Below are 55,990 nucleotides of genomic sequence, written 5' to 3' on the forward strand. Positions count from 1 at the left end.
GGAAAAAACCAAAACCAGCTCCTATGTTCCTTTATAAACTTGTACGCTGCTCAAGAAAGCTGTATCGTGAATGCATTTGAAAAGGAAGCTGCTTGTGCTGCTGCAGCAGCTGGAAGTGCAAAACCGCTCTAGGTCACAACTCCGCACCTTAACGCGAGGCGATTTCTGAAGTAACGCACCACCCTGAAGCAGACCCGAGCAGCTGGGGTGGTTCCAGCTCACCCTGCCTGCACTGCCGCGGGGATGACGGTGGCAATCGTGACAAACCCCTGCGGCAAAACCTTCCAAGGCTTTGCCTGTTGGAGATCACGGTGTTCTACTGGATATTTCGTTTTCTTCTTGAAAAGTGCTTTCTAATGGCTTGGCATAATTTGTTGTCCTACATATGTTTGAATAGAAGCATAATTATGCCACAAAAGGGAGTATTTTTTTAATGCAACAAAATAGAGGGAACAATGCAACAAGGCTGCTTTGGTAGAAAAGACCAGTTTGAAACATACTCAGAATGCAGAGATTATTATAGATCAGATTAGAATAACAAAATGGGCCTGAATTATCATTCAGTCCACTGAGATTTAAAAATTAAAAATATATACCTCTAAGTGGGTTGTCTTACTCATTTGTTTAGCAGATCAAGCAAACAAAATTAAAGTGTTTATACTTTTAGAAGTATAGGGAAGATTAAGGTATTCTCTAGGTTTTATTCCTTCTAAATGACATGTCTCTTAAAATAAACACATTTTTTATCCCAGTGTAGTGTCTTTCAAGTCATCTAGGTAGGACCTGCTGGACGATTAGTGGGTGGCAAAACCCTCCCGATTTGAGAGTTTCGTTTTGTCAACTGAAATCTGAAGGAACCAAAGAGATTCAACTGCTTTCAGAAACGGGGGTTGGGTTATTTTAAGATCTTTATATCCCCATGGAAGAGCATTTGCAAAGATTAAAATAAAGCACTGGAAGCTCATCTTCATCATCAACCTACCCACAGGGAGAAGGGGAGAGAGAGAGAGAGACTTCTCCAGGTGACCTGCCTGACTGACACGGAACGAAGATGGCAAAGCTGTAGCTGCAGAGCCGCAGGCACCCTTCCAGCAGTTCAGGAGGTTTTCCTCTACTGGTGTCGTCACATAATTAAAGCAGGACTAATTAGGGAGCTGCTAGAAAATGCAAGTCATCTAATGGCTCCAATCTATCCCCGAGCAGCACCTCAATGGGGTCACTTGTGCCCGAGGTGAGGGACGCCGGCCATCCCTCCAGCTACGAGAGCCATGGAAGGCCAGACTCCGGCAGAAGGAGTAGGGTCGGCTTGTACAGCACCCCGAGCTTAAAATTAGTGCTGAATCAGCAATCAGCCCAGCAGCGGGAGCCTGGAAAGGATGTTTCTGGAGGTAGAAAAAGACTGTGAAAGTTCCTTCACACTGCAGCGCAGCTTTAAACTGGAGTCGCGATTTAATGTAGTTCTGTGGATCAGCTGCAGCCCATTACCAGGGCCTCCTGTACTCGTTTGGGAAACATCTCCTTAAAAAGTATAAAACTCCATCCGGGAACAGTATCCAAAGTTTCAGAGCTGACTGCCATTAGCTTGCTTTATTCAATCCTGTAACATACTTCAAACTTTGATGCGGAGTTCTGCTAACTAAGAGTCAAAGACAAAACCCCCCTAAATCAATCCATGAAGACTAAGCAGTTTCATCATCTTCAAAATAAGGTCTTGCATTTTTTTTATAGTATTTGATAGCAGCTTTTTATTGGTTACAAAACCTAAGCCCATATACAAAATTAGGAACACATTTAGATGCCTCTTTGAAAGAACGTTTTAGTCTATTTTAACTGATAGTTTAAAAAAATAATAAAAACAATGCAATTTTAAACACTGTTCTGAAAACGTAAAAGTGCAGCAATATACTTTGTTTCCTTTATTAACTATGAAATGGTGCAATCCCAATCAAAAGCTGATAAGGTCACAACAGAAAACTGAGCAAAGGCTTTGTCCTGCCTTACCCAGTTCTCCCATGTTCACTTTAATGTAATGCATTGAGTGCAAGAAAAGGATCAAATCTTCACAGTAGTGGAAAACTGTTGTTTCGGTATCAATTTGTACGTAATCTCTAGGATAAGAGGGAGTGCAGGCTGAACAGGGTATCCGTCAGTCTATATGGCATAGAGGGAGACTAAATTGAATTAGAAGGGGGGAAATATTTGTTCACAATAACATCTGCTGGAACTCTAATTTCACAAAAACTTTGTGACCTTACCTAACTTTGACTTTTTATTGTTTAGTTTTTCTTAGCGAACACCACACAGTTTCAAGATTTTAGACTATAGTGTGTGAATAGGATGCAGTTACCATATGAAGCTTCAACTCAACTTTTGGGAAAAGAAAAAAGGCACAATGAACTTCCAACTCAATTTTATGTGCACAAGAGTTGAAAAATCTGAGCCACCTTAAAGAGAAATTGATTCTAAAATTTATAAAACCTATAAATAATCAGAGGCCAAACCACTATATTAAAACAGATTATCTAGCAAGTAAAAATCTTGCAGTTTAAACATACGCTTGTATCCAGTTGAGATACAAGACAACTCACTCTTTAAAGTGGCTCCACCTTGGCAGATATATATTTAATGAATGCACACCTGCTATGCGTTGTTCATCAGTGGAAAAACAGCTGATCCACAAAGCTCTGATGGCATCTGGCCTTATCTTCATCACAGTAAATACAACCCACATCCAATAACTAAATTCGTTTAGATTTTTCTATCCCTTCACATCAATGCATTGGGAAATTACACCCAGTAAACAACAGCAACAAAACCAGTTTGTGTGATAGCTTACAGAATTTCAAAATTATCCATCTTCGCGCCCCAGCAATACCAAAATCCCTTTGAAAACAACTGGGTCAGACGATTTTCCAAAAGCAATGACCTCACATACCTTAAGTAAAGTTATTTAATGTGCGCTGCACATCAGGTTTATGCTGAATAACGGCAGCTTCCATACAGCCTCACACATCAACCAGTTTGTATCTTTTTTAATCACGTGAATAAGATTTGAGACTAATTTCTGAATTATTCTTCCAATACTCCAAGAATGAAGCTTTTATGACGCTTCTAAGTAGTTGCTGGTTTGTTGCCAACCACATCATCATAAGCACTGGTTACTAAGTAAAAAATAGTTTAAGACTAAATTACAGTAAACATGAAAGCTCCACAGTTTAAACCCAATATAAATCAACCATATCCAATTATCAATTTAAAACAAAATATATTGACTACTGAAAGTTGAAAGCAAGATTCTTTTTAACTAATATATTTTTGGACAGAAATTTTTTTTTCTCTACAGTCTGGGACTCTTGCTTTCAGCTTAAACAGAAGTTCAAGTCCATAACAGGTTGTAGCTCAGGTAAAATACCATGCACAGCATTTGATTACTTCAAAACAGCAGGAACACACAGGCTGAAGTGAGTGGTCAAATAGGGCTCGCTGTTCTCAAAAATTAGGTATAATGGCAAAAGCTTTACCAGTCCAAATCTACAGTTCATTCTCCAACCCTGGTTTCTGAGGCAGTTAATGAACACACATCAATTACTGATAGATGAAGTAGTTTTTTTGTTTGTTTTAAACTTAAGTGTTTAATCAATTGCCAAGTGTTTGTTTTTTGTTTTTTTTTTTAAGTTACTTTTATTTCAGTTTCACCAATGAAATTCATTTGGCTTGTATTTTTGAATCTATTCTTCCACATAAAGTATATGAAAATATGTTTGTGGAGGACGATGATGGAGGCTCAGAGCAAACTGGGCCCCTGTAAAGTCTTCCAAAATGTACGCATCATACCAAAGTGTCTTGATCCACAGCGCACCATTTTCCAAAGAAGCTACTTTTCCGTGGAAAGCCAATGTGCCACCACTATGGAATATTCTTAACAAAACTGCAGATTGCGGTTGTCAGCATGTGGCACCAGGAAAAAGGCAAATAAAGGTAGTTGGGACTGTTAAAAAGAATTCTGAAACAGTTTAAGAGATCATGCATATGCATTTACAGTCCATGTGATAGTGACGTTTGGCAACTGCAAAGTGACCGATACATGGCTTGCTTTAGAAGCATCAAAACGAAGAGGCATGTGTGTCTTGGAGCCTTTTGTTTCTTCACTTGGTAGCCATCTGGTGGTGCTTCATACTGGTGTGGGACAGAGAAGCTGCACTTTTTTGAACTTAAAAATTAAATTCTTTCGTTTGAAGGTTGGCCGTTGGGTCAAAGTTGTAAGTACCTCCTTGAGTGGCTTCAGGAATGAGACTGGGATCTTCATCAATCTATAAAATACAACAACAAAAGCGCATGAGACACCAATTCCCCACGCAACTGGGTACACCTAGAAGAGGTTCACAATTGTTCAACTGTTCTTCTTTTTTAAATATTATTGCAATAAAATTGATCAATTTTTTCAATTCCTCAAATATATTTAAAAAGAACAACACATGAACTCTGCTCTAATACCATTAGAGAAACAGAAAATTGAAATGGTTAGAGACTGGGTTGCTGCTTGGACAAAGCAGTTGCTATTTTAGCTGTGCGATTTAATTTTCAACGCCAATTTTCAGTACTTCTGGAGCTGGCTAATCACTAGTTGGAACTTCCAAAATTAGTATTGTACTTTCTCCCATTTTCTTTCAGCAGCTGATAGAAACACTTATATAAAGCTTAAAAGAGTAGTCAGTATCTCCTATCAAAATCTGAAGGATTTAGAATTACTCAATTCAGAGCAGTTTTATATGGTTCTCATAAGTGCAGTCTGATTTTTTTTTTTTTCTAGGAACAGCAAATAACATGGTCAGTAGCATCAATATGCACAACTTCAAACCCCACCCATCCTCCTCCAAACCATCAGCTGCATCTATTCACTGGACGCATCGCCTCTACAAACCCGTCTGCAGGAACCACATGCCTCGTTTCAAATTGTGTGTCATTCGGAAGCAGGTAAGAGCCCTTGTGCGTGGGGACTAAATAGCTTTCTGAGATCTGGCCTTGGGAGCAGTGTGGATGTCAGAACTGACTCACCTAAAATGTCTGTTTCTCTTTACTTTGGGTGAGGTAATCCTCCTAAATTGGAGGGAGCGATTAAGGCCTTTGGTAACAGCAACAATCCTCAGAGGAAAGAGTGGGGCACATCATGCCCACATGAAGATTGAATCTGTTTTCAGAATGCTTTGCAAAATGTTTGTGAGTTGATAAATTAGCACATCTGCCTTCAGCAGAGGTGAAGTTACTTTGTAGTACCCAAGTTCACATGCCTTTCACACAATAAACTAAAGTCAGGAAGCCATTAGTGCTGGTCCTAAAGTACATGTGCACTTTATAGGGCTCAAAGGAGCAGATGGGACTAGGCATATCTAGTAGCCAGCAACATCTTGTGAGAATACAGATCCTGAAGTAACAGAAGGCAGGAATACTCCTGGGCAGTCAATCTTAACACTGCCAAGCAGGCTAACATAACCAGTCTCTTGTCTCCCTAGGGCAATTTGGATTTTTTTTTTTTGGGGGGTGTGTGTGTTTTTCTTTTTTCCTTTTGCACCAGTCCTCAAATGACAAGGGTTATTTTCCTACTTAGTTACTGCCTGAAAATTTGTCTGGTTTTATGTTTTAACTCCTATCTCCCAATCATGGAATTTCTACAATTTCAAATTTCAGAAGCCCCAGAAAACCTTGTAACAGTATAAACAATAATCTGAAGTGTTGCTCCAGGGTAAAGGCAGTAAATTCATCAAATTAGGCATAGATTAAATTACATTAGTTTATGTAAAAAGTAAACGCACAGAAGAGAGTACTAACCTCAAAAAGGGTATTTTTCCACCCGCACCAACTAGGCTGTGCCCTTCAGTTAGCTACAGAAGTCTCAGAGTCACTATGGAGACTATTAGACACTGCTCACAGAATCATTACAAGCAGAGAGAACTTTTCACAGATCTTAACTTCTGGTGACTAACTTCACAATCACATGATGGACCCATGAATTGAAAATTAACAAGTCTTAAAGTTAGAGAATTCAATTTAAGAGAAGAATTGAAGATATAGTTCTACCAGGCTGCAGAACTACAGACACCCTGGATGGCCTAGAGAAGGTAATTACTATGTCTTCAAATTGCTCGTTGAAGTGCTTCTGATGCACTCACAAGCAACCAGTAGCAGAAAGAGCTAGAACCCAAAGGATCAAAATACCTAATCAGGCTGCAACAAAAATATCAGATGGTCTGGATGAATCAGTTGCAAAAAGTCTTAGTTTTGATGATTCTCTTCAATGCAGAATCCAGACTGAGCAACTACAGAACTGAAATACAGTGATCTATCTGAAAATAAGGAACCACCCCCCACTCCAAAGACTGATGTATGAGAAAGTAAAAAGGGGAGCCAGAGAACTGTTTAGATTCTAATCACAAGTAATTACATGTTAATTTACATGTCAGTGTGACAAAATTAGGTCAGCGTCATCGATTTATTAGTCAAAACCAGAGTAGTCATCTTGATGTTGCTAAAGAAAATTCTTGGTAGTGAGAAACTCTTCAAAGACTTTCAATTAGGGGAAGCTGTACTGAAAAAGGAGCAGGAAAACTGCATTCCCAGATAACCTATGTTCATGACAATTGGAACTGAGGAACAATGACAATGTACTTACTAATCTAACAGCACAGTGCATACACTCTTCAATCTTTAGCATACTTACATCATCACCAGAGAAATACTGATCTATGATTTCAAATGCTAGTTTATAAATGTCTTCATTCTCATGCTGTTGCAAGGCTTCAATTTTCTCTAACCCTGGATAAAAGAAAATGGAGAAGAGTTTTGTAAGTTTAAACTGAAGTGAATTACTATTTTGAAAAAAAATTAACTAAGAAAAATAATGAAACATTACTATTGAAACATACTAGAAAAGATGTAGCTCAGTTTGCAAATATTAACACAACTACTATCTTTGCCTCTAAGATGGAAAAAAAAAAGTAACTTATGAACCTTTGCATGCCATGGAATATCACATTTTGTGAAGAAGAAATGATAGAAACTTCTCTCTTTTTCGATAAAATTACATATATAGTATGTAGTACATACATAAGCTGCTCCATAGTTTTTGTTCCAGTCATTGTGCTTTCTGTGTATCACCCAAAGGATATGGCTTCATTTGTGCGTTGCATACGAGTTTCAAACAACATGGCGATAGTCTCACACCAAGAGCTGCTTAAAACCCTAATTCCATTTTCAAACTGGATATGGTACAATACAAGGGGAAAACTTCCAGTATAGTAAGTTCTCAAACATCCCTTTACTGCTATCTTACTATAATACATTAATTAGCATGTGTTAAAACTTGGATTGCAATGTCCCAAAGCCTGACTCCTCATCCAGCTTTGATCTGTAATGAAATTATGATCCTAACAACTGCTTCCAAGGCAATAAACTAAATCAAGAATTGTGTGTTTTACCACAGAATAAAGTATATGCAATAATCAAATGAAAAGAAGCACAATTCTCATTTAAACCTAAAAGATACCTAAGCTACAGAAAGCTCCTTCAACACGACAATCCCTAAACCAAACTAAAAACCAAAAAAAAGTAGTTTATCTCATTACGAAAGTCTCACTTGCTAATTCAAATAGCCTAGGGTAAAAAAACGCTATAGTACATATCAACAGCAACAAGGGGAAGGCAGAATAATATCCAACAAATTAATTTTTTTAAAAGCCTAATAAACACTTACCTCCACACTCTTCTATAATTTCAGCTATTGTGCTAGCCTCATCACCAGCCATTATCAGGATGTTCTTCAGACCATCCAGCACCACCTGTACCACTTGAGAATCCTTTACTGAGAGTAAATTGCAGAATGGTGGGATTACATTTTGCTGTACAAGGTATTCAACCTGAATAATGAAGGAAAAAAAAAAGTGCTTTCAACATTGTGCTTCTTACAAATGGCTGCATCTGCAAGGTTTTAGTGACAATCTGAAATCCCCCTACACATACCTGATCTTTTCTCCCACTTATTGTCAAATTGCTAATTGCCCAAGCAGCCTCCTTTTGTGTTCCAAAGTCCCCCTGAAAAATAAAATTAATAGCTCATTAAAATCTGCATGGAAACATCTGTCAAGATTATTATTAAAAATCACAGACTCCTCATGTCAGATTTATAAAAAGAGGATGACAACTTGCATAGCTGATAGTTTGACTGACCTTAGCCAGCTGGTGTATGATCATAGGGATTAGCCCAGCATCTATTACAGCCTGAACTTGTTGCTGGTTTCCTGCTGTGATATTGGAAAGGAACCAAACTGCTTCCTACAATTGGTCAAAACAAGAAAGCAAAATACCTTTAAAAACTAGTCAACAGATAAAAAAAACAACCACCAAACTAAACAAAACAAAACAACCTCAAAACCTAAAATTGTACCATGACCTATCACTAAACAGAACCTCTGGGTTTCCTCCCCAATAGCAGTTCTAGCACACAAACTCTTATTGCACTGTGAAAGCCAAACATGCAGGGGATCAATGTAAAATTGATGCGATTAATTCACAGGACCAGAGTATTACTTACACAAGGAGTGTGTCCATACATAGGGAGTAATATAGACTTAAACCTTATAGCCACTTTGCATTGCTGGAGTCGCAGCCGTGTTTTAAACTTTTAATCAGTTTTGTAAAGAAAATAGGAAAACTGGTAAAACCTCATATAACCTTATATCAGACAGGACACTCAGTCCTGAGACTTTACCTAAACAGTTATCTCCTTCAGGTGGTTCATGGGCATAGCTAACAGCTACCTGCTGGCAGTTACAAATTCCTGGTTCAAAGGGGGACACTTGTAAAGGCAATCCAGAACATCTTGGGCTCCAATGTTAAGTAAAAGACAAACATATGTGGCAAGCAGCCAATTGTGAAGTACTGCAGGAAAAAAACATAACAGGTTCCAGTCTCCAGGGATGTGTGTCTTGCTTTTATTTGTATTTGCCCCTCACAATATACACTTAAAACTCAAAGCGTTTCTAGACTCCCCTTACACAAAAATAATTCCTTTCTGGGAATTCAAAGAGAGCTCTTCATCATTCTTTTGTAAGAGCTAGAAGGGCAAGCAGAAACAAATCACAGCAGTTTGAACTGTCAAAGATAACTTCTTCAGAGCTCTTGAAGTTGACAGGGCCTGAAGAAACAGAGATTTCTCACAAATAGATTTCCCCTCAATGGTACACTAAGTGGGAGAATCACGTAAGCTAAACAAAAAAGCCTCCTCCTCAGCCAGCCCTATCTTTGCAGTGGAAGATGGCACAAGGATTAAAAAAATATAAAAAACGAAATACAGCTCTGGAAGAGGGCATTGGTCACTTTCTTTCAATTCCCCCTATTCCATCCAGTCCTTGCAGCAGTGAAGTTACCTCTGCCAAGAGGAAGGAGAGGAAATGCAGGGACAGTTTTCAGAAAAAGACAGTGGTAGTCTCTAGGTAAGATGGACAAGAGAACAAACTCCACTATGAAAAGGCGCAGTAGAAAAACTCAATCGACCTTACTCAACTCAGTGGACTCAACCAAAAGTAACACTTTTTAATTATGAAAAACTATAATGCAAGTTAGCCAGTTACTTTGCAAACATAAAAAAAGTATCACACTCCAAAGCAAAACCCATCAGTTCTCCCAAAAAGCACTAGGCATCAACACCAATGCATGGATCCTCATTAAGCCTGTTTGGCTTTAGCCCTAATTAAGCACCAGCCTCAAAGGCTATGTCTTCATACAAAATTGCTCACATGCCAGAAATAATAGCTGTAATAAATTCTTCTGTAATATGCTACAGAGGACTGTTTTATTTCTTAAACAAAAACATTAAGTTTGGAAAAAACAAATCATACCTTATTTATCTTCTCTTTTGGATGCGTCAGGAGATTTGGGAAATAAGACAAAACATCGCAATTGAGAACAACTTGTGTCTGTTCATCAGTACCAGTTACTATGTTGCCTACTGCTCTCAGTGCTGCTGTCTGAATATCCAAAGTGGGAAGGAAAAAAAAATTGCATGTTAAAGACATTGCTGTTACTTATGCTAAAACAAAGATCATTTTAAGACATCTCTTTACGAAATACAATTTAGCACTTCATCCTCTGTGCTACATCCTAAAAATGGGTACTGTTTCATCAAGACAGAAACACACAGTACAGCATTTTACTGAATAGATGCACTGCAGCTCAACTCAAAAAGTGCAAAGATTAGAAATTAAATATTAAAACAATAGAAGAGCTAATTCATTATGTATCTGATCCGAGTCACAGTTAACATTAACTGTTTCTAGGCTTTGACTACATCTGCCAAGGTTGCTTACTTTTCCATTCAGCTCTCCACTACAGAATTAAAAAACACACGACTACTTTTCTTCTTATTGACTCTCAGCTGACTTTCAGAAATGGACTTTCTATCTTTATGTATTGGTTACTAAATGCTTTACAAGTGACAGAATACCGGAGAGACTCCTTTTCATCAAGTGAACTGGTATGACAAATTTCAAGACAGCCAAGTCTCATCCAAAGTACATACTAAACAAACACGACAAATGCACAGATACATAAAAAAGCTCCAAATTACAATGGCTGGTTTATAAAAAACAAGCACAAATTAACTAACTTTTAGTTTCCCCTTGTCTTTGAAATTAATCAAACAAGCTCAGTTAACCTACCTTTTGCAGCTAATTAGAAATTTACTTTACTAAAAGGACTCAGCATCTACAAATATTTTAACATTCAAAAAGTTCCAAAATATGAATTGATTTCCATGAGCTATTCAGACAGAATATGCACAACCATGCATGCAGCAACAGAAAAGAGTGCGTATAACTTGAATTCTGGAAAACGTGAAATCTGTTGTCATTAAATATTTTAGGACAACAAAAGGAAGGCACTCCTGGTAATCACACTTAATGTTTAACCTGTCACTTTACTTTAAAACTATATTAGAATGGGTTTGTTTGAGTTTTCTTTTGTTTTAATCATCTTTTTTCCCCAGTGTAGGCAACATTTTTTATTCAGTTTTACCTGCAACAACTATAGCAATAAATGCTATATCTCAGTACTCCACTGTAATAAATACTCTAAGGCACATTTTTTTAGAAAATAGCTTACAAAGGACTATTCAATAGCAACTGAACCAGACTTACTTGAACTTTAACCTCCTGATGACTCAGAAGGGGAACTAGAAAAGGTACAACTCCTGAATCAATCACCATTTGTATCTGTTCGTTTCCACCATCTGTTAAGTAGGACAAAGCCCAAACAGTGTCCACAAGAATCTACAAATTGGAAAGAACATGGTTTACACATTGAACAGTAAAATCCATATAACAGTCTTAATGTAGTGATCAACATTCCACATGTTGCGGGGGGGGGGGGGAAGCATGCAATTTAGGTACAGGAAAAACTCAAATGTTACAATGAGACCTAATTAGTAAAATGTTAGATTATAACGTACAACTATGAAAATTGGGGCCATTTGTTCCATAGTAATAACTTCTGTATGTCTTCTCACAAAAAAAAAATAATTAAATATATCATTTTGGTGCATAAAGTGACAGCATACACCATCTCACAAAGATAAACTGTTGGGCTTGATTTGCATTTCAAAGATAGACAACCAGCTCAGTCAGATAAGTAGTTGTGCTAGTAATTTTCTGACGAAAATACCAACCCAGCCTCCTAGAACTGCTATAATTTGTTAGCTGTGCTATCTTTTCATTACGGAATACCTAAGTTACCTTAGTCTCTAACCCATCTATCTTAGCATTTCTGCTCCATACCACAGTTCTGAAGTGAAACTGCAAACTGTTCTGGATGTATGCCTTTTTTTGCCTTCATATTAAGATTAAAATCCACACTAAAGGAAAGGAATTTTTATACCAACTAAAGGACTAGCAACTATTGTAACGTGGCAACTGTTCAAGCAAAGCGAAAACCCACAGAGAAATTACTATCATGCGGGGCAATCTTAAATATCTTAAAGAAAACAAAGACTAAGTCACTGATGACTTGATAAGGATGATTTGAGAGCCCTCACAAAAAGAAAGGTACAAAAGTTACACTGATTGAAAAGTAGTATCTGAAGCAGAACCAAAGCTAGCAGAAAGAAGGATATCCCATCACTCAGAGATGAACTGCAGGGAAGAGAAATCTGGACCCCACTGAGGACATCATCTGTTGAGGTACCTAGATCTACTCTACTTTTAAAACAGATACCTGTTTAAAATTTCCAGCTATTAAGACAGCTAAATAATACAGTACTGAAACACAGGAAGGACTTTAAAGTCCTGACCCACAGGCTGCTTCCACCCAGCTCCAGGGACCAGACAGCACAGATCTAATGCTTTCTTGACACAGCCTGCTGCTGCCCTCACCCGCTAACGCCACAGGGACAGCCCAAAGTGCTGCAGTGGAGCCAGTATCGCAGCAGAAGCAGTGAGATGGTGCCTCACCAGTTTGCTGCCCCACAGCCCTGCTGGTGACGAGAGCAGCAGCCGCCAGAAGCGCTCACAGGACTGTTGGCTGACCTACCTGCATCACTGACTCATCTCCAAAGATAGGTTTGCTGCTCCAATACAGAGGCTGGGACCAGACTGGTACCTCCAAACTACCACCTGACTCTCAGGATCAAAAAGACGGGCACCCTAATTGAGATCAGTCAAAATCTGGCATCACAGAGTCTTATATCTACTTCAAGAAGCTTTCACACAATCATTGCTTGGAAAAGCTTTCAAATTTGGCAGGGGGAAAAAGTCTATAGGTTAGAAGTATGTTTGGTTTTGCTATGAATTTCCAGTCAGGTTTATCCAAATTATGAATTGGAAAGTCACCATGTGCTGTCTCCCACTCACATTACACTGGGAAAACCCTGGCAAAATCCCAGATTAAACTGTTAGCAAATATTCTGTGGAGCCAAGCCTACTTCACCATTAAAAGAGCAGCAGAAATACCACTACCACAGCATGGAAGTTACAAAAGACAGTTCCACCAATCTTATGCTCTATCCCCAGACCCACCACATGGGTTCAATTCCTGCTTCCCTAAATTGAAGGATCACTATAGGGATCAAAGAGTCAAAGACATTACAAAGTCCTGACAGGAGGAGGAGGAAAAGAGCAGCTCAGTATCCCTTAGTTACACAGATCTTTGTTCCTGAAGTCCCAATGTAAGACTTTGGGAGGTAAGTCTACCCCTCCAGGATTTTACTCAGAAAATGTATGTAAACCCATGGATCAGGAATGTGGGAAGTACTGAAGTTTTAGGATTAAAAACCTGAAGAAAAGTTGTCAAAGGTGCCACAAAACAATAGTTTATTGCTGTTTATTTAAGTGTATTTTTGTATGTGATTTCCTTAGTTAAACAGGTTGCAAAGTCAGGCACCCAACAGGTTACAAAAGTCAGATTTACCCATATGATCACAATATTTGATTGGACTAATAGGTAGAATTAAATAATTTTTTTTTTCTACACACACATTATATATCATCTATGCAAAATTACAAATTGGGGCAGAATTCAAGTGAAGCTGATGGTAAAGCTGGCACTTAGGATTTTTTTAAAATGTAGTTTCTTTCTAATGTAAAGGGTACAAAAATCTGTTAGAAAAGATATTTCAGAAATGGTGTTTGCACTTTCTTTTTCATGCTCGGAATGACTACAATTATATTAGTCTTCATATTTAACTGTGCATTTACTACTTAATTATACATAAACTAACACACAAAAACAAGTTTGCCACAAACACAATCTTGCGGCATTTTCTCTTTAGAGAAAACAAAGAATCTAAATATCTAAAACTTTAGAAATTACTTACGTTTATATCTGTATGGTAAATGAGAACACACAATGCTGGCAAAATCTGAAAAGAAGTTCATCAGTCATTACAGTAGAATAAAATGGGCTGCACAATCATGAATCCACATACTGCAGTCACAAAGCTTAGCTCGAGACTGCATCAGCATATTGCATTCACACACTTCCCAGCAGCTGGTCATTCCCTCAAAGTATGTATACAAATATTATATTTAAAATTTGTAAAAATACAAGACAGTCTGTATTTCAAAGACACACAGAGAGCAGACTGTATTTTGAGGGAAAACAAGCAAACAACAGAGATAAGACATCCCCCTCCTATTTTGAAAGCTTTGTTACCACACAATATAACAAAAATCATAAGCCTAATATCAACTTATAAAACTCTCTTGGATTAAAGTAAAACTTTATTTTTTGTATTCACATATGGTGAAAATACACAACTGAGCCGTGATAAGACTGCTTAGAACAGGGGGGTTTATTTAGTAAAGTATCACTTGTAGAAGTTTCCCTGTTCTCTGCTTCATTTTAAAAATTTCATTAAAGTTTAGCTGCTAACAGTATTACACTTCACATGGCTTCGAAAACTGTATCTACGCTTTGGAATTTATCTTAAAATGAAGAACTTTATGTACGTTACAACTACCGTTCTAGTAAAATAGCATCACTTTACTAGCTGTGCCTACACTATAAACACCACATTTGCTCTGTTCACTAGTTTAAAAGGATTTTCAGATGCTTCTCTTCTCAAGTGGGGACTTGACATTGACTGCGTGTTCACAGATAGTTGAAACACAAACTATAGTACATTCACTAGTTTACTTACATTTCTTCTTACTGAAAATAATTACATTTGAATACTTCTATATACAGGATCATGTTTGTAGCCTTTTTTTGTGGATGAAAACATGAAATGCTGAGTATGTTAGCACTTTCTAATGTGTTAATTTTTTGTTGTGTCCATTTTACTATATGGCTCATCAGTCTTTAGTCTTACTCAGTTTCAGATGTTAAATACCTTTATTACAGCCTCAGTAAGAATCATCAAATTGGTCAAATTACTTCATTTAACAACCGCTAAGTGGCACAAGACAGTGGCAAAAAACCATTCATAACTTCATAGTGTGACACTGTAAAACATTTGGCCTCTAGCCCAGAGTATAAAAAATTATCTGTCTCGTAATTCTTTATTTACCTCCTGAACTGTCTCCATAGGCGGTGGGGGGTCCTTATTCCTGCAGAGATTTACAATGACCCATGTGACGTTCCGAAGGAAGGTGATGGGAATGGAGGGATTGATGAAGGACAGAAGAGGTTTGACAACTCCCAGTGATATGACATAATCTCTACACTGAGGACCATCACCTACAGAAATGAAAATTGTTGTAAAAGAAATTACATTAAAAATGGAAAATCCTGAAATGTATGCAATGACATGTTGGGATACTGAAATTCTATGTTTCCTCACCAATAGTCTACTACTAACAGTTCATGTTCAATTAAATATACATACGTACAGATATGTATGTATATTTTACAAGACACAAAATTTATCCTGTTAATATTTTGTGCAGCAAGTGATACTATTCTTTAGAAAAAAATACGCTGTGCATATGTAATTCTGGCCACATGAAAAATTATATTAAGCCACAGCATTTAGAGGAAACATAGTCTCATATGATAATGCCAATGTTCAAAAAGTCAAATTCTAAAATGAAACACTCCCTGAATTCAAACCATTATAATAACAACAAGAGTTACCTATAATATTTCCGAGAGCCCAGACAGCTTGCTCACAAACGTTCTGGTGTGGTGAATGAAGTAGTCTCAAGAACAGAGGTACTGCATCTACAGAATGCAAAAATTGGATTTGTTTTCACTGGAACATAGTATATGTACAACACTTTCATTGATTAATACAAAACACTTTTGCTACTGTGCCTTATACTAAGATACATGTTTCTATTATGAAGAGCATACAAAACCTCGGTTAAACATTTCTATACATATCTAGAGAGTGGAAAAAATAGACTTGAGAACAAGCAACTATTAAACAACAATTCTGCCCACATTTAAACATTTTCCCATATTTTTCAAAGTGATATACAAGACCTTCAAGTATGTAGGTGCTAGGTTTAATGTCCCGGTAATTCAGACTTTCCAGTTATCCAAGATCACAATACATACCTAGCAGAATGACATACCTGCTTGGGCAAACGTGTTTCAAATCCTGACTTTAAGAAAACAGCTTCCTCCCAAGAGGTAGCTATAGTTAGTTTCCATATGCAGTGAAGATTTACATCCATCTGCCAGTCCTAAGGCACGTTTTAATTTGCTCTTATATAATGCATGCAACATACCAGATTAAGGAAGCAGTACTGATTTTAGATATCAGTCTCTGCTGAATTAAATAAATTTAATAGAGCTAGGAAACCATCCTTTTACTATTCCCATGCACTACTTCCCTTCACACAACCCATACTGTTTGAAAGACAGTAGTTCTTGCAGCAATTTTTAAAATCTACAAATGATCATACTCATCCTATAGTCTGAGCAAAGTAAAATAGATCAATTTATATACTGTTGAAGGAGACAATTTTTTTCTTGTAGAAACATCTTCAGAAATTTTAAAAAACTGCAACGCAATTTGTGAGCAACTGTGAATCAATATTTTGTTGATAATTTAACATGTGATAATGAGCCAAAAACTCCTGATGCATTTCCCTGAAAAATACAGAGTGATGAAGAATAAAGACAACCTAAAACTCCTTCCCCACCCTAGATGAGTAATTCAGCAATTACCTACAACTGACAAGTTAGGAGGGACAGCAACACACTGTTGTTTAAGAACGCTCTCACTGTTCTTGTAACAATCATCCCACTTCTATTAGCTCAAGTGGAATATTCTAGCTTCCTTTTCAGTGATTACTGAGATTACACTTCAGCCACACATGTATTCAACCTATTTCAGAGAGGAGGGTCAAGAATGTAGTTTATATTAGATTGCAATCCTGGTATGCTTTCAAAAGCACGAATGAAATTATTTCATAACAGCACTCAGGCAGGAGGACAGTCTGAGAAGCACAAGTTGCAGGTTATCTGATCCACTGCTCTCAAAAAATTAATTATTTCTGCTCCAAACTGGCTCCTGCCAAGATCTATTCTGTATGTATAGTACTTCTCCTCTTTTTCTGGGCCTTCCAACTGCCATCTGTCCCTCTTGATTGCAGGAGGCCTTCTTCTTTTGTATTTAGGCTGCACCAGCCTCTTCTTCTATAGCTGCAAGGGCCTATCGCTTTGTTTCCTTGAACCATCCCTTATCTAAAGGGAGTAGAGTTGAGAGGCTGTTTTCCCTTAGTCATCTCCCAGCCAAAGCAGTGAGACTTTTAGACTAAACTTCTTCCATTTTGTCTTCAGGAGTAAAGCTTGGAAAACGCTTTTTGCTTTTTTGAAGTCATTTTATCACATTTTCTTCATTTCCAGCATTTGCTAAACAGATTTTGGGAGAGACATATCTAGCCTGAACTTCTAGTAATTGTTCAGGTAACAGCAATGCTTTTGGCTGGATATTTTAACTCTAAATTTAATTTTTACTTTAAGATTTTTTTCCAGATTTTTGTCTGCAAAGCTAATGCTATAAACAACCTTTTCATTAGATTCATTCAGTCAAATAAGATAACATTGTGGGACTTGAAAAAGCAAGAAAACAATGACTAACCAATGAACAAGTTGGGAAGGATGAAAAAACTTGGGAATACATTTTCAATGATATTTAGATACCAGAAAAGCAATCTAAAAAAAGAGGTACCCAAATCACGTCAGGATTTTGAGACATTCAAAACTTTCATTTTTTTTAAAAGGGTTTGGATTTTTATCCAAAGCTTGTTTTGATAAGCATTCTTATTATGTTGATCCAATATCTTATCTATGTAGAATCTAACAATTAGTGAGATATTTTATTAGCTATTAAAATGTACGAAACGGTATTTGATTTGAAAGACAGGTTCATACACTTTAAAAAAAGAAATCAAATAAGCCAAGATAGTTTATTACATAATTGCTTATCTATAGTCTCTTGTTTAACAACAAAATGTGGTATTTAGCATAAAGGTGATTGTTTTAAGATAAGCATGCTGATACATAAAAGCTATATATATAATCCTGAAAAAATAATTTTAATAATTTATCTTCAATTAACATCAGAATTTATTGCCTATCTCTCTTACTGGCTGGTTAAGGCAGCAACAAAGACAGCACAATAAACACGGTCTGTATAGGAGATACTAATCATATGGTGAAAGAAAGGATAGTAATTTTCTTAACTGTGTATTCAAATGGGAAACCTTACATAACTATATGTATTTAACAACTTTAATAAGATTTATGAACATACCTTTGAGGTAGAAAGAATTACTTCCTAACATAAGTTTTAGCCATAGCGGAATTAACAGTACATGATTTCAGAAATCAACTCAAGAATTAGAAAGGACTAACTTTTTTTTTGCCAGACTCATTATATCATCTGTCATTCTCTATCTTCTTTCTGGAAAAATCAGGTCTAGGATCCTTAATATTAATCACTAGTGACAAACAGATCAATGTTTAAAAGCAAATGTAGATTTTTTTTTTTTTTGAGAATCAGAACAGACATGCATCTATTATTTCAATGGTTTTCATAACAAATGGCATTTATTATCCAAATACCCCTTCTTCCCTTTCAGCCACAATATCCATCAACCCTCAAAACCCAAACTGTAATACTTACTAGACCGTACAACAGCTTGAGTCTGTGCAGAAGTGCCTGACGCTATGTTAGTCAATGCCCATGCAGCTTCAAATTGTAATGAAGGACTGTAATGAAATAATTTTGTAGTAATAAGTTGAAACATGATCTGCAGATTATTTTATGGTTCATTTCAGCATTACTAGCTGCATCCACTATGAGACACTCTACATTTAAGCAGGTCACTGAGCTAAAAGTTTTTTTAAAAAAAACCCTCTAAGCCTGGATATGTCAGAGGAAAAGCTACATTAAAAACAAACAACATTCTATGACCTTCTGTAAACCACACATCATTCTGACTTCATATTAGTAATAAAAAAAAAAAATAAAAGCAGTAGTACTTACTGAAGCACATACCAATCAGTGAAGCTGACCATTACTCTAGACAACTAATTATTTCCTGTATGAAAGATTTCTAGCACTCCGCATCATAAAATCTAATTATGCCTCTCTAACAGAGATCTCTTCACATCCAGCTGATCCAAACACCATTCATATTTAGTGAAGAAAAAGCAACTGTCTTGCTGCCATTAGTAGTTCTCAATAAATAAACCATGTCTGACCATAACTAATAAAAACTTGGCCCTTCTAACATTACATCCCAGATCAAGTGTAAACAGGTAGATACTGGGATAAAGACATTTTTCTGCTCCATCACAGACAAGGGAAAGATCATCAAGCGTCAGTATCAAAAGACAGAATCATACCTGTATTAAAACTGACAAATTAAACGCAGATAAAATTAGTTACAAATATCACAAAAGCTGGGGGAACATCTCTTCCAAGATGTTTGTCAACTGTTGTCTATGCCAACAGAAGTTTAGTAAAACACTTTGCATGAAAACTTGTTCAAGCAAATTCTAAAGGTTAGGAGTTCTAAAAGCTATAGAAGTTTACAGCTTATGGTGATTAGCATAACAGTAAGGTGTCTGGCTTTGGGAGGAGCAGAGAATATTTACTGTTAGGTGACTATTTTTCATTTCCATTGGGGTTTTTTGGATCTTTACCAATTATGTTTTATATACAGGCATACACACCTGCTTCCTTTAAGCTTTTTTTTGTGCATTAGTTTCCAAAGCATTTTAAGGTTTTATTTTGGATGGGATTGGAAAGAAAAAAAAATAGATAGGAGAGCCCAAGATGTGTAAATAAGGATTTATAAAAACAAATAATACCTGTCAGCAGCTATCTATAAACCTTTACCTTCTAGGATCAGACGCATTAAAATTCTAGTTCTAGGTCAGTCTTTCTCTTCTTCCTCTTGTGATAAGCTTTCATTTATAGCTTTAGCAATCTGTTATACAAAGCCTTTGCAGAATTTACCTCTACTAAGTATTACATAGCAATCACACTCAAAAGTGCTGCTTAAGAAAATGTTGAGTTCAATTTCAAAAGGCTTATGAAATATTTACAAAGGTAAATCATACAAAAACTAGACAGAAAACTAAAATTAAAAGAATTTTCACTGCACTGAACCAGCTACTTCTAGAGCAGACAAGCATTCATGACCCATTTTAAAATGCTATCCTGATTTGAACATTATTGGCAGCTGCCTTCTAAGCAACTGTTTTATTAAACAAGCTAGAAACAAAGCGACTCACACTTTGTATTTTTGTAACCACCAAATTATACCCAAAATACCAAATTGCATTCTTGAAGTTTCTAGCCTTTGTGGCTGCAGAAATAACCTTGAAAATGGAAATACTGTAAATACACTTACGGCTACCTGAGACCAAAGATACGCTAAAACATTTACCTCAAACGTGTTAACCCCCATCTATTTGAGTAAGTTGCTCATGGGATTGTGGAATATGGCATTTTTCTTACAGATCATTAAGTTCTTGCAACTACATGCTCATGTTCTCTATCTCCTTTACTGCAGCTCTTGTTTTCCCACAAAGAATCACAACAGAGAGCACGCTCACTGTGTTGTACTATCACATGAGGGAGGAGCACAGTCAGAAGGAAACCCACCTTACAGTGAGAATGAAAGAAGCTAGAAACTTAAGCTAATAACTTCCATGAAAAAGACGACAAGCGTATTCTGGCAAAGAGAAGAGCCCTGTTCACAACCAGGCAAGTTCTCTGCCTTCACACAAATATAGTATGTCTGAGACAGGTTTCTTAAAAACAGTTAACAAAAAAGTCTGGAATATTCAAAACCAATGAGAAATTTAGTAAGGTTTTCTGGATATGCTCATGCAAGCTCTCAGTGGCAGAATAAATACTCCTGAAGAATTTATAATTTATCATCATGGAACGTGAGCCACTGTCAGATTCTATGGTCCTACGAATCCTCAGTTTCATCTGAAATAATGAGACTTTTTTTGGATGTAGATTTCCAGTAAAGGGGAACGTTTTTAAAAGTATACTTACTTATCATCTCTTTCTAGGCATTTTACCAGAATCGGTAAAATTCCTGATTTTATTAAGTCATCAATAGGTGGATTTCTGTCACTGGATAGGAGTTTTCTGTGAAATTAAATGTAAAAGTAAAATAAGTAACTTTCATCATGAAAAATTTGTAGGAAATATATTTTTGTGCCTTTATTTATTTTTACCTTGCAGCTTGGACAGCACTCAGTTGGATCACTGGGTTGTCACTTGTGGCGTTCTGAAACAGAACAAAACAAAACCCAAAGTAAAAACTAAAAATGCACAGAACACACACTTCTGATTAAAAAAAAATAGCTAAATGTAACATACCTGCAGTATAGCTTCTAGTGTTACATTTTGCTTGAAAAGAAAAAAAATGTTTTAGTAATTTTGTTGCTAAATTATATTCTTTTAAAACATTTAATACAATCAAACTAATTATAACAGCATATCAGCTGATAATTTTGCTTTCAAATAACCGTAATACTTCCAGTGTTAAAATAAAAACAGAATACATTGTTTTGAGACACCACCAAAGTTTTAAAAGTAATTCCAGAATCAAGGAACTTACTGCTTTGAAGTCAGCATCAACATCCGAATCTTCTAAACTTTCTTCTTGGGGAACATTTCTTTTTTTCAAAAGATGTTCATCTCTCTTGTTCTGTAAAGGAATGACAAAAAATAAAGACACTTAATGCTTATTGGTACAGGGTGACGATCTAATGGCCCCTTTTAAAATAAAAGTTTAGATAAGATTGTGGGGTTTTTAAAGACATTTTGTAACTGTAAATACAATTTGCAGTATTTCAGCTGTAAGAATCTAGCAACTTGCTAATCACAGACAGAACTGTGTCAATCCATGACATTTGAATTAATTAAAACTTACACTTTGGGGATCAATTTTCTAACAGACATTTACAATGCACATAGATCTACATGACATTAACATTTAGCCACACATAACAGAAGTTATTTTCCAGTATAAATTAGTTTTCAGCCAAACCTACTTCTAAGTTCCCTGGTTACATGTACTTTAATCTTGGGCGTAAAGCAGCATGCCCCATGTACACTGACACTTGTAATACACTGTTAGCCTAATTTCTGACTTAAAACAAGCACTCTTCAGCCTTAGCTCCTTTAAGGAGTTACTGAAGAAAAAATTACCTTTTCAGTGATAAAGTACCCATTTAACATTTCTGTCTTGCTTAATTAGAATATCTGAACATCTAAAGCACTAATTTAAAAAGAAAGGAATGAAATCATCAATTGTAACTGTATCCCAATGCACTTTTTTACAAATTCAAAATATCTTAAAAGTATTATTCCAAAAGCATGAAATGGTCTTTTCTAAATTTTCAACTTTATCTTTTGTTTGGTATGTCTAGAGGTACAATCAAAGATAGAAAGGGCAATGGAACATTATGATGTGGCATGTATATTTGAACATCTTTTTGTGGGTTTTTTTTTGTTTTTTCATATAAACACATTAAGTTTTCAATTTCTAATGAAGCAAAACATTGAAAAGGTGTAATAAACAGCTATAGCACCTAAAACAAATCTATTATACTAGCAAGGAAAGGCAGGCTTTTCAATCTCCAAACAACTATCTGATAACTGAACAGTACTGACTATAGAGATTGTATTACAACATTCTTTGCTTGTAATATATAAAAAAAGCCTCCAAATAGAACCTTGTTTTGAAGGAGTCCTCAATATTTTATTTATCTTAGAAAAAATAAGCAACGTCATATTCAAAATTTCTGTGACTTGCTTACTTTTTAGACATTTTAAAAAGAATTTAAAGCAACTTTTCCAGCCTCAGTTCAAAAGGCTTGCAAGCAATATATTAAGATTTTTTTAATCAGATAAGAGAATCCCAAACCAACAAACAAGCACCAGAATTAAATAGCCCTTTAATGCAGAAGACAACATTCCACAAATTTAGCATAGTTTAATTTTTGTCAAGAAACTAAATCCCCAAAGAGTGCACAAGATCATCTAGATTGGCTACGGCAGCCTCTCCAGAGCTGTACAGTAACAGCAGCATACTCAGGGTACATTCACACAGAGAAGCACTAAAGGTATTTTGTTGTCAAGTGTTTTTGGAAAGAAGGAAGATGGAAATGAGCAGGCAGTTAAATGCTGAGAAAATCATGTCACGCAGACAAACTACATCAGGTAGGTACACACTGAAGGACGCATTCACCATAAAGACTTACAACATACTTCTCATTTTTCCACACTAAGTACTTGGCACTGCCATTTTAAGCAAAGAGCAATCATCATTCAATCCCAGTCAATCTGGCTTTGTCCAAGTACAGTTTATTTTCCTGCTGTTTGTCTACACCACAGCCTATACTTTGGCAACTGCAGGGACCAGACCCAATTTCCAGAGGCCTCCTCCACGTGGAGGTCAGCTTTCTTCAGTGCACAGCTACTACACACATCCCCATGGAGGAAGGGTCTCCTTCCTGCCTCAGATGAACTGTTCCTACAGGATCAGTTGTGCTGCTATGGTAAAACAAGCCAATCTTGAGAGAGAGGATTGAAGCTGGAGGAATGTCCTGATGTCTTCAGTCCTAATGTCCTTTTCCCACCCAGAGGTATCATCACAGTTCATGGTGGTGCACAAGCCAACACGTGCGTGAACACACAGGGAGACATATTTAGTTACGAGGGTGGCACACACTGGCCCAGCAGACATCCCCTGTCTACTGAAAAGGTGCAGCCTGAAGAAATCAGGGTCTTAGTGCCAACTGTTTGCTAGAGCAAGTTAAACAATTCATATAAAATGATTTACTGGGAAGGACCAAGTTTCTTTGTCACTAGCCATAAACTACTGTGGTACGAGGCAGGGTTTTCTGATTCTGTTCTGCCTAAAGTATTTGGTTGGATTTTCCACATCTCATGCTCATAAATTTCAGGCAAACAGTTTTGCAGTGTTTTTTGGAAAATACGCTTGTTGTAAGAATTGCTTTTCATGGATTCAGTTGGTGATATCTACTTGTTTTTCAAGCAAATGATTCGGCATCAGCAGTGCTCAACTGTGTTTTGCAAGATCTTGCAATAAAGACAGGTGATCTTTACTTTTAAATTTCTGTTTAAAAGCCCTTTAGATGCGGGTCTCTTGCAGATTCTTTGATTCAAAAGATGATGAAATATCTAGAATAGTCAAGATCTTAGCAAACAAACTATTTTTATTGAACTTACTGAAAATAAAATTCTAGTTAGGAAATGTCATGTTATCTCATTTGTTATTTTCATGTTTCTCCAGCAAGAATGAGTATGTAACTTGAGATCCTCTCTCAAACACCCTGACAAACCACGATGGCAGAAGCTGGAATTCAGCAGTGAATCATAGAATGGACCTTTAAAGGTCATCTAGTCCAGTACAATACAGAGAATATAGCTGGAACAAAGCAAGAGTCCCACTATAGGTGACTGAACAGCATCCTCCCAGAACAGGAGGAACGAGCTGCGTGGCCTTCAGCAGCTGAAAAGCTGGAAAATCACCTTCCACAAACACCAGGCAGTAAGTTTAGAGTATGCCAGTGGACAAAGCACTGAATAATTCCATGCCACTTCACCCGAAGCACTTCAGAAAGACTACCTGTCTGTAACCATTATTTGCTACACACTTCATGTTTATTCACAGTGAGCGTGCTTCTGTACAAGTACTGTTAGCTGAAATAATTTGCTTGAGTTGTATTTAGAGGGGCATGCACAAATTACCTCTGCTTGTGGCCACAGAATTGGTGATGAACACTTTTATTTAAGGTCTTCCAATTCCCTAGAAATCTTTCAGGGGCTTGGATGAAGAGGAAAGGAGGGCAGGTTGTAAATGAACACATAGTTACAGAAGAACAGTAACAGAACAGTAACTTGTCTCTCTCCTTCAAGCAATTGTCCATGTCAGCACTGATGCAGTGGGTTATCTCCAAACAGTACTCCTCGAAAACTCCAATTACCTGGAAAAAAGTCCCATGGATCCCTAGATGATCAGACACTGAAGGGCTGTTCTCCTAACAGCGCCAGCATGTTGAGAGGTGAAATAAAACAGAGCTCCAGCTAATTGTCCTGCAGCTATCAGGAATGGAGGAATATCCCACTGGGGGGCCACCAACGGTGAAGATGGTAACAAAGGAACGATGTTTCAAATTCTGACCCATCAAACACATATAATCTAGGTTTAAATTCCACTGTGGGACAGGGTCTCTTGACAAGAGCAAAACTGCATCAGACTGAGTAGAAATCTTAGCATAGTAAGACTGAATAACACTGAAAAGCCTTCCATTTATAGCTGCAGGTTAAAGATGGCCGTAATATACACCATAACTGAGCTAAAGAAGAGCATAGTTCTCCCCGTTCCAGCAAGTTAATAGCTCCTTAGAGAGCCTTTTATACCTACATACACAACTAACCAATTCCTTTGGCAACGTGAGTATGCCTAAGAGAATGCTTCCTAATGTTAATGTTAACCAAAGTAAGTATAAGCGTGTATATTCTAATACCAAGATATTCTACTCTCTTGAGAGACCTGAACTTCATAGGACATAACTGATCGCAGGTTGACACCAGAGTTTCTGCGAATGCAGGCAACATCTTCAGGCTGTCAGTCATATTGCGCAATGAGCTCCAGAAAAAAATTCCCTTAGCCAGGGCAAGTAAGCGCAAGCAACAATGTTCCTGTAGCTACTCACTGTTTGCAGATGGTAGGGCTGAAAAACAACTGTCAAGAACATATATAGAGGCACTTTCACAGCAGCCTGAAGCAGAAAGGCTAGCACTTACTGAGAAGCACTAAAAAATTCTTACTAAGGAAAAGCTATTCTTATTAGTATTTCTTACAAAGTCAAAGTGTTCATGGAACCTTTCAGTCCTAAAAAGTGGCTCTAAGGCTATCTGAAACAGCTCTGTCCATTTGCAAAAGCATCCCATTCCTGGACAGCTAAACCACTGTATACAGTAATTTGATAGACCAATCACTCCCCTACATAAGGGAAAATTACATGATTTGCACTTGACATGACCTTAAAATGCTTGCATTTTGTCATACTGTGACAAGCTCAAAAGTTTTTGCCTAAATCATAGCACCAGCCTCTTCTACATGCTCCTGAGCTGAAAATAAAGACAAATGCGCATACCTGGATACAGCAGTCCTGTTCAAAGCCTGGTGAGAGCACCCTTTCAAAGAGAGGCATCAGACTGGAATCCCTGATGAAGGATAAGACCTTGTCATCAACAGAACTAAGCAGGTCTTCTTCAAAAAGGAAGATCCTCAACTACTGCCTGAACCATGCATGCTATGTACAATAAAGTCTGAAAATTTATAAACAGCAACTGGCTGTTGGTTATAAGCATATCATCATCCTGTAGATCCACTGTACATCCACTACAACAGCCTACAGAGATTTCTGCAGGAACAAAAGGTATGTGGACATATATACCAGGTAAAAATGCCAAATGGTTAGAAACAACAGTAATGATGTCACAAGTGCACTTTTTTGTTCAGTGTGATGATCTGTTAAGAGTTTTTGATGATAGTTTGCTTCACTGACAGCAGGAAGGTCAGGCTGCATGAACAGTAAATACGCAAATCCTGCAGATCCCGGTACTTCTTGTTTACCTTCTTGGAAGATAGCCACAAGATTAAATAAAAATGGCCATCAAAGCAAACAAGTTTCAAAGACAACACGGTTAACAGAAGAAGAATCTCTGTGGGCAAAGAGGATGTCCATCAAGCTCTGTGCTGCATTCCACTTAGTACTATAGGACATGGCCAATAGGATACTCTAATGGAGCTGTGAAATGTGTTAAATATGAATTCGTACATGCTTTTCAGCTTTTGACACATGGGAAAACTCTATGAAGAGTCTCAACTCTGTTGGGAAGCTTCAAGATCAAAAGGGAAAAGAAATAAACATGGAAATCTTTGCCCTCAGGTAACAAGCTCCATTATGAAATGTTTCTTGAGCTCAGGGAAAGGTTTAGGAACTCAGCAGCTAGTAGGAAGAAGTTCTTTTGTCATGAAAGTTAAGATATTTGAGTCCTCTTGGGACAAAGAACAGAACTTCAAGAACATCTCAACATCAGGAACTAGAGTGCTAGCCAGCATTAGCTATACTCACAGATGACAACAAGCAGCTCTTTCCTCTGCTCCTATATCCTAGGAAAGACTACAAGATCAGGCCAGTGATGGAGGTCCAAGTTGTCTGGACATCCCTTTTAAGCAACCACTGCTGTGATAGACTGAGCTGAACTTCCAGGTTTCACTTACATGTAATCTCCAATTTTGGTTTTGGGGGGTGAGAGCACCTGCTGCAGTCCATCATAAAGAAAAGGAAAATGCCTATGACTCCAACCTCATCATGTTAAAAGGATGCTCTGAAAACCTCTACTAAATATCCTCTTAATGAAAGTTTTCCTAGGTGGGCTATGTAGCCTGAGTGAATTTTTAGTAACAGCTCTTGGATATGAACCTGGGGAAAGATTCAATTTCTTTAATGGTTGGGAAAGGACCATTAGTTGACTCTACTCACTGTCTTAGAACTCATTAACACCTAGAGAGATTAAAAAACCCACAGAACTATAAACCTGTAAAAAGGCTGAACAGGTCAATCTGATGATCCTAAAAATCCATGGATATCAAAATTATATCCTACATGCTTAGTGAACTAGGTTCCTTGCATCCAAAGGCAGTAAAACAAAGACTGTTCTTCAGATAAAGAGCATAACTACAGATATGCAGTTAGAAGACAAAGGCAACTTTTCTACATTTGAGTTCTGCTAACTCACCTTTGTGACAACAGACAGAAGACACAATGTTCCTGTTTGGCTGGTGCACATCTTTCTCAGATGATGAGCAGGTTGACTAAAAGCGAGTAGACGCATATGTGTACATCAGTGTGTGGCCCAATAGCCCCAAGCACAGATTGCAAAGACTGAGGCCTGTTAAATTAGGCAAAAGCATGCTCTTACTAAAAAGGGACTTAAGCAAGCCTCCAAGGAATTTCTTCGAGCCCTTTTCAACTAAGTCTCCAGAAGAACACACTGAGAATATAATTTTCCTCCTAGGGTCTTTTCTTTGAGGAATCAATCAAGGCAGGGTAAACGCAAGATCTCTCCCAAGAATCTACACGACTAACCCTGGGTAGAGAAGCCTCTAGAAGAACATACTAGTAATGCTTATCTCCCTGTGACTGTAGCCTTTTTTTTTTTTTTTTAAAGTCAGTAGACTTACACCTAAAAAAAAAAAAAAAAATGTACTTTACAGTGAATGAAAAGGTATACATTCACACTGAACTGGAAAAGATGTATAACTGAAGCAAGTTTTGCTGTCCTGAAACTGAAAATGTGGATTTTTCTTTTGCATTCTCAGACTTCCTGAGAATCAGGAAGATTTTTCCCACCCTAGCTCTTCCAGCAAGATGAAGATGGTCTCCTTTCTTCAAGGCTCACTACTTTACTTAGGAGCTACGGTGGACATAAGCAATCTTATTTAAGAAAGATCAGAGGAAGGACAAGAAGTACAGTATGCCAGAGAAAAAGGTAAAAAAAGACATATGCTTATGGCTCCTTAATCCATCACTTGTTTAGCAAATAATTGCTTTGCCTTGCATGAAACTTAATTGGCAATTAGAGCTTTCATGAGCTCATGTCTATGAGCTCTCAGAGGCAGCTGAGTTTGCTAAGAAAGTCAAAAATAAATCTTGTAAGAGATCCTGGAAGTTCTTAGGATTCCAGTGAGCAGGCCTTGAAGGAGGACAGGATCCTCTGTTTCTGCTGAGGTTAGGAACATTAAGGCTTCCTTTGAAGGGTGGCATCGAACTTAATGACCACAGCATTGACCTGGCTAAGGACTACCTTTCTTAAAGCACGCAAGCAGCCTAAGTCAAGCTTCCTCCTCATAGAAAGCCAAGCACCTAGAACCAAAGAATCCCTCACAGCAATGGAGTTACAGGCTTCATTTAGGTATGGAACCTTAAACTGACCCAGCCCACTCCCCTTTAGAGTGAGACTAATCAGCTAGGTTAGCCAATTAATTCCAGGGTCCCTGTTGCTATCTGAGCAGCCTTTGGGTTTCTGTGATGCTGAAATTAAGTGATAAACATTCTAAATCAGACTTTGCAAGACACTACACTGAGAAGTTTGAATTCTAAATCCTGAGACAGCGTCCATCACCAAAACTGACATCATTATCTTGTCTGTCTGGAAAGAGAGATGGCTAGTTTTTAAGCTCTTGGGCCCACTGCTGCACTAACAATACAGCCAGACACCAAGACCATCTTTCTAGAAGTATAGCAGGTCACTTCCCAAAAATGCACAAAACAAGTTCAGCAAGGCCAACGTGGAACCAGAAAAGGGCCCCTGACCATCAGGAGTGTCATCTGACTGGCTCACAGTGCCAACCCTTGCCTCAACCCAGATTCTGCCAGAAGACTGCTACCCTTTTATGTCATACATAGCTTTGTTAGTTCAATTCCTAATCAAATAATGTGACTGGGAAAAGAAAAAAGGGGGGAAAAAAGTAAAGTTTTTTCTGAATAAGAGCTGCAGTGTGAAGATAGTGAATAGAGACAATGTATTCTTGAAACACAGAATGTATTGCAAATGCACCTTGATGTTTGTAATCTCAAAAGAATAAAACACCTCACAATAATGCATGCAGAAATTGTTTACTACTGTTTAAAGCTGTGATTTTTTTTTATTTATTCCATTTTACAAAACAGAGATGTAAGCAACTTCATCAGATCCATTCATTTATATTTATACAAAAGTTGATTCAAAAGACAAACCCATAACTATGTAGCGCTTCAACTGTACAGGTCAAGAACATGCTCAATTTGCCTGTTTTCTTCAAAAGCCAGGTATACACTCTGCATCTGGATAGCTGGGATAAAAGGAAGATACTCCTTTGTTTTGAAGAGGCACTGGCGGATTACTAAGGTCATGCCAATACAAACATTTCCTGATTTTGGCATATTCATACTAGGGTAGCACTGTCAGCCATAAAGATGAAGACTGAAGCAATTTATCTTTTCCACTACTGTAGCCTAATAAAATAATATAGAATCATAGAATAGTTTGGGTTGGAAGGAATGTTTAAAGGTCACCTAGTCCAACTTCCCTGCAATTAGCAGGGACATCTTCAACCAGATCAGGTTGCTCAGAGCCCTGTCCAGCCTGACCTGGACTGTTTCTAGGGATGTGGCATCTACCATCTCTCTGGGCAACCTGTTCCAGTGGTTCACCACCTTCATCATAGAAAATGTCTTCCCCACATTTAGTCTAAATCTACCTTCTTTTAGTTTAAAACCACTACCCCATGTCCTATCACAACAGGCCCTGCTAAAAAGTCTGTCCCCATCTTTCTTATAAGCCCCCTTTAAGTATTGAAAGGCCACAATAAGGTCTCCCTGGAGCCTTCTCTTCTCCAGGCTGAACAAATAACATTCCTTCACATTTCAGTCCCAATTCTGTACCAGAAGCAGTGGTCTCACTCTGCCACAGAGTTCCCACAACAATCCAGCTGCCCACTAGCACAGTTCAGTTGCTGCAACCCAAAAACTCAGACACATGGTGAATCTCTTATTAAAGCAGGTTTCTTCTGGTCTCTGCAGGGGAAGATGTTCAGCAAACACTCCAGAAGAACAGAACTTCCTGCACTATAGAGTTCTGCAGCTGCTGTTCACTCTTGATTCACAGCCTGACCTACATCCAGTGCTTAGGCCTCTCTAAGTGCGTAACTGATCTGTGTGTGTGCAGTTCTCAGAGAAAAGTCAACAGCGGCTCACAGGCTTCCTCTTCCACATTTTTATCCACGTATTACTGGCACATACACGATTCCTTCCACATAGATGTATTGGGTTTGTGTGGCAAGGTTTTGGTAGTGGGGGGGCTACAGGGGTGGCTTCTGTGAGAAGCTGCTAGAAGCTTCCCCTGTGTCTGATAGAGCCAATGCCAGCCGGCTCCAAGACGGACCCGCTGCTGGCCAAGGCCAAGCCAATCAGCGCCTCTGTGATAACATATTTAAGAAAGAGAAAAACAGTTAGAGAGCGCTTTTGCAGCCAGAGAGAGGAGTGAGAAGATGTAAGAACATCTGCAGACACCAAGGTCAGTGCAGAAGGAGGGGGGAGGAGGTGCTCCAGGTGCTGGAGCAGAGATTCCCCTGCAGCCCGTGGTGAAGACCATGGTGAAGCAGGCTGTCCCCCTGCAGCCCATGGAGGAAGGATGAGGGGGTGCAGAGATTCCACCTGTAGCCCATGGAGGATCCCATGGCAGAGCAGGTGGAGACACCTGAAGGAGGTTGTGACCCCGTGGGAAGCCCATGCTGGAGCAAGTTCCTGGTGGGACCTGTGGCCCCGTGAAGAGAGAAGCCCATGCTGGAGCAGGTTTGCTGGCAGGACTTGTGACCCCATAGGGGACCCACGCTGGAGCAGTCTGGTCCTGAAGGACTGCACCCCGTAGGAGAGACCCACATTGGAGCAGTTCGTGGAGGACTGTAGCCCGTGGGAAAGATTCACGTTGGAGAAGTTGGTGGAGGACTGTCTCCTGTGGGAGGGACCCCAGGCTGGAGCAGGGGCAGAGCATGAGGAGTCCTCCCCCTGAGGAGGAAAGAGTGGCAGAGATGACGTGTGATGAACTGACCATAACCCCCATTCCCCGTCCCCCTGTGCTGCTGAGGGGGGAGTAGGTTGAAACCAGGAGTGAAGTTAAGCCCAGGAAGATGGGAGGGTTGGGGGGAGGTGTTTTAAGGTTTGATTTTATTTCTCATTCCTCTACGCTGTTTTGCTTGGTAACAAATTAGATCAATTTTTCTTTAAGTTGAGTCTGTTTTGCCCATGACAAGAATTGGTGAGTGATCTCTCCCTGTCCTTATCTTGACCCACAAGTGTTTCATTATACCTTTTCTCCCCTGTCTAGTGAAGGAGGGGGGAATGATATAGCAGCTCTGGTGGGCACCTGGCCTCCAGCCAGGGTCAACCCACCACAATAGACAATCTGTTGCCTTGTCTTAAGTGTATAACTTGCTCTCCACCAGACTTCTGTAATAAAAAGGCACTGAAATTGTGACCTGTTACAAAAAACAATTATGAGAATTAAATTTAAATTAAAAATTCTCACTTTGTGCTGCAAAGGTCTCTCCAAAGACTGCACTGGAATGCTCACATGCAATCTCACAATTTAACCAGATGCATGAGGATATGCTGCATTAGCTAAGCCATCTTTTACAGCATTGCTTTGCTAGCAGGCATAGGCCTATATTGTGCTATGAACAACTCTTCCCAGTGCAGATTTCACAGTTAGACAGCGAGTTTTACACTGAGTCGACACACTAGTTCTGAGCAGAGAGGGCCTCTAACATATCAGCATAAACTTCAACTGCTGATAATTCAGATATCAAAATTAATTACCTGAATCGCACTTTAAGCAAAAACTGGCTAATTTAATTTTTTACTTGCCACTGTGTGTAAAAGTAGTTTTCTCCACACCTCAGTCATCTGCCAGTACTGATGAGGCCATAGCCCAGCTTAAGCTACACCACATGTTCAGACACATTCAGCTAGTTTCTTTAATTAGGAAAATGCGAAAGCATTAAACAATTTTTAGATGACACATCATGTTCATGTAAGTAGTAAGATATATTTTTTTCCAGTCATTTGGGTCCAATTAGGTTTCTTCAACCAATTCTTACAGTCCCAGGATGCATCTTACAAATATTTATTTTTTATATTGTAATGAGATACAGAAGTTTTTCTATAAGACATGAAGAAAAAAAAAAAGTCTCTTTTTTTAAGAAGAGCAGAAGGATCCCAGGAAAATACTAACACAAGATTTTTTGGTAGCTCCTACACAATGAGGTGATAAGTGCAGACAAAATTTCTCAAAAACAAGTCAAGCTAATTTCTATTAACATAACTTCTATTTATAAACCCTTCACTGTGATTTTAGCAAGGCTTTTGTCTTCTCTCAGTTTGTAAATATCGAAAAACAAATTTAAATTAAATTGGGTGGGTGTGCACTCCTAAGCAAGCATCACTCAAGACTGCCAATGACTCAACTGGCAAACTGGAGATATGCATCAAATGGGAGACACAAAGGAGCTTGGCCTATATCTAGAATATTCAAAGCACAGACTTCCATTAAGTCATTAATAAAAATACTAGAAAACATGTCTGATGGGAGGCCTTGAAACATACTGGGGAACAGAATGGAAATTCAAGTTAAATCTGGAAAAAGCAGATGCAATTCAAAAGACAAGAAGCAATCATGTTTAAAACTTCTGCATGTATTTAACTATGCAAACAGAGAATGTAAACAATTACCCTTGCTTTGCAGTACTGTAGAAAGTGTCCAAAGGATATGATGGATCACAGACTGAGTTAGAGTCAACAACATATTCAATACAAATAGGAATACTATGTTAAGAATTGTTTTTCACTGTCCCATTTAAACCTGAGCTGTGGCCTTCACCCTTCCAGACTTTCACACTTCCAGAAAGATACAGGCAATTTGGATCTGAGGAGCAGCAACAAGTCACATCTAGGAAACAGAATGTTCAAGGAAAGGGTGAAGAACTGAATTTGTCTCAACAGGATAAAACTAGAGGGGCGAGTATCAGTTCTCAAATATACTGAGGGTACCCAAAGGCAGACAAAAGTTTACCCCTTATGTTTACGCAAATTGCCCAAAAGCAGTTTAGCTTGTGAAAACATCCTCCAGCAGCAAGCCTTCAAGGTGCTTAGAAAGACTCTTGGAAGTGTTACGACTGACAAGGGTGTAACAAATCCTGTATTTAGGCAGAGCACTGAACTAGATCACCTCTGACGGTCATGACCTTCCCAGATAAATTGTCATTTACCCAATATAACCAAAATCTGACCCTAAAGTTAGCTCCCTCTACAGCACAGAAGCAGTAATTTCCAGAAAACAAAATACAAGAACATCCGCACCTTCTAAATGCTAAAACTCTTCCTTTTTCCCATTTGGAGACTTCAAAACTTTGAGCAGCTGACAGCTTCACTGTAATAATATGAAAACTGGTACAGAAACTGAGTATGGATTATTTCCAAGCGATACATTGGAGTAAAGCAGTACTGTGCTGCTGTACTGAGCTTAAGGAGTTGGAGAATAAAACTAACATTAGAATCTGCAGTTAGTAATCCACAAATTTACAACTCTTTAATATAAGTTTGGGGCCATAAAGCATAGCTTACGGTAAAATATTTAGTTAAGACACCACAGCATTATTAGCAAAGTAGCACAGTTAATAATCAAAAGCAGACTCACCTTCCGCAATTCAATTGTAACTTCATTTCTGTGTCTTCTCATAGTCTGTAAATAAAAAAAAAAAAAAGTTTTGTATGTAAAGAAAGAAGTGTTTTGTTCTGGAGTCAGTTGTTTCTAGGTCAAAAGTGCAGCTATCCATCAAAAAGATAAGGAAAACCGTGTGTGTAATTTATAACTTGATCTTTCCTAGCAAGATACAGGAGTTATTTTCTGGGTTTGGTGGTTGTTGGTTTTGTTTTTGTTTTTTTTTAAAAAAAAGATTTTACACCTTACAGAAAGCTTTGTCATAAACCACAATAAGTATCCCAAAGGCAGAAAACATTGACTTCCCCATGCAGTTTCACTGGAATGACTCTCCAGGGGTTTATACGTGCACACCAAAGGAAGCAGTAAACAGAGGTTAGACAGTCCCACATTCAGATATGATCACATTCACAACCTAAACACGTAACCTATGCCAGTTATCCAACCAAAAAAGTCAGTCACAAGTGACAGAAGATGACTGAACTCAAAGCAAAAAAGGCAGCTTAGGCTTGTGGAAAAAGGAAACAAGTAGTACAGTGGCACTGAGTCTACTTAGGATCTATACCCTAAACACTGTAAAGGAAAACCAACCCATAAATATCTCAGCTCCTTTATGATACTGAGCACTCGGGATGCATCCCCTACAACGCTGCTCTACATCTTTGCTAAAAGAGATCAAAAGATTGAGAAAGAACAATTTTAACCTAGTGAAGGCAATCTCCCTAGGTTCATTTAGCTACCAGTGGAAAAGACATGTACCATCAGAACGCAATTCAGAGAAAAATCAGGACTGGATGACCCCTGGCAGCCTAGGAAGATCACCCACACTAACTAAAATTAGCCTTTTAAAATACTTTCTATGTCCTATCCTTGCTACTGACCTTCACTGGTAGTATCACGTTCCTTTTGAGTTAGGGCAAATAACTTCTCTAAGCTCAAAAGTATCAGTGAAAACCAGCAGTACAGAGAAAACACCAGCCCTACCCATCATCCATCAGAGGCAATACCAAACATGCTAAAGCTCAAACACAGGTAAATGAAATGAGCAGACTTCACACCATGAATTTGTGCAGGACGTAGTTTCAGTGCTTAGCACATTACCTTAGCTTCACTGTTCTCAACCAGTTTGCATAGCAGTGTTCATTTAATTATTTTAGATCTGAGAGTAAGAAAGGCTTGTCTTTCTGTTCACCACTCGATTAACCAACTTACTCAAGTCAACAGACACAACTCTCCTTTTACATCTACAAGCATGAACTATATTACTTTAAACAAAGCAAGTCCTCTTTATAGTACAGTAAGAGGACACTAGCACTAGAGCATCTACCAGAGTTACACTTTCTTCCCCCCCTATTATTTTGCTAAACCATTTGATTTTGTGACCATGTAGGCCTGCTGCAAAAGCTCCGTACGATAGGATTGAATTGCTGAGGAACAGGAGAATATTGGGTAGGCAGGGAATGGACAAATGAAGAACCTGGAAAGTCATTACACGTAACTAGCTAGATGAGTCATTCAAATTTCTCGTTATATTAGAATTTTATGTTTCAATTACCTTAAAAACTGTATCAAATGTAAGGGCACTAAATAGCCTAAAAATGTTTTTCAGTACTTCTTCCCCATGAAAATTGTGTTTCAATGGAAAAATGTAGTTAGACACGGCTGTCTTGGATTTCTGCTATAAAACCTCCTTTTCTCAATCGTCTGAATGGTGCCAGACACCAAAGTCCTTTACAGAACTCCTCACTAGTAACACCACCCCACCTCCACCTAAAATCTAATCTTTAATTCCTACTTATCTTACATTTTAAGAGGAACTCCTTCACATGGCAAATCAGTTAACCTGAGTATCCATTAGCATTTTCTCCCCAAAATCCAGCACTGTATGTGCAGTATTTAAAATCTCAGTGATTTAATTGATGCAAGGCACAATTTTCTTTTAAATTTGCTCCCTAATTACAATTTACTCCTACATTTTATCATTTATCTATGTGATAATACTGTAGAATATTTTCTATTGAGCAGAAAAAATAGACCAAATCTGAAGCTTTTTAGGGGACAGCAATAACATTTGCCACCCACCATTCTTCTGGAAGCAAAGCAGATTTAAGAAGGACTATATGCTGTGTTCAACAGTTCAGCAGCTTAATATTTTTGGTTTAGAAAAAAACAAATACAGTGCAGTCCCAGGCAAGGCATTACTATTCATTTTATCAATTTACTCTAAAACCTCCTCTAATAGTGCTTTGACTAAACACAGTTACTCAGAGTCATCCATCCATAAAGGCTCTACTGGGAAGACTCTAAGCTTCCTTCTAAAGGCAAATAATTCACTCAGCTTTTCAATTAGGGTTATATCTGTGTTTCATACTTCCATTATTTCAGCCCCACCTATCCTATCCTATTACAATTCTGTCCCAATATTATTTTTTTTTACTAGTTTTTTGCTTTTATCAATCTGATCTTCAAAATATTTTACTATTCCATTATGGTTTTACATTTAATGTAGAAGAATCTCCCATCTCTTCCTCATTTAGAGAGCTACCACTCTAGAAAGATTCTTCAAAAAAAGGTTTTCAACTACATGGACATTTTTGCTGACTGGTAGCACACATTTTCCGAGTTTTAATACTCTTCTTAAGGCAATCTCCATACTACCTGAGTTTTACCCTTTTAGCTCTTCTTTTTTATTTCCTTTTAAACTTATTAGATGCAGTTACTCTTTCAAAGCAGCTCTGGTACTTCCCTCTCCCCCCCCTTCCTCCTTTAAAAGGCAGAATAGGTAGTACTCACCACTAAGTCCAGAGCTGCTTGCCCATTCACAGAGCAAGCAGGTTGACAACTGGGGATATCACTTAGCCTTAACTTCACAGAACTGATGAGTGTTATCTGACCTCCACTGAACTAAGGGCTCCCAGTCTTTCAGAGTCTCCTGCTGGCACAGCATCTTTAAAAATTCAGCATGACGCGGTCACCAGGATCATCCAAGAATCAGTAGTATAGTGTTAGGGCTAGAGTCTTCCTACAAGTACATGGCACTGAAGTTCACAAAGCGTCTATGGTGCTTTCTGGCAGTTAAACTTTGTTTGCCACAATCAGATCATGACTGGTGCTCTCAGCTAGATGTACGCTGACATTATTTCTACCCTGATCATACTAGTGTTCCATTGGATGTCCCCGACATATGAGATGACCATTATATACCAATACATTTAAGGTCATGAATTTCACTTAATACATGTCAATCGTTGCAATTATAGACTGTACATGAAAAACACATGTATGCACAAATTTTATTCCCTAAAAACAGACTTAAGTGATCCAGTTAATTTTGTTGTCCTGACTTGGCATTTCGTAAAGAGTAGGTATTTAAAGCTTGTGCTTCAGATGAAGCATTTTAGAAATACAGCAGTTTATCAGCACCTTCCTACAGCCTCAGAAGAAATAAACATACTATAATCCAACAGCATACAAAAGAAGCAGTCTTAAGCACTAAAGCAAGCCTCCCTTTAAGGAAGCACTACCACTGTAAGCAGTAAAGCACACTTTTACACTACCTGCAAGCCCTAGGACATAGGGAACTGAGAGGCATTTACAAGGGATTTATACAATAGTAGAAAGGTTAAACATTTTCCCCAGCTAACAAAGGTGAGCTAAAACAGAGTAGAGACCAATTTACTCTGCAACTTAACCACATGGATTCATTATCAGCTCTCAGGCTGGGAGGACAACCATCTGCTAAAGTCTATACATCCAATACTAGTTGAAGCCTAGCAAGATGTTACCAATGGATGTAATATAGTCCTTGACATCCACAGCATCTGACTACAGTCACTTCTCAGCTTAACGTACTTGAAGTAACTTCATATCACGTTGAAACAGCACATCTCAAAACTACCTCCAAGACAAATCTGAACTGTTTCACTGAATAAAATCAGACTCCAAAAATTTCAGAAAGGGAAAACTTAGCATAGGCAAAATCCTACAAATCACAAAAATGATGACAGTTTATTCCCGCAGAATCTCAATCGTGAAGCAACTTCTAAACACAGGGGTATTAACACACCATACTTCAGGTGCAAAAAGTAAAAATTGAGGCTAGTAACTATCAGTCAGCAGGTACTATTAAGAAAAAAGAACATACCACACTTACCAAGTTGTGTTACAACATTACATCTCAATTGTTACATATGACTCAAGTCACACTTAAGTTCATAGGGCTTTTGTAACAAGAGATTTCTTCTCCCCATTTGGCCAAGAACAATTACTCACCAGTGTGTCCAACAGGGTGACATAACCACAGTAATGCACCAAGTACTGTTAAGTCTTCTAACAAGCCAAAAGCTGATGTTCAGCAATGCTTCTAATTTCAGTTTCCCTGGCATTCTGTTATTTTTTAAAATAAAAAAACCTGAAACCACCAAACCCACAAGATTTACTAGATGCTGTTAGATATATCAGTGTTCACACTTCTACCCTGAATTTCTGAATAACCTTCCAAACCCAGATACAAAGTGTTATGTGCCAAGAATTTCTCCCTAACACCTTCCACTTGAAAGAAAAATAATCCCTAGTTCCATCAAAGTATCAAAAACTGAAATTAATTTTATATGCCAATAAAGAAAATCACTACACACATTAAGGCTTTTGTGCTAAGGGCTGCAAGGGAACCTTGTTTCAGGCTGATACAAACCACAAAAATGCTAAGCTGACAAAAGACAAGAGATTTAAGAGACACTAGACCTTGAAAACAAAGCAAGCCTCAAGTCAATGCTCAAAATAAGGCTTCAAAGAATGCCTCAGTCCCTGCAGAACTGCCTTTGACACACTCAATGGGCAGAAGCAATGCAGAATACAGCCATCCTCATCAGATCAGCATTTCAGCTCTCTCTCTTCCAAAAAGAAGCTGACAAGAAACTCATACCTCAGTTTCAGAGCCACCTGTGGAGAAGGGAAATGTCTTCCTGATTTTCAGTTGCTATTTGGTTTATGACAAAAGATAAAAAACTGTACATAAAACTCTGGATATCAATAAGCAATGGCTAAAGATAAGACTGTGCAATTCTGAATCATCACTGTAACAGTAACCCTTACTGCCAGCACATTCAAAGAATTATTTTTAAGTGACTAAACATTTGGGACCCTCTGGCTCAACCACACACACTTCACAAGTGCCATTTGTGAAACCCTGTACAAAGGTGCGCAAGATGGTCACTACACGTTAAAGAGCAAGTATCACTGCTGTAACACTACCACTTGATGTCTTAAGACAGCCTATCTGCACCTTCCTGGCAAACAAACAAACAAATAAAAGATTACTTTGAAGTTTTGAATAGTATTGAGATTCTAGAGAGAATTAAGTCTAGCAAGCTCATCTGGCTTCTTGAGCCTTTAACACAGAAAACATTTAAATGCATAATACATTAAACTACCTGAAAAGGCAACTTACATAGCTTCTGTAAACTTAAAAAAAAAATAAATCAAGGAATCCCAAAACCAATCAGCTGCATACCTGTCTGATGTACATCAGAACAAGATAACATTTTCCAAAACCCTCTGTAGCAAATACCCAATGTAGTGAAAATTCAGGCTAATTCAAAAGGACAAAACCACATTTGAGACACAGCAGTCAGAATACTCCTTCTATTTATGAAGGAATGATTTAAAACGTTAGTACTATTTTACACAAATTAGATCTCATTCACAATGAAATATCGGGACTAGTCTTAGGATCTGTTAATTTGAAATTTCTACTTCATATCTAAAAATCAATCTTAATTGATTATAAGCACTTTAAAGTCCCTTAAGTATATTACTTTCAGAGAAAAGAGATTCTGGATACCTGATAAGATTACTTTATCCCCAGTTACAGTACAAATCAGAAAATCAAAACTATTTAAATGTGTGAATGATACAACTAGTGAGAAGCTCAAGTCATTACACTCCCTTTGTTATGCTGGGATAAAGATTTCTTAAATGAAATAAAAAATGAAGTTTCATCTACAAGACGTTTAATAACATACATTCTCTGTACAGAAAAAATAAATGCTGCAACAGGAAGTGGTATGAATTTTAAACATTTTAACCAATTTTAGCTATACCAACTGTGTCAGAGGGAAGCTTAAAGCATAACCATCATTTAATGATGACAAATCTACCTACCATTGTAACAAGAAGATCTAGAGCTCAGTGTGGTGCTCACCCAGACTAGCCACCTCATTAAGTGGGATACCTAAGGAGCATCACCTTTTAATCAACACATTTACACCACATCCATTGCAACAGGAGCAAGTCCAGAAAACATCAGAGATGGAGAGGCAGGAAACAGATGTTTTTCTGCCACCCAGCATATGAATATTGCCAGCATGGTTGGCCTGCCAGCTGCCCCACAAGCATGCATCAGCCTCCAGTTAGTACACAGAAGTGGGAAAGCCAGGCTCACCTTGACAAGATAAACACCACACCAATATCAGTTTTGGCTATTCTGTGGATATAAAAATACAGGTTTTCAGGAACTTGGGTAAGATGTGCATTTAGTTGCTTTTGAAATTTCAGCTATTAAGTGGAAAAGAGAGAAAAAATTCACTGACTGATTCTAATTTCTCTGCATCTACAAACTTCATCATTAAAAGATAACTGGTCATTTAAATTCTTTAGTTCTGCTCTTGTCTCTCAACATTACAGGACCTGGTCTCAGAAAAACAGAAGATACATGCTTACAGGAAAGAGCTACCCTGAATACATAGCTGGGATAGTAAAGTAGCTTGATTAAACATACAGGCTACCCGAAGAGCTTAGCATTTGCAAGTCAATTCCAGTCTACTTCCACCTGCCTAACTGAAAGAAAAAAACCCGGCCCAGTTCCAACAGCTGGATTGAATTTAACTAATACCTCCCCTCTTGCATATGAGCATACCCCAGAGTATAGTTTAAATGCTTTACAACATAGGTGTGGGTGCAATACAGTGAAAGGAGAAGGTGTTTGCATGGATGAAGTAAATGCTGTTCTTCCCTGGAAATTGCTTTACTAGCCTTTTTTCCTTATTCCTTCTCTGACACCTTTTAACAAGCATGAAATACTGCAATGCACATGAAAATGCAAAAGCCTCAGGAGCTGGGCTGGTTTTAGTCAGAAAAAAAATTTAAGTGCTTGTTTGTACACAATAGTTGAGATGATTAAGGTTGTCAGCTGCCTATCTTCGGTTAACATTAAAGTTAAATATTCCATATTTGCATAGGAATATAATTTGTTAGTATGTGTAAAGTTGAGGCTTAGACTGATGATATTGTTCTACTTGTTCTGGTACAGCTGGCTTCAGCCAAAAACAAAGAGACAAAGGGACACTGATAGAAGGTGATACTGCTGTTGAACCTGTTCACACTTTCAAAGTGCATATAGCTTACTCCAAGAATTGCAAGCAAATCACAAAACATGAAGGAAAAATACTAGCACTGCTGAATTGAAATGCTGGGACAGCATCACAATGGTCTGAATGCAACCACTTTATCACAACCGAAAGAACTAAAACCAGCGACGCTGTCCACACTCATCCCTTCTATTTCTTTTGGACAGGCAAAAAGATTTGACATCCATGCCAAACTAAACCCAATGTTTAGTCAAAATTAACCCTTCCTGCTAGGTTTATTCCTTTAGTTACAAGCATCATGGATTATTACTGAGCCTTCCCCCCACCCCCCTCCAGTGTATGTTCTAGGAAGACTCTTCTTCCCCACACCCAATTTTGAGATTTATCTAATTACCAAGTACTCCCATAAAGCCCCAAATTGTCCTTCTAAGAAAAACAGTGATTTTTTTTTTTTTTTTGCAGTCATATAGACTACAAAGTTAGAACAACTTCACCTCTGGCTTTGTTATCATAGCTCCATATTAAATTATGCTGACCCAGTTAGAAATGCAAGCGGGGGGGGGGGGGCATGGATTCCACAGTACAAGCAACAGATCTACCAAAGCAGCCAAATACACTTACAGTGTGCCTGTACCCTGACCTGAGACTCCAAGAGAATTTTATTTCATTTCATTACTGTTTGACCCAAAAGGTATTTGCTCCTCTTCTAGGGAAACACTCTGTTATTTTGCAGAAAGTATTAGAAATTGGTTCAGATTCTCTGTTTGCTGTAGAACCTTAATGCTATAAAGTTTCCTCTTGGCTTATAACCTTTAATACAGTACTAGGTACATCAGGAACAGAAAGCAGTATTTATGCTACTGTACTGTATGCCATAATCTGTCTGGGGCTTGTGTTCCTCAGGGTTAATAAAGGCCACTGAATGAAAACTAGTTCTTTTGCAGTTGAAGCTGCCATACACCAACTTTTTTTTTTTTTTTTTAATCCCAAGTTTGGAGCCCCTAAAATGAATACCAGCTGCTTTTTGTTAGCCAGTCTGTGGCAAGATAATTCAATTATCTGAACCTGGCTAGTCTCGGTAAAGTGGACTCTTTTACTTAGTGATGGGTAATGACTCACTGAAGTCAGATATGCATGCCAATATGGAAAGCCACAAGCCTCCAATTATTGTTGCTCATGATGCTGACTCACCTGAAAGCCCTATGGAAGCAAAGCTGCCCATCCACATTATCTACTTCTACTGCTCAAAAAGATCTTGGCAGAAAAGCAATTGCTAAGTTTATTTCTTACCAGCTCTTTTGTAAGCTTATTTTTCGAGGTCCCGACACCCTCTCCGCATTGTTTAACCTGCATACTGAGCTACTACCAGCAAAGGAGATGTGAGCACTCATGTTTTAATTTCCATATACCAATTATCTGGTTTACAAGTACAGTCACATCAAACAGTCCTCAGGAGATGAGACCTGAAGCAATCTAGTTGGCTGCATTGAACACAAACTGCACCAATATCAAAGGACACAAAACAGTCCAGAATACAATTAACATGTTATCTGCTGTTTTAATATAGAATAAAAGAAGAGCTGGAATTCTCTATTCAACATCAAAACTCAACTGGGAGAAGGAAGACTGAATCTAGTAGATTACCAGTTACTGCTGTTATGTGAATCAAGGACATTATACCTAGTCAAAAGTTTTAGAGCATTTCCATTCAGATGTCGATCTTAACACTGTTAATCACAGCTTTACTGACATCAGACCAAAGACTGCAATGCAGCCATATGGACTCCATCTAAAGTCAAACTGAAGTTTCCTGGTTATTCCACAGGACCTCAAGCTAACTCATCACTGTGCAACAGTTGGTCTGCACAGACCAAGAGGCAGGCAGCAAGGATCACCAACTAATTCAAAGTATTCGTTTTGTCCCGTGGTGCTAACAGAGCAAGGAACCTGGCCACGTAGCGTTCCAAACAGTAGTGGCAATGCAGCCACTGCTATCTCCACTTTGACAAGGGTCCACCTCAAAGAACCTGACTATGGAATTTGGTCATTTATGCTACAGCCCAAAAGAAACTACTGGTCTAAAAGATATCTGTACAAGTCTGTCTTCTTTTCCTGTACACTTTGGAAACAGAAGGGCATACTGAATTTTACAATGGTGCCAGCTCTGCCTTATCTGAATACTGTGATATGCCAAATAAGCACCAAGAACAGTGGATAACCAAGACAGCCTAATTACAAGTGATTACTATTCACAATTTTTTAAAAAATTAGAAAATTAAGCTTCTTGACACACTCTAAATATGTACAAGAATTTGAAATTTGATACAGTTTTATTTTACACGAATCTACTTTTGACAGTACACAAATTTCTATTCAGATGTGTGAACACTAAAAAGATATTTGCTATTTTCCTGTATTACACAAACAGCGTAACAGATGCTTTAGAATCTCCTAGAAATAAAAGTTTATCCTATCCTTGAGGGAGAACAAGCGAAGCACTTACATGACTCCTTGGTCTCTCACAAGACATGACACTACCTCCATTGTCTCCTAGAATTTCTAAGCAAGTGTCCCTTCCATTCCCTTACCAAGGAGGGAAAGTACACCAACTTGTCTATTCAAACAGAACAGATGAATGCTGTTGCAAAGAGCAGGAGCCCCTTTCCTCTTCTATAGTCTACAAGACCCCAATTCAGAGGTATAGGTTCAGGTTTTTTCCTAACAGATGTTACCAGAAACAAAATCCACCACTTTTAATGCCATACTTCACAGCCAAAATACCATCTTCGCTTCTGTACAAGACATGAAAACAGAGAACAGCAGAGCAAAATGAAAATGACTGTTCATGGTAACTAGTTGCAAACATCAGACTAGAATTTTGATATTTAGATCAGCATAAAGACTTAAATAAATTCTTTAAAATGTAAAAGCTTTTATAAAGCTGTAGATAACCACTTTCAAGAACCTAATTACAAAATGAAGTGTTTGGTCAGAAAGGCCTCACAGACTTCTGGGGCAAATGCCACGGAAGACCAGACATTCTTAAGCTTGCCAAATATTTATACTAGTTTCCCTTAGGAAGGGGGAAGAAAAAAAAAAGGGGGGGAAAAAAGAGAAAACCTACTAAGCTAAATACTAGCCAGATACCTTCTTGTGCAATCTGTGTTTGAACAGACACTCCTTTTCCAGATACTTAAACAGTCTTTAACTGTGATATCAAAGTACCTCAGACAATCATTCTATGATATATTTATAAGCACCTCCCTGTTAAGTGAGGGGAAAAAAAGTCCTATTATTCTATCTATAAAATGGGAAACAATAATTGCAATTTACATACATTCATAGGGTGCCATGAAAGAACAACAAATCAATTCCCTAGAGAGCTAGTCTATATTCAACCACAGCAAGCTTTTTTTGGTATAATATTACATGGCTCAAATGAAATCAGATTTTTTTTTTCCTCTATTTTTTGAAAGTTATAATCAAAAGAAGAAAAAAAGATTAAACATGTGCTAGCTGCCTAATTAAATCTATGAAGAGATCATTCTGCTCAAGATGCAAGAGAAAAAAACAAACCCAGCTGACAACCCAGGAAAATTAGGAATTAGAAAATACACTCCAGTGACATCCCACAATCTTTTATGAACTCTGTCAGCAACCCTTCTGATTTAATCATTTCAGTATCATGAATTCTAGATACTTCTGCCTCACTTTTTAACGTGACATAGGCCCTGATTCCACATTTCTGCTGTTTGAACATTTTGGGTATCATATTTCTGTCCCTGAGGATGCCTTCAGTTTCTCAAAATTCCAGTTTACATGTGTGTTGGTTTTGCATGGCAAGGTTTTGGTAGCGGGGGGCTACAGGGGTGGCTTCTGTGAGAAGCTGCTAGAAGCTTCCCCTGTGTCTGATAGAGCCAATGCCAGCCGGCTCCAAGACGGACCCACCGCTGGCCAAGGCCAAGCCAATCAGCGCCTCTGTGATAACATATTTAAGAAAGAAAAAAAACAGTTAGAGAGTGCTTTTGCAGCCAGAGAGAGGAGTGAGAAGATGTAAGAACATCTGCAGACACCAAGGTCAGTGCAGAAGGAGGGGGAGGAGGTGCTCCAGGCGCCGGAGCAAGATTCCCCTGCAGCCTGTGGTGAAGACCATGGTGAAGCAGGCTGTCCCCCTGCAGCCCATGGAGGAAGGATGAGGGGGTGTAGCGATTCCACCTGCAGCCCGTGGAGGACCCAGAAGCAGGTGGAGCAGGTGGAGACACCTGAAGGAGGCTGTGACCCCGTGGGAAGCCCACGCTGGAGCAGGCTCCTGGCAGGACCTGTGGATCCATGGAGAGAGGAGCCCACGCCGGAGCAGGTTTGCTGGCAGGACTTGTGACCCCGTGGGGGACCCACGCTGGAGCAGTTTGCTCCTGAAGGTCTGCACCTCGTGGAGGAGACTCACGTTGGAGAAGGTCATGAAGGACTGTCTCCTGTGAGAGGGACCCCATGCTGGAGCAGGGGAACGATGAGTCCTCCCCCTGAGGATGAAGAAGCGGCAGAAACACCGTGTGATGAACTGACCATAACCCCCACTCCCCGTCCCCCCTGTGCTGCTGAGGGAGGGGGGGGCGGAGGTTGAAGCTGGGAGTGAAGTTGAGCCCAGGAAGATGGGAGGGGTGGGGGGAGGTGTTTTTAAGATTTGGTTTTATTTCTCATTCCTCTACTCTGTTTTGCTTAGTAATAAATAAGATGAATTCCCTCTCTAAGTTTGGTCTGTTTTGCTTGTGATGATAATTAGAGAATGACCTCTCCCTGTCCTTATCTCAACCCGTAAGTTTTTTTCTAGTTATACCTTTTCTCCCCTGTCTAGAGAAGGAGGGGAGTGATAGAGCAGCTCTGGTGGGCACCTGGCCCTCAGCCAGGGTCAACCCACCACAACATGTCATTCTATAAAAAGGGTATTGGCTAGCCCTAAGAAGTCACTTAAGATGACCAAAAGTGGTCTGGTTTTGATGGACAAGAAACAATATAAAACTCCTTTGAACCTCATAGCTACAGGACCCACCAAAACACAGATTACACTGAGCACAGAGGTATAGTGGGCCATACCCTATCGGCAACGGGCACAGGAAGAGGATACTGCCGGATTCTGAACTGCCACTGGCAGCTCGTGATGCTCAAAGGCGCTGTCACATTGATTGCCTATATCAGAGCTCCTTAAACATCTCTTCTTGTCTGGAAGGTTGCTCTTCACTGCTTTGTTCAGTGTTATGAACACTGCCCGTTACCAGCCTACGTTCTTCTTGCACACCTGACAAATAGTGGTTAACAGGATCCTGCTGACTCCTAGCAGGGCGCTCTCATTTCAGGATTCTCTCTTGATGTGGAAAGCCTTCTGTACTTGGCTGCAAGTCAGATTTTTGGTGCAGAGAAATCACTACCACTGACTTTGCATCTAACATTTGTGTGCATGAAAAGAAGCATGAGACCCTGATGCCAAAGAGCTGCATGCAAAGACAGTATCTGCTGGTTAGGGTGACCTTAGCTTACCTGAGACACACACACACAATGTCTCTCTGCATAATTTCATCAACTTTGTGACTTACTCTGGAGTTGACTAAGAAAAGCAAGGACTAGGAAATTCTGAGAATGGCAAACTTGAAATCTCACACTGCACCTGGCCAGGAATCCCTTACTGCATCTCTGAAAACCTGGCCACAAGTCACCCTAGCACCCTGTCTGACCACCTTCTAACCATGCAGACAAGCTTTGACTATGTTCCACACCAGCAAGTTTGCAATGGGGCTTCATTAAAATACATCTCCATCAAAGCTAACAAGTCAAACTACAAGGAAGCCATTTCTACAAGCTGATTTTGCAAATCATCTATCACTACCTCCAAAGTCCACCTGTTACTGAATCTGACAATAACTAAGGTTAAAAATGCACAAGAAGAGATCCTCAGCTGGTCAGACATGACAGAATATGGAGAAAACGAGTCATTCAGTAATAGGTGTTCGAATGGGGAAGATTCTAATTTTGTCTCCTGCAGCCATTCGTACAGCATATATTCCTATTTCGTACTTGCTGTATTGATTACACACACACACAGACAATCAAGTTTAAAACTGACTAACATTTGCTTAACCTGAGAAAGGAGACAAACGCCAGCTGACCCAGAAGAAACAATATGAAGCTTCCCCAGCACATTTAATGGTGTCAATCTGACTGTGAAGGGATAATAAGCCCACAGTTAAACATCACTAGACAGGGTATACCTTTTCCCCTTCGCAATGACTTCTTTGAGCCAGCACAGGTCTTCTCTAGACATGAAGGGCTGGCTCAGGAGGCTAAGGGAGTAGAAAATCAAACATGAAGAGCCTTGCAACCAGCTTACTCCAAGGCATAGACAGTTCTGATGCAGGACTAACTGTATGGAAGAAACTAGCTCTTTTGACTACCCATGTCAAATTTTGTGAAATAAAATGCAAAGCCGACAGCTTCTGCTATTATGGAAGTAACCAGGAATACCAATTCAGCATCAGAGTTTCACAGTGCTGGGTATTTTGGAAACAACTGATAGACTCTATTCTTGGAAAATATACAGGTTTTACATTTCTTTTTCATTTCAAGTTAGTTCACTTGGCAATTTGTCTTTACTACTCGATGACACACCCCATGAGCTTCAACCAGTTCACTGCCTCTTCTAGCCTAATCTTATAAATTAGATGCCTCGTTCCACTTCCAATCCCACAATAAATACAAATCTGATCACTCACTTGTAGCTAGTACACCCTCCTAATCGCTGTCTTTTCAGATAACACAGTTTTAGAGAACAAAACGTCCTGCTTGGATATGTGCTGGAACCGCACAAATATTATGAAAGCCTCAGAGAACTTATATAAAAATACTTAAAGAGCTCTTAAAACTAGTATGACAACTACACTGCTACCAACTTTGACAGTTAACAAGTTAAAAATCAATCCTTTAACAGAAGAAGCTTTAGAGAGACCTGTGCAACTGCTGTAGTGTTAGAAATACCCAAGAATGAAGAAAAACAAATTCTGTAATTACAGAAAGATTAGCGAAGGCTTGGTATATCACAACAACAAACAGCAATAATTGGGCCCCAGTACAGCAAGCACAGATCCCAATCAGCTTATAAAAATTACATTCATCATGAGAGGCCATCTCCAAATTGTTTTCTCCACAGGTATTTCTGAAATAAACAACGACTTCTTAAGGTATCTGTGTCTTTAAATGTTTTAAAACGCAATGCATTCAATTGATTTTGAACCTCACAAGGAAAATATAAGATGGCATATCTAAGTGGACTTACTAGGTGTTTGTTTTCTGCCAAGAGACACAAACATTTCAGACTATTGTGCTATTTACTTGCAGACTAACTAAAATTTGGAGAATTCTGCAGCAATAGCAACCAAGGAGGCTTCCCACATCCACCTCTTCCTATCCATGTAATTCTTTCCAAGGTACAAACACGTACACCTGTATTCTCCCAAGAGTACATATATACACTGGTCTGAAAGGGTAACAAAGAAGCTGCGGGAGTCAGAGTTTAGAAACTCTGCATCAGAGTACTGGATTTTATATTAAATCCATTTCCCAACAGGAAGCTACCTGACACCTGTGTTTTTACTTAAACTACTACGATTCACCAAGCCAGAGAGGCTATTAAGACAGCAGGTCTGCAGTATCTTTAAACCAACTTAAATCAGCTGTTACAGCCCTGCTCCCTCCTAGCCCTTTTGCCAGTATCCATTCCTGTGCCAGTAAAGTGAAAGGCAGAAAGCTGATCAACTTGTAAAAGTGCACTCCTGAAAGAAGTTGGATTGTTGCAAAGTATCTGGGAGTGACAGGCTTTCTGGGATTGCTACAAGTCTTATTTGTTTCATGTAGCGTTTGAGGGGAGTACAAGGAGACAGCAAAAACACTTGCCAGTGCACAGAACTGCATCAAGAAATGAGCTGGTAGCAGCATGTCTGCTCATTCATTAACACTCCGCAGCTATGATACCTCCACTGCAACAAGCCTTTGACATTTGACAGGAACGTGGCTGTAAGTCAACCTATACCTTTCTCAGATGCACGGAGACTATATAGATTTGGCCTCTCCAGATTGATATTCCTCTGCTCGCAAAAAAAATTATGGCAGCATGACAGAAAAATGTAAATAAATTCAAGCATTCTCAAGAACTAGATTCACACTGTTAGCATAGCAGCAACAGTAAATATACTGAAGCTGCCAGATGACGACAGAGATCAGGGCTAAGCCCAGTTTCTTCCTCTGCTTCATCTGGGGTCAGGATGCTGAAGGTACAGAATAAAACTGAATCCTTCAAAGTCCCTGGACCCAAAAGTGATACAATTGCCTACCCAAAAAAACTGTAACTGCGGAAAAGACCTCACTGGCCAGGACCTCTGAGGCTTAAAATCAAATAGAGCAGGAGTAGGTGAAAGATGAGAGTGGCTATGCCTCCTTTTGGTAAATAGCCTACAACAAATTTCAGGAGGTTAATCCTATGGCCTAAGCAATAGAAGTTCAAGGACTTGTGTTCTTTTGACTTAAGATTAGGGGTATGACAAGTATACAAAAAGGAAATTTTAATCCTAGCCATGAAAGTGTTTTTACAGAAAGTTATTCAGGTTGTAACACACTAACTCCTCACTAGTTGTTTTTTTTTAAATGAGTACACATGGAGCTTTACTTTTGATGCAGTACGCATTTTTGCTAATTAGATGACCGCATAGTCTCATTGTGCCACACACAAAAATAACAGTAAGTCATGCAGACAGCCCTACAATTTATAACACCTCCGTTCATCAAGAATTTTTCCTCAGTTTTACCCAGGGATGCTGACTAATCCCAACAAAAAGAAATCGGCTGAATTGTTTGATCTGTTACCTTAAACATCAGAACAGTGAGCCAACATATGGGTGCCTGCTATTGTAATAAAGAATAAGTAACACTTCTGATCCAAGAAACTGGAGAAGTAAAAAAGTCTAAGGTGGCTGTTACTAGGCAAAGAATGAAGCTGAAGAACTGCAAACAGAAAAATCAGAAGGTTCAAATTAGGTTTTCTAAAAGCTAGGTTAGCTTAGATGTCAATATAAACAAATAAACACAGCAGTTATTAGGGGTATCACGAATTAAGTGATTGCAACTGTTTAATCTTATCCTGTAAAGCCTCAGTTGTATTGGAATAATCAGAGCTGTACATTTAGAAGAAACCTACTGGGACTCATGACTACATGCCTATGACCAACACAGGAAATCTTTCTCTTCATATATGGGACGATTTAAAAAGCCCCTCCACATCTCTGGAGAATATAAAATTAAGAAGGTCGTGAGGAGAAACTCTTCTGGCAGTTGTTTGTCCAGATGAAGCCACTAGTGTCTTGGCTCCTTGTAGCTCAGCTCTGCAGGTTCAGGTTAGCTCTGCCTGCTGCTAATCACATGTCAGTACCTATAAAAATAGAAGAGTCTCACTAATAGAAGCAAGAACGCAAACTAATAGAGTAACACTTTGCTTCTGGCATTTGATTTTGCTATTATCCCTTTTGGGGGCTAAATACTTTCTAGAAGTATTAATACCTCGAAATCAGAATTCCAGTTCTATATACACAACTCTACCTTCTTAACAGAGGAAGGCAACAAAAAGGTAGTAAATGGCCACCCAAACCTGAAACAAGGAAAAGTAGACTGAACCTGTGCAGGTCAAGGAGTCAGAAACTTTGACTTCTGCTCAACAGATCCATTTCTTTGCTCTCAGAAAAGGAGCACAGCGAGAGCATGGGGTACTGAGGTCCGTCTTAACATAAAACAGAAGTACACACTCATCTTTTGTTTCCCTTAAACTTGCATTAACAAAAGCAAAGACAATTATATGGCCTAGCAAACCCAGTAATAAAATATGAGTTAACTACAAATTAAAGGAGTAAGTATTTTGGTCTGCCAGAAGAGTCTGTACCCAGAGGGGATCAATAACAACTCATCAGTATTTATTAGAAGCCAAAGGAAGATTACTAAAGAATGTATTCAAGCTTGACGAGTTCAAAGGCAGCATGACTGTCTCCAGGCAGAAGGTGACTCAAACATCTCTGTTTTCAAACTGAACTTGAAAGCATATGGCTTTGAATATTTTAGATTTTCCAAAGGATATAATCTAGATATCAGACCATGATTTATTACTTCATCATCCTAACCATTTATTTTCTCCTTGGTGGAATTTGACAAAATGTGTAGATGCAGATCAATGCCAACGATAACTTTGGAAACCAGGAGGCATCAATGCTAAATACAGAAAATTGGAGGCAGGATCTCTACACAAAACTCCTTATGGCAGCACCAGGACCAAAACAAGTGCATTTAATTGCTGACACTTGGGAATTACATATAATATTTGATTTAGAAAAGAAAGATTTTGTGGAGAACAAATAACTTTCACTAGAAACTGTCCAATCAGCAGGTCAGTCTGTGTAGCAGTATCTCAAGAGAAGCACGGTAAGTAATGGCAACTATATAGCACTGCTGTGCTCCTTCATTCTCCACTATAAACTTAACTTACATCGGTTTACTTCCAGAGACTTAAGTTAGATAAAGTTTACTTAGAAGGGTACTTCTAACACAAACTTTTAAATAAGTACCATGATCAGAAAAGAGTCAAAAAGGTGTAACAGAAAATTTCAGACATTTAATACAAATTAAGTTGTTTTGAAAGACGCTGACACATTTCTAATCTTTTACAGTCCTTTACATTAATCTAAATTTCATTTTAGCATATCTCCATGGGTATACAACTTTTACATACTTCTGTGTTTCATCTGTTGCCGCTAAAGAAAAGATATTTCTTACATAAAAGCTTTAACCATATTAACACTGTTGGCACTATCTACCAAACAGTCTTAGGCCCAGCCACAAAAGGAAGTCAGTCAGTGCCCTGGAAGATAACCCTAGAGGATATACTTCTCCATAACAGCAAATACCCCATTCCAAAATAATTACTCCCCTTTAGGAGGAAATGAAAGCTAGGCTATCTTAGCTGGTCTGGTACAACTAATTTCAGTAAAGCTTAGGCAGTCAATTCCCTTCTCCCCGCCCCATAGAGGCAGATATTTAATTCCTCTAGTCTCGGGCATGCTATAATATAAGCAAGTATGGATGACAGATCAGTTCACACTAGGCATGAACATACCTAACCTTTCCCTGTTTAGAGCTCTGATGGATTCAGGCCAGTGACTGAGAAAGCAACAACAAAGCCAGCAACCAATACGGGGAGATGAGACAAGGACAAAATGAATGAGGAGCAGCAGGAAGAGCCTCACTGGATGAGAAGGGGAAAAAGAAACCCACCACGCCTCCTCCTTACCCTGAAAAGCAACTGCTAAACAGAAGGATGGGTAATTTTTAGTTACTTTCTAACGTTTACTAATGTTAGCCAGAAGTGTTGAAGTTCTCATACTCCTTACATACAATATTTTCTGTGAGAAAGATTCACTGTCACCAAGTTAAACAGAAATTAAGATAAAGATTAGTTTACACCGTGAATGTCATCTTAAAGACACTGCTGCTGCTAAGCCTGACCTGCATAAAATTGTCTCCACCCAAACAATAGCAGCAGAGGTGTGAATTCTGCTAAAATTCAAAACGTGCTTTCAAAGGACTAAAATTCCAGCCCTACTGATTACAGAAGTGAAATTAAGTGATAATATCAGCAGAAGCATGGAAAACACCCGCAGGTGAAGTCAAAGTAATCTGACACATATTTAGGTTTTCACCCCAGCGAATCCTAATCTGATTTCAATCCTAGTCTGATTTCAGAACAACTCCCTCCCCTTTCCTTTCCTCTTACAGAAACGTAAACACAAGACTTAGGATTTCCTCCCTTTTCAAATGCGACTAGAAAGGAAGATACCCCCGGTAATGACACACAGATTCAGAAGACCTTCAGAATACCTCCAGGGAATAAGCTTCTAATCGCACAGCATCTCTCAAATTCGGGGGAGTAAATTACCACCCCATAAGCCTCAGTAAGCACCACACACCTTCTCGATTGAGATGGAGACGCCCAGCAGAAGACTACTTATGTGCCTACCAGCATGTAAAAAAAAAAAATAAAAAAAAGATTTAAGGCAGTGCAGGGAGTAAAATCGGCCAGCACAGTACACCGCAAAACGGCTGATCAGAGCGTGGGAGCGGCCCCTACCACCAGCACAGGCCTCCCTGTGCGGCAGCGGCACAGCGGGGCACGGGAGGACGGGCAGGGCAGCCCCTCGCCCCGGCGGAAGGGCTATTACCGCCCAGAGGGCCTGGCACAAAAGGCAGCCGGCACCATTGTCCACCCCATCCGAGCCCCGATCCCGCCGAGCACGGGGGAGGGGGCGCGGGGAGGAGGCAGGACGGGGAGGCAGCTGGGGTGGGAGAAAGAAGAGCTGCGGGAGGAGGGGAGAGGAGGGGGGTGTGCATCCCGCCGCCTGCCGGCCCTGCGCCAGCACAGCCGCCGGCGCGGGGCCCACCGGGCCCTCCCGCACCCCGGCAAGCCGGAGAGGCGGCGGAGGGGAGGCGGCGGAGGGGGCGCGGCGGGGCCCGCACGCCGCACGCTGGAGCCGCTCTCGGCCCGGCCGCGCCAACCCTTCCCCCCGCCGCCACCGCCTCCTCCGCCCCCCGCCGGCCGCGCCCGCATGACGGAGGGAAAAAAAAAAAAAAAAAACCCCGCGGGCGTTTTCCCTGCCGCCGCCGCCCGCCCGCCCGCCCGCCCCGGGCGGCCGCTCCCCGCCTCCTTCCCACCGCCCGCCGGCGGCGCCGCGAGCGCGGCCAGGCCCCAGCCCCTCCTCTCCGCCCGCTGGAGGCGGAGGCCGGGCCCGGCCGGGGCCCCACCGGCCCCGCACCTACCTCCACGTCGCGACCCTTGTTCTTAAAGCTCTTGATGCGGTGGTTCTCCAGGCCGGCGGCAGCGGCGGCGGCGTTCTCGGCCATGGCGGCGGCTCCCGGCGGCGGCTCCGGCTCACAGCTCCTGCGAGGCGGCTCCGGCGGCGGCTCCCGGCGGCTCGCGCGAGGGGAGGGCGGGGGGGGGGAGGAGAGGGGGGCGGGGGGAAGCGGGACGCTCCGTGACGAGAGGGAGCGCGGGGAAAGGAGGGGGGGGGGGGAGAGGGAGGGATCGGAGCGCGCGCGCCGTTGCTGAGTGACTGGGAGAGCGGCCGCGAGCACACGTGACGCGGCGGGCACGTTCCGCCAATCGCCTCGCGGCCCTCCCGCCTAACCTCGGCCGCACTACGTAACGACCGGAGGGAGGCCTCGCGGGGCCGGCGGCCGGGGACTGTGCTGCCCGCCCTGCTCCGCGGCGGCCCCGCGCTGCATTCTGGGGGGTGTAGGCCCGGCGGGGAGGCGGCCTCGCACGTGGAGCCGGGCGGGAACGCGCCCTGCAGGGCGGGCGGGAACGCCGCCGGCCCCGCGCTTCGGGCCGGGCCTGCGCGGGTCCGGTCCGGGGGTTTCGGTTCAATGCTGGGGCTACGGGAAACGTCGAGGGCGGCGGGGAGGGGCCGGCAGTGGTGTGCCTCGGTCCTCCGTGGCCTCGTGCTTCTGAGGGTGCCTTGGGCCCTACCTGCCCCGTCAGGATCAACTCTGGCGGGGGGGCTGCGGTGGGCTCAGGGCCCCCCCCCGCGGCCTGCGGGAAGCTCCTTGAGCCCCTGTGCCCTTGTTAGGTGGGGTTTGTCCCCCAGGTGCACCGTGCCCTGACCTCCCTGGTGTGGCTCACCTGCATGTGTCGGGGGTCTGCTCCATGCCTCCCTCTGCGCCCGACGACTGCACTAACGTCGCTGTATGTCACCTGGGAAATGCACAACAAGCATCTAGCAAACCCAGATGTTTTGGGAAGTCCCGAGTCTCCTTCAGCTCCCGTGCCCTGCAAGCCAGCCCTACCTGGAAAGCAAATCCGGCGCTTTGCGAACACACCCTTTATACCACACGTGCACGCGGCAGCTGCGTGTGCCTGAGGGTGTTGTATCTACATATGGTCTCTGCCGATCCAACAAATTGTCCCCAAACTGTCAAAACTACTGCAACCCCCCCAAGTCATTAGTGCAGCTGGGGTGGTAGTTGCATACGTTGCCAACAGACCCAGGACCTCCAGGTCGATGGCAGCCTGGGCACAACAGGCTGGGTCAAATACCGCGTTTCGGTCACACCCAGTATTTCCAGGCTAGAAAAGAGGATGTGTGAGGGTGATGTAAAGTAATTGTAAACAATAGCAAGCAGTGATCTAACACCTTCCATGAAACACAGTATTATTTATTCGGAA

At 39.8% G+C, this 55,990-nt stretch overlaps 1 protein-coding gene across 1 annotated transcript; it reads right to left on the reverse strand.

Moving 5' to 3' along the window:
* Positions 1-1,716: 1,716 nt before the first annotated feature.
* KPNA3 (karyopherin subunit alpha 3) lies at positions 1,717-54,894 on the reverse strand. Its single transcript, XM_075741879.1, has 17 exons — positions 54,586-54,894; positions 34,304-34,348; positions 21,585-21,674; positions 21,344-21,373; positions 21,199-21,251; positions 21,014-21,109; positions 18,620-18,705; positions 15,616-15,702; positions 15,050-15,219; positions 13,856-13,900; positions 11,187-11,318; positions 9,891-10,019; positions 8,221-8,325; positions 8,014-8,085; positions 7,748-7,910; positions 6,716-6,810; positions 1,717-4,310 (listed from the first exon to the last, which is right to left on the reverse strand). Exons 1-17 carry the CDS (start codon positions 54,667-54,669, stop codon positions 4,212-4,214), a joined length of 1,581 nt encoding a protein of 526 aa, XP_075597994.1. The 5' UTR covers positions 54,670-54,894; the 3' UTR covers positions 1,717-4,211.
* Positions 54,895-55,990: the final 1,096 nt, after the last annotated feature.

Source organism: Balearica regulorum, chromosome 1 (assembly GCF_011004875.1).
Source record: "Balearica regulorum gibbericeps isolate bBalReg1 chromosome 1, bBalReg1.pri, whole genome shotgun sequence".
Lineage (NCBI taxonomy): Eukaryota > Metazoa > Chordata > Aves > Gruiformes > Gruidae > Balearica > Balearica regulorum.

Bases quoted from the DNA above. Each gene is read 5' to 3' on its own strand.
- KPNA3 (XM_075741879.1), bottom strand. From the start codon at position 54,669: ATGGCCGAGAACGCCGCCGCCGCTGCCGCCGGCCTGGAGAACCACCGC. The intron at 21,110-21,198 runs GTAAAAATAAAT...TTAATTTCACAG, and splicing joins AGTGCTGTCCAAGCTGCAAG to AAAACTCCTATCCAGTGACA. The intron at 11,319-13,855 runs GTAAGTAATTTC...TCCAATTTGTAG, and splicing joins TTTACCATACAGATATAAAC to ATTCTTGTGGACACTGTTTG.